General features: G+C 47.7%; 2 protein-coding genes and 3 non-coding genes across 6 annotated transcripts; 4 read left to right on the forward strand and 1 right to left on the reverse strand.

Moving 5' to 3' along the window:
• Positions 1–999: 999 nt before the first annotated feature.
• Positions 1,000–1,677, forward strand: LOC137527207 (oocyte zinc finger protein XlCOF6.1-like). Its single transcript, XM_068247710.1, has one exon. It carries the CDS (start codon positions 1,000–1,002, stop codon positions 1,675–1,677), a length of 678 nt encoding a protein of 225 aa, XP_068103811.1.
• Positions 1,678–13,011: 11,334 nt separating this feature from the next.
• Positions 13,012–54,151, reverse strand: EXO1 (exonuclease 1). 2 transcript variants are annotated; one of them, XM_068249288.1, is made up of 14 exons: positions 53,790–54,151; positions 51,515–51,737; positions 46,857–46,976; positions 42,115–42,238; positions 38,689–38,826; positions 36,607–36,819; positions 35,622–35,809; positions 34,368–34,464; positions 30,077–30,257; positions 25,195–25,441; positions 23,383–23,851; positions 21,446–21,547; positions 18,485–18,663; positions 13,012–13,769 (listed from the first exon to the last, which is right to left on the reverse strand). In XM_068249288.1, exons 2-14 carry the CDS (start codon positions 51,673–51,675, stop codon positions 13,763–13,765), a joined length of 2,226 nt encoding a protein of 741 aa, XP_068105389.1. In that variant the 5' UTR covers positions 51,676–51,737; positions 53,790–54,151; the 3' UTR covers positions 13,012–13,762. The 2 variants fall into 2 exon arrangements, with proteins under 2 accessions (XP_068105389.1, XP_068105390.1); XM_068249289.1 differs by lacking the exon at positions 13,012–13,769 and having other exon boundaries at positions 18,481–18,663.
• On the forward strand, positions 31,484–31,556 carry TRNAV-UAC (transfer RNA valine (anticodon UAC)). The gene has a single exon. It is a non-coding gene; the product is annotated as a tRNA-Val (tRNA).
• Positions 33,891–33,963, forward strand: TRNAV-UAC (transfer RNA valine (anticodon UAC)). The gene has a single exon. It is a non-coding gene; the product is annotated as a tRNA-Val (tRNA).
• On the forward strand, positions 45,145–45,218 carry TRNAN-GUU (transfer RNA asparagine (anticodon GUU)). Its single transcript has one exon. It is a non-coding gene; the product is annotated as a tRNA-Asn (tRNA).
• Positions 54,152–71,683: the final 17,532 nt, after the last annotated feature.

Here is a 71,683-nt window from a genome sequence, read left to right on the forward strand (position 1 = left end):
TCTAATACATTTAGCCATAGCCCCTGAACAAGCATGCAACAGATTAGGAGTTTCTGACATTATTGTCAGATCTGACAAGATTAGCTACATGCTTGTTTCAGACGTGATTCAGACACTACTGCAGCAAAATAGACCAGCAGGACAGCCCAGCAACTGGTATTGTTTAAAAGGAAACAAATATGGCAGCCTCCAAATCCCTCTTGCTTCAGTTGCCCTTTAAGCTATACTACAGTCTCAATTCCATCATATCTCCCCCCCCCCCCAACACATTGGTCACATGATGGCTTTGTGATTCACCCTTTTTGAAGTTTTTAAATACACGTTTCTGATACAATCTGTATAGTTTAGGTCTAAAGTCTCATACACACATATGATGCCAGGATCGGGACTTGTTCCCTTGGGTGCTAGTTCATGGACTCAAGCTGTACAGAGATGGCTGGAGATGTGGTGGGGTTGGGCTAGCCATGTGTTTGTTGGTATGGAGGGACGACATGCAGCGCACAAAGGCGTGGCTTTGTGTGGGCGGGGTGAAGGTAAGATCAATGCGCTTGGTTGGTTACTCGGGAATTGGATTGCAGCATGCCAGATCTTTAGGTGACGTTCAGTGGTTCCCATACATACGCTAGATTCTCGCCCAAGGTGATCTTTATCATCCACTTCAGCCAAGTTTAATCTAGCATGTGTATGTAACAATAATAAGAAACATTACGTTAACGTATCGTAAATAAGACCATCACTTTGGGCTTGTAATCAGATCTACCTTTAGGTGTAATCTGAAATTCTGCAAGATATGTCTTCAGTTTCTGACAAGTCTGTAGGGCTATAGCATTATATTTCCAACCAGAACTCTCAACAAGTCTAACATTATTGCTTTGTTTTTCCTCCTAGAGAACTTTAAGAAACACCTATTGAAACAACTAAATATTATTCTTGAAATATTTCTTGTCTGAAAAGGGAATAGAAAACTCTAAGAATCAAAACCCAAAGAACGACTGGAACATGGCTTCCTCTGGAACAAGTGAGCCAATCCTTGACAAGTCTCCAGAAGACGACCTTGGCACACCGTTGGAGGAAGAAGAGGTGGAAACTGACCATAATGAAAACCACGATTCAAATAATAAGAAAACTCCAGCGGTCCGCTGCAGGGTATGCGGTAAAGGTTTGAAGAATCGGGATGAATTTTTAGCTCACCGGAGAAAATATCCAACCAGGGTCCCATTTGCTTGGCTGGAGTTAAAACTCCGCAAGGACAAGAACAAGGAAGACTTTACCTGCTCTGAATGCGGCCAACGTTTCTCTAACAAAACATGGCTGCTGGACCACCAGAGATGGCACACTGGAGAGAAACCTTTCATATGCTGTAAATGTGGCAAAGATTTCTTCTCTGGTGATGCCCTCTGCCAGCATCAGCGTACCCATCTTGACCAAACCAAAATTCAGTGCCCCGAATGCAACAAATGGTTAGCTTCAAAGAATGCACTTAAACTTCACCAAACAGTCCACACTGGTGAGAAATCATTTGAATGTATGGAGTGTGGCAAAAACTTTTCACGTCAACCGGCTCTGCTTAGACATCGCTTGATTCATACTGGCACCAGGCCATACGAATGTCTGACTTGCGGAAAGTCCTTCAACCAGAGTTCAAGCCTCAAGAGGCACCAAAAGCAGCACGTATGAAGACGACCTACTACAGTGGACTCCCAATAGAGAATGAACACCCTATGTGTGGCTACCCCTTTGCTTGTGCAGCAAATTATTTTAGCTATGTTCCCCTTCTCCTAGACCAGAGGCATCAAACTTAAAGGGAACCCGAGGTGAGAGGCATAAGTAGGCTGACATGTTTACTTCCTGCTAAATCATGCTCATTGCCTGGCTGTCCTGCTGATCCTCTGTCTCTAATACTTTAAGCCATAGACCCTGAACAAGCATGCGGATCAGATGTCTATGACAAATCTGACAAGATTAGCTGCATGCTTGTTTCAGGTGTGCGATTCAGACACTACTGCAGCCAGAAAGATCAGCAGGACTGTCAGGCAACTGGTATTGATTAAAAGGAAATATGGCAGCTTCCACGGGTCTCACACATAGGGTTCCTTTTAAATACAAATTGGGATGAAACTGAGACTCAGACCAAGTTGCGGGTCAACCTCAATGTCTAGTGGCCACCTCCTTCCCTTTTAAAGTTCCCTGGTGTCTAATGGCCCACCTCCCTCCACTACACAGTTTCCTGGTGTCCAATGGCCCTCCTCCCTCCCCTATACAGTTCCCTGGTGTCTAGTGGCCTCCCTCCCCTATACAGTTCCCTGGTATTTAGTGGCCCTCCTCCCTCCCCAATACAGTTCCCTGGTGTCTAATAGCTCTCCTTCCTCCCCTATACAGTTCCCTGTTGTCTAGTGGCCCTCCTCCCTCCCCAATACAGTTCCCTGGTGTCTAGTGGCCCTCCTCCCTCCACTACACAGTTCCCTGGTGTCTAGTGGCCTCCCTTACCTATACAGTTCCCCGGTGTCTAGTGGCTCTCCTCCCTCCCCTATACAGTTCCCTGGTGTCTAGTGGCCCTCCTCCCTCCACTACACAGTTCCCTGGTGTCTAGTGGCCCTCCTCCCTCCCCAATACAGTTCCCTGGTGTCTAGTGGCCCTCCTCAATACAGTTCCCTGGTGTCTAGTGGCCCTCCTCCCTCCACTACACAGTTCCCTGGTGTCTAGTGGTCCTCCCTCCCGTATACAGTTCCCTGGTGTCTAGTGGTCCTCCCTCCCCTATACAGTTCCCTGGTGTCTAGTGGCCCTCCTCCCTCCCCAATACAGTTCCCTGGTGTCTAGTGGCCCTCCTCAATACAGTTCCCTGGTGTCTAGTGGCCCTCCTCCCTCCACTACACAGTTTCCTGGTGTCTAATGGCCCTCCTCCCTTCCCTATACAGTTCCCTCATGTCTAGTGGCCTCCCTCCCCTATACAGTTCCCTGGTATTTAGTGGCCCTCCTCCCTCCCCAATACAGTTCCCTGGTGTCTAATAGCTCTCCTTCCTCCCCTATACAGTTCCCTGGTGTCTAGTGGCCCTCCTCCCTCCCCAATACAGTTCCCTGGTGTCTAGTGGCCCTCCTCAATACAGTTCCCTGGTGTCTAGTGGCCCTCCTCCCTCCACTACACAGTTCCCTGGTGTCTAGTGGCCTCCCTTACCTATACAGTACCCCGGTGTCTAGTGGCCTCCCTTACCTATACAGTTCCCCGGTGTCTAGTGGCTCTCCTCCCTCCCCTATACAGTTCCCTGGTGTCTAGTGGCCCTCCTCCCTCCACTACACAGTTCCCTGGTGTCTAGTGGCCCTCCTCCCTCCCCAATACAGTTCCCTGGTGTCTAGTGGCCCTCCTCAATACAGTTCCCTGGTGTCTAGTGGCCCTCCTCCCTCCACTACACAGTTCCCTGGTGTCTAGTGGCCTCCCTTACCTATACAGTTCCCCGGTGTCTAGTGGCCTCCCTTACCTATACAGTTCCCCGGTGTCTAGTGGCCTCCCTTACCTATACAGTTCCCCGGTGTCTAGTGGCTCTCCTCCCTCCCCTATACAGTTCCCTGGTGTCTAGTGGCCCTCCTCCCTCCACTACACAGTTCCCTGGTGTCTAGTGGCCCTCCTCAATACAGTTCCCTGGTGTCTAGTGGCCCTCCTCCCTCCACTACACAGTTTCCTGGTGTCTAATGGCCCTCCTCCCTTCCCTATACAGTTCCCTCATGTCTAGTGGCCTCCCTCCCCTATACAGTTCCCTGGTATTTAGTGGCCCTCCTCCCTCCCCAATACAGTTCCCTGGTGTCTAATAGCTCTCCTTCCTCCCCTATACAGTTCCCTGGTGTCTAGTGGCCCTCCTCCCTCCCCAATACAGTTCCCTGGTGTCTAGTGGCCCTCCTCAATACAGTTCCCTGGTGTCTAGTGGCCCTCCTCCCTCCACTACACAGTTCCCTGGTGTCTAGTGGCCTCCCTTACCTATACAGTTCCCCGGTGTCTAGTGGCCTCCCTTACCTATACAGTTCCCCGGTGTCTAGTGGCTCTCCTCCCTCCCCTATACAGTTCCCTGGTGTCTAGTGGCCCTCCTCCCTCCACTACACAGTTCCCTGGTGTCTAGTGGCCCTCCTCCCTCCCCAATACAGTTCCCTGGTGTCTAGTGGCCCTCCTCAATACAGTTCCCTGGTGTCTAGTGGCCCTCCTCCCTCCACTACACAGTTCCCTGGTGTCTAGTGGCCTCCCTTACCTATACAGTTCCCCGGTGTCTAGTGGCCTCCCTTACCTATACAGTTCCCCGGTGTCTAGTGGCCTCCCTTACCTATACAGTTCCCCGGTGTCTAGTGGCTCTCCTCCCTCCCCTATACAGTTCCCTGGTGTCTAGTGGCCCTCCTCCCTCCACTACACAGTTCCCTGGTGTCTAGTGGCCCTCCTCAATACAGTTCCCTGGTGTCTAGTGGCCCTCCTCCCTCCACTACACAGTTCCCTGGTGTCTAGTGGCCTCCCTTACCTATACAGTTCCCCGGTGTCTAGTGGCCTCCCTTACCTATACAGTTCCCCGGTGTCTAGTGGCCTCCCTTACCTATACAGTTCCCCGGTGTCTAGTGGCTCTCCTCCCTCCCCTATACAGTTCCCTGGTGTCTAGTGGCCCTCCTCCCTCCACTACACAGTTCCCTGGTGTCTAGTGGCCCTCCTCAATACAGTTCCCTGGTGTCTAGTGGCCCTCCTCCCTCCACTACACAGTTTCCTGGTGTCTAATGGCCCTCCTCCCTTCCCTATACAGTTCCCTCATGTCTAGTGGCCTCCCTCCCCTATACAGTTCCCTGGTATTTAGTGGCCCTCCTCCCTCCCCAATACAGTTCCCTGGTGTCTAATAGCTCTCCTTCCTCTCCTATACAGTTCCCTGGTGTCTAGTGGCCCTCCTCCCTCCCCAATACAGTTCCCTGGTGTCTAGTGGCCCTCCTCAATACAGTTCCCTGGTGTCTAGTGGCCCTCCTCCCTCCACTACACAGTTCCCTGGTGTCTAGTGGCCTCCCTTACCTATACAGTTCCCCGGTGTCTAGTGGCCTCCCTTACCTATACAGTTCCCCGGTGTCTAGTGGCCTCCCTTACCTATACAGTTCCCCGGTGTCTAGTGGCTCTCCTCCCTCCCCTATACAGTTCCCTGGTGTCTAGTGGCCCTCCTCCCTCCACTACACAGTTCCCTGGTGTCTAGTGGCCCTCCTCCCTCCCCAATACAGTTCCCTGGTGTCTAGTGGCCCTCCTCCCTCCACTACACAGTTCCCTGGTGTCTAGTGGTCCTCCCTCCTGTATACAGTTCCCTGGTGTCTAGTGGTCCTCCCTCCACTACACAGTTCCCTGGTGTCTAGTGGACCTCCTCCCTCCCCAATACAGTTCCCTGGTGTCTAGTGGCCCTCCTCAATACAGTTCCCTGGTGTCTAGTGGCCCTCCTCCCTCCACTACACAGTTCCCTGGTGTCTAGTGGTCCTCCCTCCCCTATACAGTCCCCTGGTGTCTAGTGGTCCTCCCTCCCCTATACAGTTCCCTGGTGTCTAGTGGCCTCCCTCCCCTATACAGTTCCACTTCACCTCTGATATAGCTTCCCTGGTGGTATAGAATGGGCCAAACAATGCAATGTGGAGAAAACAAATTTGATGGCACTGAGGGCCAGATCTGGCCCACAGGCCAGATTTAACATGTATGTTCTACCTAGACTAACACAAAGTCACCTAAAGAGGAGCTAAACGATGCAGAACCAATCTGGATGTAGATTCAAGCCGGCGTCCCCGCGGGCACTTCTTATCTTCCGCTCATTTTCTTCCATTGTCCGCCCGCAGGGATAGAGCCCGGAATCGATCTGGCACGTCGGAAATTATCAATCGAGCCATCAACGGCTCGTTTGATAAGAAAAACTCACCGTGTATGCCCAGCATTCTACAGCATACAGATAAAGCATGTTTCGGGCGTAAGGCCTTTTTTCAAGAGCACTTGAGACAGGGCCTCACACCCAAAACGTTGTGCTTTCTCAGTATGCTGTATAAGCGCTGCAAATAAATATGAATTCTTGAAGAATCTACATGTGATGATTGGTTGAGTCCAGATTGGTTCTGCATCGTTTGGAATTTATGTTGGAGGTGTGATGGATCTTCTTTCCAATCTGTGACTCCAGCCATACAAGGCTTTATACTTAGGCCCACAGGTTGTATACTTGGCTACCTAAAGAGGAGCTGTCAACCATACTTTCTCAGAAAAAAAACCCCACATATATAAGTAGATAAATACTTGCTCTACTTATATAACATACAGTATGTATTGCACTGTCCACATTTTGATTTTAGTGATTTTTCTACAGAAAGAAAGAAAAAAAAAAAAACTGAGGCTATTTTTAAGCCAACCCTGATGTCATTTCCTCCCTTACTCTCCTCTGCTTGATTTGCCCACCCTTCACTATAGAATGTGCATTGTCTCAGCATAAGAAATATTGGCCAATCAGCGAATAAGGCCTGGTTCACATTAACGTTCGCTGTCCGGATTCGCCTGATCGGATCCGGACCGTATACTGTACAAAACGGAACGTACCTTCCGCATAGCAATGTAAAGTCTATGCGGACATTCACATGCGTACGTTCCGTACAGAACGGAGCCGGATCAGATCTGGACTCTTTTCCAACATGCGCTATTTTTCGGGTCCGGATCATCCGGCCCACGCACCCGGACCGGAGCCTGACTGCACCATCCGGAAATAGAAACCAATAGGAAACGGAAAGCACAGAACACACTGGCTATCAAAACCGGACGTTCTACCCCACTTCCTATGCGGTTTCTAGCGGCCATTTTGGATGGGGACACATGGGCCCAGCATTCCTGGAGTGGAGCAGCAGTGACAGACGTGCTGGAGCTGTTTGGCAGTACGTCGGAGGTGGAGGTGAGGCCTAAACAGCGGAGGACCTGATTGTACAGGTGCACCTTCTGCTGACCTCCCAGACCCCAACAATTTTAATAGTTTTTTTCACTATTTTTAGCACACGGATCCGGATGGCAGCATGATTCATGCCTGATGCAAACGGACCGGATCTGGATTGGAACCGTACGGTTCCGATCCGGATCCGGTCCAGATCCGATCCGTTTGCCTCCCAGAACGCAAGTGTGAACGGGGCCTAACAGAGGTGTGGGAGGGAAAAACAGGAGGGAAAGAGGCTTCTGCCAATCAGGATGCGTTGGTTAAGTCTCAGGGGGAGTAGAGAAGCGAGAATTAATGTTCATGCTACTGGTGGTCACAAGGTGCTGGTTAGTACTTCAGGTCCAGATAAATACCCAACATTTAGGGTGGAGACACCTGAATCCTTGTCCATTAAAAAAGGTTGATGGGAGGCAAAAAAAAAAAATAGTTCTGGCTTGCATGCAGGATTGGAAGCAGTTTAGAACTGGGCTTGTCAAAAGCCATACCTGCTGTTTTTGGTTGACTTGATTTCAAGCTGAGTACAAGAATTATTTGGCCATCTCTGCTCACCACTATTGAGCAGAGGTCATTTCACTTATTCTGTGTGTTTTATCCAAAGCCTTCAGTTTCATTATGATCAGAAATTTGGAATAATAAAATGACCTGATATATTCTTGTTCCATATACTCTTGCTGATGTTTTATCAAAATTTATTGTAAAAAAAAAGTTACATTGAAATGGATATTAGAAAAGCACAACCTATGCCACTAAGACTAAAATTACTAAATTTACGATGGGCCTTATTTCTTGACATAAGGTCAGGCCCTCAGCCAAGCAGCAACTGCTCCTGAAATGTCCTTTGAGGTTCCCACATTGAACCAGAAGGCCTGGAATCCACTAGCAGTTTGATACTAAGCGCGTGTGATGTGAAAAGCTCTTGCTAATGTAATGCTATGGGTGTGATTCCACTTGAGGGATGTGATTATATAAAAAATTTTAATCAAGGAAGGCCTGCACACCTGATGCACAAATTTGCATTAAATAGCATTTAAGCAAAGGGGACTAGCATGGGTGCTGGATCATAATTGGACAACAGTCCTGAACTATACAATCAAAAATAAAATAACCCGCACACCACATATTGAATTGATCAAAAATTTGTATTCAAGAGAATAGAGCACAAGGCAAAAGTGACAAGCATATATAGCTGTAGTAGCCAATCAACATCAAGGGCCAAAAACACTGGGATTATACAAAATACATTGCAAATATAACAGGTTCACAAAGGTATAATGAATTACAAGTATACTAAGTACATGAGTCTACCACAATATGTGCATGGAAAGCATATATGATGAGTAGATAGCATACATAATGAATAAATGGCATACAAATGAACCAAGCTCAAGAGTCCAAAAACCCTGACAGCGCTGTTTCGAACTACCTTTCTCAAAGGGTTCTGGATATGGTGATCAGGCTGCTGCGGTAGACTCATGTACTTAGTATACTTGTGATTCATTATACCTTTGTGAACCTGTTATATTTGCAATGTATTTTGTATAATCCCAGTGTTTTTGGCCCTTGGATGTTGATTGGCTTCTACAGCTATATATGCTTGTCACTTTTGCCTTGTGCTCTATTCTCTTGAATACAAATTTTTGATCAATTCAATACGTGGTGTGCGGGTTATTTTATTTTTGATTATATAAAAATCTCCCATAGCATTACATTAGCAAGCGCTTTACAAATCACTGGTGCTTAGAAAAGGCTGCTAGTGGGTCCCAGGTCTAAGAACTGGGTAACCGTGATCAGTCTCGACTCCCAAAGGATCACATCATCTGAGGACACTTGTACAATCTAGATTTATGACTAGCCTGGACCCACTGGCAGTACATTTCTAAGCGCTTGTGATTTGTGAAGCTCTTGCTAATGTAATGCTACGTGTGGGATTCCACGTGATGTGATTTTTTTTTACATCCCCCATAGCTTTACAAATCATAAGCATGTAGAAAAGTGCTTTTAGTGGGTCCCAGGCCGAACAGTGGTTTGTGCTTTGCATTATCTTATATACTGTATGGAACGGCCAGAACCTGAAGGTTGCTGCTTCGGGATCTGGCCGGTCAATGTGGGAAGTGGCAAGCTAATGCGCAAAGTACACAAACTCTGGTGGCATTTCCAGACTTTGGCTGGCCAAACGCAAAGTGATAGGAGGCAGCTTAGCTAAGCAGGTGTGGCCATGGCTGTTCTCCTCCACCTGTCACTGTTCCGCACATTTGCTTGGTGTCCTGTCTATCTGGCTTTTAGAGCAGGATTCACACCAGTAGCAGAGTGGTGCTATACTGCGCATTCCTACGTGCTGGACTCTGCTCCTCAAGTGGCTAACTGTTCTCTTCCTGCCCCTGCTCCGCCTCCAGCCCCTCCGGTCTGTGTCTTCCTGTTCCTCTCTGTGTGTGGCTGTTCTCCTCCCATCCCCACTCCACCTCTCAGTGTCCTCCAGTTTCTCTCTCTGTGTGTGGCTGTTCTCCTCCCATCCCCACTCCACCTCCAGTTTCTCTCTGTGTGTGGCTGTTCTCCTCCCATCACCACTCCACCTCCAGTTTCTCTCTGTGTGTGTGGCTGTTCTCCTCCCATCCCCACTCCACCTCCAGTTTCTCTCTGTGTGTGGCTGTTCTCCTCCTGTCCTCACTCCACCTCCAGTTTCTCTCTGTGTGTGGCTGTTCTCCTCCCATCCCCACTCCACCTCCAGTTTCTCTCTGTGTGTGGCTGTTCTCCTCCCATCCCCACTCCACCTCCAGTTTCTCTCTGTGTGTGGCTGTTCTCCTCCTGTCCTCACTCCACCTCCAGTTTCTCTCTGTGTGTGGCTGTTCTCCTCCCATCCCCACTCCACCTCCAGTTTCTCTCTGTGTGTGGCTGTTCTCCTCCCATCCCCACTCCACCTCCAGTTTCTCTCTGTGTGTGGCTGTTCTCCTCCCATCCCCACTCCACCTCCAGTTTCTCTCTCTGTGTGTGGCTGTTCTCCTCCCATCCCCACTCCACCTCCAGTTTCTCTCTGTGTGTGGCTGTTCTCCTCCTGTCCTCACTCCACCTCCAGTTTCTCTCTGTGTGTGGCTGTTCTCCTCCCATCCCCACTCCACCTCCAGTTTCTCTCTGTGTGTGGCTGTTCTCCTCCTGTCCCCACTCCACCTCCAGTTTCTCTCTGTGTGTGGCTGTTCTCCTCCCATCCCCACTCCACCTCCAGTTTCTCTCTGTGTGTGGCTGTTCTCCTCCCATCCCCACTCCACCTCCAGTTTCTCTCTGTGTGTGGCTGTTCTCCTCCTGTCCTCACTCCACCTCCAGTTTCTCTCTGTGTGTGGCTGTTCTCCTCCCATAACCACTCCACCTCCAGTTTCTCTCTGTGTGTGGCTGTTCTCCTCCCATCCCCACTCCACCTCCAGTTTCTCTCTGTGTGTGGCTGTTCTCCTCCCATCCCCACTCCACCTCCAGTTTCTCTCTCTGTGTGTGGCTGTTCTCCTCCCATCCCCACTCCACCTCCAGTTTCTCTCTGTGTGTGGCTGTTCTCCTCCTGTCCTCACTCCACCTCCAGTTTCTCTCTGTGTGTGGCTGTTCTCCTCCCATCCCCACTCCACCTCCAGTTTCTCTCTGTGTGTGGCTGTTCTCCTCCTGTCCCCACTCCACCTCCACCACTCCGTGTCCTCCAATTTCTCTCTGTGTGCGTCTGTTCTCATCCTTCCCTCTGCTCGTTGCTGCCATTCTGGGACTTCCACATGCCGCTGCTCTCACCGTCATCTTCAGGACTTGGCTGGCCAGATTCAGGAATTTTGAGTCCTGACCAGCCAAAGTTCTAAAAATATCCCAGAAATGTGTTTCAGGTGTGTGATTCAGACACTACTGATGCCTGAAAGATCAGTAGGACTGTCAGGCAATTGGTATTGCTAAAACAGAAACAAATATGGTAGTCTCCATATCCTTCTCAGGTCAGTTGCAAAAGGTTTTAACCCCCCCAGTCATGTGACTGATTAAAAATAATACTTGTATCCTGTGAAGCTGTCATGCAAATAATCTGTTTCTCTGCTTACCTCCTAACTCATTGAGACAGCCGGCCAGCTGACTACAGAGGGCTTTTAGTTCTCCTGATAAAAATTTGACTTCTAAAATCAAATTTTTTGTCCAGTTGAATGCTTCATCCAATAACACTTCTTGAAATCCTCAATTAAAAACAATTCTATAATCTATAGAAAATAAAACTTAAAGGGGCACTATGGAGAAAAATTTTAAATATGTGCAAACATATACAAATACCGTATATACTCGCAAGCAAGCCGAATTTTTGACCCCCAAAAAGTGGGTCAAAAGTTGGGGGGTCGGCTTGCTTGCGAGTGTGTCAAAAAATGAAGCCCCCCCCCTCCGCTTCCCCCGCTATTACCTTAGCTCGGCGCCACTTCTATTCCCCTGTCCTGCTCGTATAATCCACAGCAGCGCGCCCCACGGCGGCTGCTGTCATGAGAGAGCCGTAGAGGGAGAGAGCGGTTCCCAATAGTAACGGCGCTACAGGAAGCCGCTCTCTCTACGGCTTCCTCCCTCATCACAGCAGCCGCCGTGGGGCGCGCTGTTGTGGATTATACGAGCAGGACAGGGGAATAGAAGCGGCGCAGAGCTAAGGTAATAGCAGCGGCGGCCGCGGGGGGGGGGGGGGTTCACTATACTACCTACGCTGGGCACTATGCTATACTGGGCACTATATTAGCTATACTGGGGCACTACCTACCCATACTGGACACTATACTAGCTATACTGGGGCACTACCTACCCATACTGGGCACTATACTAGCTATACCGGGACACACTGGGGGGGAAAATCACACGGACAGCATTTCCTACCCCTGGCTTATGAGGGTCAATCATTGGGGGGGGGGGGGGGTGGTCGGCTTATATGCGGGTCGGCTTGCTTGCGAGTATATACAGTAAGTACATTTTTCTAGAGTAAAATGAGCCATAAATTACTTTTCTCCTATGTTGCTGTCACTTACAGTAGGTAGTAGACAGAAGCGACAGGTTTTGGACTATTCCATCTCTTCATAGCGGATTCTCAGGGATTTATTTATTTTCAAATGCACTTAGTGAATGGCAGTTGCTCTGTCCAACTGCCAAAAAAAGTGTGTAGCGAGCAGGGAAGCTGGCCAGCATCATCCTTTTTAGGGAATATCTTTATAAAAAATAAAAGCCTTGCTGAGAATCACCCATGAAGAGATGGACTAGTCCAAAGCCTGTCACTTCTGTCAGATTTCTACTGCAAGTGACAGCAACATAGGAGAAATGTAATGTATGGCTCATATTACCCTGGGAAAAAAAAAATGTACTTGTTTGTTTGCACATATTTTAATTTTTACAATTTTTCGCCATAGTTCCCCTTTAAGTAACCGTAAAAGAAATCCACACATACATACACTAGGCAATGAAAGTTCATTTATTTCCTATCACAGTAGAAAGTTAATGCAGATATTTTACAGTTTATACAAATATATACAAATTTAATAGGTCCAACTGATGTAAACATTTTCAAGTCAATAAAACAAGTGACATTCCAGGAATTGTACAGAGCAGACCAACAATGTAACAGTAAGGAAAACATTAACAAGAACAGCCACTTTTGTTGGGAAGCAGTAACACACACAGATGGGGGGGCCGCTGGAGTCTTCCTGCAATTTAATGTTATTAAAAGTGATCACTTAATTTCAATATGCAGCCAAATAAGAATTCACAAAACAGGCAGGAAGCTCACATCGCCCTTTCCTGCAACCATGGCAACAGTGCCCCAGAGTACAGACTGTCTGCAAACTCCCACCTTGATGCAGGGGGAACTGCCAGCTCAGAGCAGGAGCCATTGTTGCTACTTTTCAGAACTTGCACTAATTCAGTACCTGGCAACAAACTGACACTTCTACCTGTGAGCTCCTGTTAGGAATACGGAGGAATCCCTTTTTATTTTTTTTAAAACGAGCTTTGGGTCCTACAGGATACAAGAGCATTGCAGATATTTGATGGTCGTTATTGCACTTAAATTGATCCACAAACACTCTCCCCCCCCCCCCCCCCCCTTCTCGCTCCATTTTTTTTAACTCAACAAAAGTGGAAATTCCCCTTAATACAAGACTATGCAAGCTGCAGGACAGGGATTATTAATGGTGAATTTGGTTGGTCTAGTGGCGTAGCAATAGGGGTTGCAACTGCATCGGGGCTCTTGGGCCAGAGGGGCCCCCCTCAACCACAGTATTAGCTCTGTATTGGTCTTATGCTTGTAATGATCACTTCTATAGATGCTTTGAATAGTGATAATCATTAACAAACTGTTCCCCATCCCCTCCTTTTGATGCATTGTATCATTTCTGTATAGAGTGCTTGGGGGGGGCATAGCTCCTTAGTTACGCCACTGGATTGGTCTATATCCAAGCTGCATAAATTAGCATCTCAGTGACCATCCCTAATTCAGGATTTCAGCAACCATCACAACTAACATGTTTCGTAACCTGATGAGTGAAAGGGGATATATTATTTTTTTTCAAACAAAGATCTTGATGCAAGACCATCAAAAACAGAAAAAAAAGGACACAGAAAGGACATCAAAGGCAAATATGACATCCTATCACATTTCAGTGCTCCAATACATTCATTCTACAGTTAGCGCACCAGCGAAAGAGTCATAAAATGTTGTAAACTTGAAATAATAATAAAAAAAAAAATTCCTAAAATTCCTAGAAGGGAATACAGAGCCTCTGTGCCGGGGAGGGCGACGGCTGCTCCATGGGGCTTTCAGTCACCAAGACGTACTCCATGAGGTCCCGCTAGTGTCTGCAAAGATTAAACATGATGTTCAGAAGATAAACTATTCAGAGAACAAACAGGAATGGTCATTGGTCAACCACAGGCTAATACTTCTGAGCTTGGAATTGGACCAATGAACAGCAGCAGCTGCTAATTTGATTGGTCCATTTCTAAGCCACATATATTTGCATAAATTTGAAATGGCTGGTACGAGTATCTCAGTAGCCGTCCCTAAACACAAAAGAGGGAAAGAAGAGAGAGAGAAGGGGGCAGGTAATGCAGACCATACACTATTAGACAATTAAGGCTGTGGAGTCGGAGGTTTCATAAACTGAGGAGTCAGATGATTTTTGTACCAAATCCACAGCCCCCGTAAATATTAGATTAAGGAGTTAATGGGCCCATACACTGGTCGATTTCAGCCATCGATCGATTGATCAGAAATCGATTCTATCAAATTCCCCATTCGATCGATTTGCAGCAGATTTCGATCAATTTGATCTGACAGGATGGAAAATCCAGGTCGACCTGCTGCTGGCAGCAGATTCATGGCCCATAGAGTTGCATTGGATCTAATGGTCCAATAATACATTTAGATCGATTTCCAATAGATTTCATTCTGAAATCTATTGGAAATCTGTTCCTAGTGTGTGGCACACATCAGATTCCTGTCAGATTCGACTTGATAGGCATCTGCCAGAAATCTATCGGATGGTCAAATCTGCTGCAAATCTATAAGTGTATGGCCACCTTTAAGCCCAATCTACACGATACGATTCTTTGTGCAATTCGATTACGATTTTATTTATGATCAGATTAAATCTGAAATGTCCGACCGGGATTTTATTCAATTCGATTTGCCATTGCAAAACAATGGCAAATCGAATTGAATCGAATCCTGATCGGACATGTTGGATTTAATCGGATCGTAACTAGAATCGTAATCGAATCGCACAAAGAATCGTATAGTGTAGATGGGGCTTTAGAGCCATTTCAGGTACCTGGAGTCAGGGTTGGAGTCGGATGATTTTTGTACCAACTACACAGCCCTGCAGACAACGCCAACAGATTATCTGCATACATAAAATAAAGGCACAGGGTATTACCGCTAGTAGAACATTGCTACAATTAGCAATAGTCTACTGCTGGATTCCATAGTAAGATATCGGTAATGCTCAGACATTTTACTATACACAGAACCATCCCTCTGCCTAACCCTAACCCCCCCCCCCCCCCCCCCCAGTGGTGCCTAAATCTAAGAACCCCCCCCTTACTGGTGCCCAACACTACCCCCCCTCCCCAGGTGAGCCTAAACCTACCCCTCCCCCCCCCCCCCCCCCCCGTCACAAAGCCGTGATATGCAGCAAGGAAGGTAATTTTCCTGGAGGCGCCTGACAAGCCAGCAATGACAGTACATTTCAGCGTCCAATAGCATCGCGGGTGACGGGGGCTTGTGAAAATTCCAATTACTACATTGCATTGCATAGCAGGCGACCCCCCTTTCCATTATAAGAGCCGCGATTAGCAGCAATAAAGGTACATTTCGGTGCCTGACAGCAGGTGCCGCTGTGCTCCCAAATGACCTTCCTTTGCCGCAAATTGCCGCTTTTACAATAGACACCTATGGCAGTGCCATTTTTTTGCCATTAACCACTTGAGGACCCCCCCTTTACCCCCCCTTAAAGACCAGCGCTGTGCTGAGTGATCTGTGCTGGGTGGGCTCTGCAGCCCCCAGCACAGATCCGCGGCCACACAGAGCGATCAGATCGCCCCCCCTTTTTCCCCCCTATGGGGATGATGTGCAGGGGGGGTCTGATCGCTCCTACCTGCAGGCTAGTTGCGGGGGGGGGGGCACCTCAAAGCCCCCCTCCGCTGCGACATTCACCCCCCTCCCTCTCCTACCTCTCCCTCCCGGTGATCCGGGCTGCACAGGACGCTATCCGTCCTGTGCAGCCAGTGACAGGACGTCCCCTGTCACATGGAGGCGATCCCCGGCCGCTGATTGGCCGGGGATCGCCGATCTGCCTTACGGCACTGCTGCGCAGCAGCGCCGTACAATGTAAACAAAGCGGATTATTTCCACTTGTGTTTACATTTAGCCTGCGAGCCGCCATCGGCGGCCCGCAGGCTATTCACGGAGCCCCCCGCCGTGATTTGGCAGGAAGCAGCCGCTCGCGCGAGCGGCTGCTTCCTGATTAATCAGCCTGCAGCTGGCGACGCAGTACTGCGTCGCTGGTCCTGCAGCTGCCACTTTGCCGACGCACGGTATAAGCGTGCGGTCGGCAAGTGGTTAAGGCTTCTGCGCCCTTTTTATCTGACGCGGATTATCTGGTATGCTTGATGAAAATATTGGATTTAGTGATGATCAAGTCAAGCCCTGGTGAGTGGCGGTGTTTGGCTGAACCTTCTGATTCAGAAGCCCAGCCACTCAACCATCCTCTTCTTCACCTTGCCCACTCCAGCTCTGCGGATGTACGATGGAGGATGAAAGTAGTCTAGACTGGTTGGATTCCAATTTGACTATAGTGACTTATCAGTGCTCAGTACATCTGAGTGAGTATGTGGCAGCAGCCTGCATACTATACAGCACAACAGCCAGATAAGGAATCAGTGACCCACTACTGTGTTTTAAGGTCCGTTTTTGCTGGTGGGTAGTATGTTTTTCGAGCCAGTTTATGTGGGCTGACATAGGGTTTAACTTGCCACATCGAAATCAATGGGATTTCTGCAAGAAATAGAATGCAAGATGCATTTACGCTTACATGCAAAAAAGGGCTCCGGGGGAAATCTGGGCATCGGAAATAGTAGAATATTGGTACAATTACGGATATTCTACGATTGGGCAGAGGCTAATTCTAATAGCAACACATTGGTCAATTTTACCGATATTTTACTAAACACTAAACCTAACCCCCATATGAGCCCTCCTACCGGTGCCTAACCCTAACCGACCACCTACCAATGCCTAACTATAACCAACCTTTCAAGCATGCCTAATCCGTAGTGATCCCCCACCCATGCCAAACCCTAATCAGCAACGACACCCCCCGCCAATATTCTTGCTGCCTTAGCTCAAATATACATAAAACATTGGGTGCCGCAAAGATTTGGATGCCCATGATAAGTGTGGCATTGGAGCCGACTGCTATACAAACTGCCCATCGGGCCCCAAATTTCCCCTCACAGCCACAATTAACATGGGTGCCTATGGTGCTCCCAACTTTTCGGCACCATGCTTTCCAGTCACGGCATTTAAACCTCAGTTGTGCAAGCACAGAACGGATTAGGAACAGCTGCTGTCTAATGCTGGGCATACACGGGTCGACCCGGTGGCTCGATTAGCCGCCGGATCGACTCCCGCCGCGTCCCCGCAGCCAGACGGATCGATTCCCACTCGTCCCCGCGGGCGCTCCTTATCTTCCGCTTGATTCCCCGCTATCGTCCGCCCGCAAGTATCGAGCGGCGAATCGATCCGGCGGGTCATCGGACCAGTCGGATATTATCAATCGAGCCATCAGCGGCTTGATTGATAAGGAAAAACCGCTCCGTGCATTCCCAGCATTACAGTTAACTGTTGCAGCAGACAGGCAGAGTTCATTGCTCAGCAGAACAAGCTAAACATTTAGTGAGCACTCCGTTTTCCTAACATAGTGCTGAAGTCACCAGAAAGAGTGCTGTAACCCTCTACCAAACTTGACTGCTTTAGCAAAGCATTTAGAGAAATCACAGCATTTTAGCATGTTCTGGCTCTGTACTGACCTCAGTCTATCGGTTGAAACAGTTGACTGTAATGGCCCGTACTCACGGGCTGCAAATGTTGTCTGTCGCCAGCACACGTGAGCGTGTGGGCGACAGGTCCTCGCCAGGTCCCTCCGCGTACACACGCGGAAGAGGGACCAGCGGCGAGGCGGAAGCTGTCGCCGACGTTCCTCCTCCCTCCGCCGGAAGCTCCATATACTTTAATGGAGGTTGCTGTCGCTAGTCCGCGTACTCACGCGGACTAGCGACAGTTGCGGCGGAGGTGCGGCGGCGACTGTCGCCATGCGATTGAAACTTTCAATCGCATGGCGACATGAGCGACGGGCGACAGTTCGGGGTGTGCGCGCGTGCAACGGCCCATACTCACGGGCGACCTGTCGCCGCAACACGCGCGCGCCGCGTGTTGAGATGACAAAAGTCCCTCGTGAGTATGGGCCATAAGACAGCAGCTGTTTCTAATCACCTTGTTGCTTGGAACAGAAGGTTTAATTCCACCTTGATGGATTTAGAAGACAACATGAATTTATCTATTCACCATTCCTTGGCTAACATCAATCTGGACTTTTGTGCATCCAGCCTCCTGTCTTTTGAAAATGTGTTTCTACTGAAGCAAAGTGGATTTGGGAACTGTCCGATCAATCCCTTCAACCAATTTAGCTCAAAATCTAAGGAAACATTGATTGGGCAGACATGTTGCAGCACCAATTTTCCTCTGATTCAATAAAATTATTGAATTGGAAGGTCCACAGAAACACCTGATCTGTGGCCACCTTAGGGAACCTTGACCACAGACTCGTTACTTTTTTACGTACTGGCTGGATCCAGGATTAGAACCGTGGTCAAAGGCTAAAACCCTACATCAAAGGCAGCACCCTTAACCAGTACACTATCCAGTTCATAACCAGTACACTATCCAGTTCATAACCAGTACACTATCCAGTTCAAAAGTAAACATGGGCTAGTATCATTTGATAATATCCTACTTCTTATAGCCGAAGTTCTTCCACAGGTCACCTATGGTGGCTTGTAGGCCGGGCTTGTTCTCGTTGTTCCCTCGGGGAGGGGCCCGGCTGCTCAGCCCGCTGGCTTTTGCTGGCCCCGTTGGCTTCAGTTTCACTCCAGGGCGGGAATTAAAGCTCTTCGACTTCAGCAGCCCAGATACCTGGAGTCCAATACAGAGAAGACCGTAATAAAGGCCGGAACAGAAAACCCATAACACACAACAGCAAATGCTTCTAATCAATCTAAGTAATTATGCTGATGTGATGAACTGTAACAAACTAATGTGTAATGAAGACCAATATTACTTTCATATGGCTGTTTCAGATATCTAAATGTGCTTGTCTGTATTACTATTTACACCCCGCTCCCTGGAAGAACGCTTCTGAAAACAGAGAAGGTAAGGATGGAGAACGAGGATATACATGAGATGGGGGGAGGGGGTATAAAAAAACAAAACAAAACATACATTCCTGGGCTTACTCCAGCCCCCTCCAGGCTGATCGCTTCCTCGCCATCTTCCTGACCTGCCTGGAGCCTCCGTAATTCGTCCCAGAAAGTCCTTCAGTTGGTGCAGGATGCTCCTGCTGGCCAGGCAGTAAGCTCCAGACTGAAGACTTCCGGGCCCAAATTGCAAAGGATCTAGGCAGCGCAGGAGGATGGCAAAGGCGCAATCAGCCTGGAGGGGGCTGGAAAAAGCACCAGGTAGGTATCGTTTTTTTATATCCTCCCCGGCTCAAATTCCCTTTGAACATCATCTGAACACCTACAGACTCAGCAACACTCCTCACAAAGTCCTGTAGATCTGCAGCAATGTCTCCTGACCATTACACAGAAAGGATTACAACTCAATTTTCATCAATGACAGCACATCTATAGATTATGTGACCATTCATGTGTATGTTACAGCCCCGCACTCAGGCTGGGTTCACACATAAATCTGTATAGTTCCAGTCCTGTCAGTTTTCTATCAGTTTTACCTAACAGGAATGGTACTTTACACTTTGTATGAGTGATCCCAGCCATAGAAAACTGACATGACAGGACTAGAACTGAACACATTTTATGTGTGTGAACCAGGCTTAGACTTTATAAACATGCTGTCTTCCTCCCCCTGGTGTTAAAAGATCAGAATACATTTTTACCAAATTCCTTTATTTTAAAGTTATGATGGTAATGTGCCCACTGCAGCCCCATATCAGCAAATTATGGTGTGGCTTTCTGCAAACCCCATGTGCCGTCTTAACTCTCTCCCTCATTTCCAACAGGAAGATGGCTGAATGCAACCTGGGCTGTGATCCTCACCCCTTTTAATCCTATTTATAAAGCTTTACATCCTACAGCTCAATTAAAACAGATGGCACTACATAAATCATTATTAATAAGATTCCTTTAATGTGCTATTATGCTTTACAGAATATACCCGGTGTGTGTACAGCAGAACTGCAATTAAAAAGAGCCATATTTACTAATGACTTCTTGACACACACACAGTCAAACATACACACAGACAGACACCCCCCCCCACACACACACACACACACTCAGACAGACAGACAGACAGACACACACAGACAGACACACACACACACACCCAGACAGACACACACACACACCCAGACAGACACACACACACACCCAGACAGACACACACACACACCCAGACAGACACACACACACACCCAGACAGACACACACAGACACCCAGACAGACACACACACACACCCAGACAGACACACACACACACACCCAGACAGACACACACACACACCCAGACAGACACACACAGACACCCAGACAGACACACACAGACACCCAGACAGACACACACACACACCCAGACAGACACACACACACACACCCAGACAGACACACACACACACACACCCAGACAGACACACACACACACACCCACCCAGACAGACACACACACACACACCCAGACAGACACACACCCAGACAGACACACACCCAGACAGACACACACCCAGACAGACACACACCCAGACAGACACACACCCAGACAGACACACACCCAGACAGACACACACCCAGACAGACACACACCCAGACAGACACACACCCAGACAGACACACACCCAGACAGACACACACCCAGACAGACACACACCCAGACAGACACACACCCAGACAGACACACACACACACCCAGACACACACACACACCCAGACAGACACACACACACACACACCCAGACAGACACACACCCAGACAGACACACACCCAGACAGACACAGACAGACACACCCAGACACAGACAGACACACCCAGACACAGACAGACACACCCAGACACAGACAGACACACCCAGACACAGACAGACACACCCAGACACAGACAGACACACCCAGACACAGACAGACACACCCAGACAGACAGACACACCCAGACAGACAGACACACCCAGACAGACAGACACACCCAGACAGACAGACACACCCAGACAGACAGACACCCCCAGACAGACAGACAGACACCCCCAGACACACCCAGACAGACACACCCAGACAGACACACCCAGACAGACAGACACACACCCAGACAGACAGACACACACCCAGACAGACAGACACACACCCAGACAGACAGACACACACCCAGACAGACAGACACACACCCAGACAGACAGACACACACCCAGACAGACAGACACACACCCAGACAGACAGACACACCCAGACAGAGACACACCCAGACAGAGACACACCCAGACAGAGACACACCCAGACAGACACACACCCAGACAGACACACACCCAGACAGACACACACCCAGACAGACACACACCCAGACAGACACACACCCAGACAGACACACACCCAGACAGACACACACCCAGACAGACACACACCCAGACAGACACACACCCAGACAGACACACACCCAGACAGACACACACCCAGACAGACACACAGACCCTACCTTTGTTTTTGGGACAGGCTTTCTATCCGGAAATGCGGTCTTGTGAATAGGGGAGTCTTTCAAGCTAAACTCGTCCGATGTCTCCAAACTCTTATCCATGTCCTGCCAGAGAGAATTCAGTGTTTTATTCTAATACAATAAACTGTCCTAGATCCGCTCACAAAAGAGCTTTGAATGCAGTACCTTTTAGAAATCAGCAGATGGCGCTATGGCACACCTCATGCAGGCTGATGGTAAAAAGTCTTGAAGCTCAAACATTAATCAATGATTTTAAGTAACACATTGGTCTGTTATACTTGGAAATAATCACATCTATCACACACTATAAACAATGGCTACTAGTCCTTTTAAAGAGGAACTGTAGTAAAAATACCCCACAGTGCCACATTAATCCATGCCATGCACTGATGAATATCAACCAATCCAAAACAGTCTGTATGCATGTTGGATTATTGTGGCTCTGTAATATTAACAAGCGGACTCCTCATTGCATTCCAGCGGATCTGGAGGTGTGGCTAGCTCACAGGGACAACAATGAATAATTTGCATATTTCAGCAGTGATGCATCTTGGGAGAAATCTCGGGGCTAACTCCAACCTGAATTATTGCAAATGTTTGCTTTCCATAGTAAAAATAAATGAACGAATAAGTCTTTAGTTCTGCCAGGTGATATGTGCAGAATGTTCGTTTATTGAGAGTTCTATGAACAGAGGGAGCTACTGCTTGGGTTTCAGTCTTCGATGAAACCAATCTACTTAACCACTTGAGGACCATGGGCTTAAACCATCCTAGTGCCCAGGCCATTTTTCACTAATTAAGGTACTGCAGCTTTAAGGGCTCGCTGCAGGGCCGCACAACACAGCACACAAGTGACCCCCCCCTTTTCTGCCCACCAACAGAGCTCTCTGTTGGTGGGCTCTGATCCCTGCTGGGATGTTTGTTTTTATACAAATATTTATTTTTTAAATAGCAACATTTATTTATTCTTCCTAGTCATAGGCTTCAGCCTATGAGAGCCGAACGCTCTCCTGTCTCCCAGGGGGACAGCCATGTCACAGTGCAGTGTCGTAGAGTGCAGCGCCGTACAATGTGTAAATAGACACAGTTTAACAGTCTCCTAGCGGCGATCGCCACTGGGAGACACATGGCGGAGCCGAGCTTCGTTATCCAAGCAGAGGCGCGCATAATCTCCTGCAAATCCCCATCCCAGGACTTTATGCCGATCAGCAGGCGGTCCTGGGGCTGGCACCGCATCCACGCCCATCAGCATGACGCGGTCGCCAAGTACTTAATGAAGCAATTTACACGTTTAATCAGTTGTAACTTGAATAAAGGGTTGCCAGAAGCCATAGCGTGTAACATGATGAAGGCGGAAAAACTGCTGAAACATGTTGTGATGTGCACCGGCATATTACGGCTGGTGAAGGGTGTGCTCTAATACGCCGCTTCCAGATCCGAATACAGGATCTGTCCAGCGATGTGGCAAAGCGCAAACTGTTGCCGGTACGTTGAGGACACGCTTCTGCTTCATAACTGCCTGTATTCAAGTGAATTTTGTAAGTTAAATTTTATTATTCTTTAAAACGCTATAATATAACAATTTCACACTATTGGAGGGCTCTGCTTTCCCTTTGTTCAAATTGTGTAGGTAAGCTCTCATATTACATGGAGGTGGGAAAATCAGCCAATCAAAATTGGATGTGTGTACGCACCCTTACTCCTTTTATTTAATACAAGAACCTATATGCACACTATATCAAATCTGATGGCCCATAATGTCGAGGATTGATCAGACAATCCCATGAGGCACAGGAGGGGTTGTAGGGAGACCCCTACAGAGGTAATTTTTTTCTAAAGGTTACAGGTCCCCTTTAAAAGTGTATCTGTGACAATCACAATATTGATGGTCCAGAGATTACTATGACCATTATCCTTACTTCAGAGTCGGAATCCCCGATCTCCAGTACACCAGCTTTACTCCTCTTTTCCTGGGGAACGATGGTGCTGTCTGTTTGGTCATCGCTGGACAGACCCTTGGCTAATAGGTCTTTCTTAGGTTCCTCCATGCTGGACTCCATCCCGTGCTTAGTCCTCTGAAACCTTTGCAGAGAGAGGAGAGATGGAGAGAGGGCCTGCGGTTTGTAGGCCCCTTTAGCCAAACTTCCCGACCAGCTAAAACAGTTTCTGGGCTTCCGAGGTGGAGATGTGGAATTTGACTTCTCAGCATCGCCCTCGGAGCCGGGAGATGGAGTCAGCTCATCCTTGGATAGTTTCTCATGGTCACCATTTATGTCTACTTCCTGGACAATCTCACAGGGAGTCTCCGGAGAAGCTGGTACTTTGGCTGCTGGCTCTGAAGGTTCTGCAGATGGGGAGCTGGGCAGCTCAGAAGGCTTACAAAAAAACCTAAGAAAAAAAATATGGAGGAATTAGATTGTCAAGTATTAGCAAATAAATATCACTCCCCCAAAAGCCTAATTTGATGTGAGAAAAAAAAAAAAAAGGTATAGCTCATTTTGTTGTGATAAGTAGTGATAAAGTTATTGGCAACTGAAAATGAGGAGCACTGACAGGTGAAAATTGCTTGGCTCCAAAAGGGTAAAAACCCCTTAGTGGTTAAGCCTGGTACGCACTTCCAATTTTACCACTTCTGTGTAGTAGGAGAGCTTTCGTACAAAATCTGTTCACCGTATTCAAAAATCTGTTGGCTCTCATACTACATGGATGGTGGTAAAATTAGCCAATTAAAACTGAATGTGTGTACCAGGCTTTAGCCAAAACTACAAAGCTTCCAAGAGTTAGACCATAAATGTACTTATGCACATAAATACGACCATCCCTCCCACTTCCTCCACCTCAGAGTACATATAGAAGTAAGCTGGACTCCCTTCTAAAGCTGGCCACTAACGGTCCAATTTCTAGCGAAAAATCGTTCGAGCGATCAGAAATTCAGATCGGATTGGTTGTAAATAATCTCCATTGGTGGACACAATCGATTATGAACGAGTGAAAAAAAATGTCGGCCGAATGAATTTTTGTCGAACAAAAATTTGGATTTTCTTGGTGGTCGTGATAGATAGGAAGCAAAGATTGGTTATAGTTGATGGTGTAGTGAACGATTTTTCGTCCGATCAGAATTTCTGATCGCTCGAACGATTTTGCTCTAGAAATTGGACAGTTAGTGGCCACCTTTAGGATGTCTGAATACAGCGATGTGACTCCTGAGACGTAGTGACATATATCCAGACACAGCAATGTCCCTGGTATCTGGCACCGGCGATCACCTGATGCCAGATACATGTGCTTCCCGCCCAAAAAGGTGCAACCCACATCCTTCTCCACATGCATCATAAAATACTCAATGAGCCTCCAGCGATATCTTCTAGCCTTCCTGTAGCTCCTAGCAGTTTTCCGGCATCCTCTGTGTACGGCTCCTAGCATATCACCTGACCCGTGTCAGGTCACCTGACACACTGGGAGCGTTGCATGGGCCCCGGAAAGCCGCTTGGAGCTACAGGAAGGCTAGATGAGAACTTTATGGCCTGCAAACACCACCCAAAGCATAGTCCCCGTTATCCCCTCAGGCATGCCGGTTGGTTGAGACTTCCAGTTGCCGGAATTCTGGATAACGGGGACTCTGCTGTATGTATTTTTGGAGGGAAATCCCCTTCAAGGCAGACCTCAAACTACTGTAGCTCTGGAACTGTACAGGAGTGAAGTCAGATGTGGCGATCACATTAGTGACATACCTGCTCCGGGTCCCAGTGGCAGAGACTGAGCCACTTTGTTCGTTTTTCCTTTGCAGCAGGGTGGCGAATGCATTCCTGGCTTTGGGCGGGGCGTTAGTCTTGTTGGCCTGGTCATCCAGAGACCGCAGGACGTTTGTCGTTGGTGGAGAAGACTTAAGCTTCGTTAGTTGGTTGTCGCTTTCCCTCCGGGGCTTCTTGCTCTGGGAAAAGGAATACTGGCTGAGGAGGTCCGACTCAGAAACCGTACCTGGGAAAATAGCAAAGGATATTTATAGGGGGCCTCTGGGCTCCTGGGAAGCCCCCACACATCTTCCTCACTGGGGATCGTCAATGACATGCCAACAACCCAGAGTAGATGCTAACTTTATGCTAATGCATGCAGCTTGTAACTAAACCAATCAAATATTGCACCAACTTAAGGTGGCCATACACTGGTCGATTTGCCATCAGATTCGACCAACAGATAGATCCCTCTCTGATCTGTGAGGGATCGTATGGCCACCTTTACTGCAAACTGATTGTGAATCGATTTCAGCCTGAAACTGATCTCGATCTGTGGAGCTGCCGCCCCCCCCCCTGCATACATTACCTGTTCCGGCCGGCGCGAGTCCCCTGGTCCCCGCTGTCTTCTCCGCTCCGGGCTCCAGACCGTTCCCTGCAGCTACTGAACTTCCTGTCCAGGGGAAGTTTAAACAGTAGAGGGCGCTCTACTGTTTAAACTTCCTGCCGGGACAGGAAGTTCTGTGTAGCTGCAGCCGGTCCGGAACCCAGCGTGGAAAGAACACAGCGGGGACCAGGGGACTCGCGCCGGCCGGAACAGGTAATGTATACCCGCTGTATTGCGTCGGTCATTCGAACGCCGCTATCGACGCACTGCAGACCATCGAGAAAAATCTTCCGCACGGACGGATCGACAGGAACGATCGTTTTCGGACGGAAATCGATCATTCTGCCAGCGGTGTGCGTGGCGATTTCACAGCCGATTCGATCACTGTGATTGAGGTGTTAATAGTTTTAAGGGGCCCATACACCTAACGATTTTCCCGCTGATATACGTCCGAATCGATCACTGTGATCGAATCGGCCGTATATCAGCGGGAAAATCATTAGGTGTATGGGCCCCTTAAAACTATTAACACCTCAATTACCATCCCTATTCCAGACACCACTCTAATTAGGCTGACTTATTTTATTTATTTATTTATTGTATTTATAAAGCGCCAACATATTACGCAGCGCTGGACATTAGTTTAGGTTACAGACAATATTTAGGGGGGACATACAGCAATATGACAATACAGGAATACAAGAAAGACCAGATCAGGCAGCACAGTATGAGTACCAGGTAATGCTTAGTCAGTCACTGGATGGAGCATGGAGATCACACAGCACAGTATGAGTACAAGGTAATGCTTAGTCAGTCACTGGAGGGGAGCATGGAGATCACACAGCAGAGTATGAGTACAAGGTAATGCTTAGTCAGTCACTGGATGGAGCATGGAGATCACACAGCACAGTATGAGTACAAGGTAATGCTTAGTCAGTCACTGGAGGGGAGCATGGAGATTAGGCAAGTTATGTTCACTCAGATGCATAGCATGGGTTCACAGTAATGGAGGTGCCAGATCAGGTAGGAGACAAAAGGAGGAGGACCCTGCCCAAAGGCTTACAATCTAGAGGGAGAGGTAAGGACACGAATGGTAGGGGACCAGAGTTCAACTGTAGGTTTAGAGCACTTGTGAGGGGTAGTAGGCCAGAGTGAAAAGGTGAGTTTTGAGGGCTTTCTTGAAGATGTTGAAGGAGGGGGCTGCCCTAATGGGTGGAGGTAGGGAGTTCCATAGTGTTGGAGCAGCTCTTGAGAAGTCCTGGAGGCGTGCATGGGACTGGGTGATGCGGGGGGCGGTTAGGCGAAGTTCATTGGAAGAGCGGAGTGAGCGGCTAGGTGTGTACCTCTGAGTAAGATCGGAAATGTAGGTTGGGCAGGTTTTGTGGACAGATTTGTAGGTCAGACACAGTATCTTGAATCTGATTCTGGACTGGATAGGAAGCCAGTGGAGGGATTCAAGGAGGGGATCTGCCGTGGTGGAGCGATGGGAGCAGTGGATAATTCTGGCTGCCGCATTCATGATGGACTGCAGTGGGGCTGTTCGGGTCATAGGGAGACCAGACAGCAGGGCATTACAGTAGTCCTGACTTAAAGGACTGTGCCTGCATGGCTGTGTCCTCGCTCCCGCTGACGTAACCAGGAGTGTACTGTGCAGGCACAGACTATACTGGCCCTGCGCAATACACTACTGGTGACGTCAGCGGGAGGGAGGGCGCGGCAACGCAGGCGCAGTGGTTTTCTAACTTTAAAGTCGGAGATTCCAGAAGTGAACCGGAGGCGGGGCCGGAGCATCGGTGAGTGGCTGCGCGGGCACAGGATGTCTGCGGGGGACCTTGATGGCCCATACTCACGGGCTACAACTGTCGCCCGTGAGTATGCGGCGTTGCACGCGCGCGTACCCTGAACTGTCGCCCGTCGCTAATGTCGCCAGGCGATTGAAAGTTTCAATCGCACAGCGACAGTCGCCGCCGCACCTCCGCCGCAACTGTCGCTAGTCCGCGTGAGTACGCGAACTAGCGACAGCAACCTCCATTGTAGTATATGGAGCTTCCGGCGGGGGGAGGAGGAACGTCGGGGACAGCTTCCGTCGCGCCGCTGGTCCCTCTTCCGCGTGTGTACGCGGAGGGACCTGGCGAGAAGCTGTCGCCGGCCTGTCGCCCACACGCTCACGTGTGCTGGCGACAGGCCACTTCTGCAGCCCGTGAGTATGGGCCATTAGAAGCCCCGGGTAAGTTCAACTCATTTTCCCCGGACCCCTACAGTGTCCCTTTAATGAGGATCTGTGAGAAATAAAAAAAAAAGCCCCATGGGGGGTACTTACCTCAAGAGGGGAAGGGTCTGGATCCTAATGAGGCTTTCTCGGTTCCAGTGCTGTCAGCCGCCGATAATCCTGCTGGGTTGCAGGATCACAACAATCCTGCGTTATCCAGCGCAGGCGCAGTAGTAGCTTTCTTTTGGGCTCAGGCAGAAATAGAGCCCGATTGGATCTGCTCTATTGCCAGCAGAGAGGATCTGATCGGGCTCGTCTTTCTCTGCCGATCCTGAAGGAAAGCCCCTACTGGGCCTGCGCTGGATCATACAGGATTGTTGTGATCTGGAGCCTGGCAGGATTTCCGGTGGCTGGCAGCGCTGGGACAGAGGAGGACAGGAGAAGCCTCATTAGGACCCGAAGGCTTTCCCCTCCTGAGGCAAGTACTCTCCCTTGGGGTTTTTTTTTTTTTTTCTTAGTGTCTCTTTGAAGGAAAACTATAAAAAAAAAAATAGTAAAATTAAAAACTACGTACATAGAAAATGTACGTTTCACCCAGCGTAAAATGCGCTATTAATTACTTTTTTTTTTCCTATTTTGTTGCCTTTTATAGTAGGTAGTAAAAATTTAACAGAGCTGTCAGGTTTTGTACTAGCCCATCTCCTTACGGGGGATTCCAAGTTAATTTTTTTCTTTAAAGAAGCACTTACTGAATGGCAGTCGCTCAAGTTCACCTGCTAATTAACAAAGCACCTGACTGACATCTTTGTATAGATAGATCCTTTCCAGGTAATGCTTTTGTAAAAAATAAAGTTAATACTGCGAATCTCCCACAAGGAGATGGACTAGTCCAAAATCTGCCAGCTTTTTACTGCCTGCCGTGAGAGAATATAGGAAAACTATTTATAGTCCATTTTATTCTGGGAGAAATGCACATTTCTATGTATGTATTTAAAAATTTTACAACTTTTTGCAATAGTTGTCCTTTAACCCTTTAGCAGCCAAATAAAGTAAAAGTTTTTTTGGGTTCAGGGCCACATTTTTCCTGCTGCTGGGGAAGTGTGCCTTCCCCAATCCGGCAGGCTCGGTGGGGTATGTGGGGCGGCAGGGGCCTCTCATACATACCCGTCCAGGCGGCTGAATAAGCTTCTTCCTCCACCGGCGCGGGGGTGTAATCCCAACATAGCTTCTTGGTTCTGATCACATGATATGACGTGATCAGAATCATGTCACCCTCACAGCGCCACCAGTTGGAGGAAGAGGGGTGATGGAAGAGTGTCTTCCATACCCCTCTTCCACCACCGGTTGGTGCTTTAAAGAGAGTCTGAAGCCATAATAAAAATGGTTTTTGCTTATATATAGCAGGGGCATGTGTGCCCCTGCTAAAGCGCAGCTATCCCGCGGCTGAACGAGGGTCCTGTCCCCTCCAAATCCCCCCTTGCAAAATCACGACCAACTTGGTCGTAGATTTTGCTACACCTGTGCCCTTTCGTGTGAGGCAAGGCTATGAGCTGCAGCCCTGCCTCACACGCGTCTATCAGCGGCTGATCTCCGCCTCTCCCCCGCTCCTCTCAGTGAAGGAAGACTGAGAGGGGCGGGGGAGAGGCGGAGATCCGCCGCTGATAGACGCATGTGAGGCAGGGCTGCAGCTCATAGCCCCGCCTCACACGGAAGCGCTCCCCGGGTAGCACAGGGGGGATTTGGAGGGGAAAGGACCCTCGTTTAGCCGCGGGATAGCGGCGTTTTAGCAGGGGCACACATGCCCCTGCTATATATAAGCAAAAAAGCCATTTTTATTATGGCTTCAGACTCTCTTTAACAAGGACATGGTCTTCTGGATCCCAGTCACATGTCATATCATGTGACCGGGACCCAGAAGACCTGTTGGAAGTTCAGAGCCATGAGTAGAGGAAGAGAAGAAGCTGTCCAGAGCAGGTAAATATAATTGCTCCCTGCCACAGCCAGACAAGATATGCCAGCAGAGGCGGTCACTGCACAAGCAGCTCTCAAACAAAACATTGCGTTACCTCCGTGAGGCCTTTTCCCAGGATGACTGTTATTTGGGATTATTAACCCTCTCCTCGCCTTCTCTTCTGTTTTCGGTTTGTCCTCAGATTTGATGTCTTTGCAGGGAGTGAAGTTTCTGTTCCAGAGGCCCCCAGACTCTGAGATTCGGTTGCTCCAGCTGTGGCTCTTTGGTTTCTTCACCTAAAGAGGACGACAAATCGATGGAGAAAGCGTGTGAGATGACAGCACTGAGGCCTACAGAGATGATCCGCCACTGCTCCGTGGTGATGGTGGACAACATGCTGCCCTAAGGGTGCACATACATTTATAGACTGCCAATCAATGTGGCAGAGATAGATCCCACTCTGATCTGATCTTTCCATATACTGTTACCAAACCATATACTGAGGTTAGCACTCTCACCTTGCAGCACTGGGTCCCCTGTTCAAATGCCAGCCAGGGCAACATCTGCATGGAGTTTGTATGAACTCCCCGTGTCTGCGTGGATTTCCTCTGGGCGCATTCATTATTCAGCCGCCGGGAGATTTGGGCGCAGGATAAAGCCGATATACAGCTCCCCCTGCTCCTGCACAAGTCCCAGCGGTGCCATTTACTATCCCCCCTCCAGGTCCAAATGGATAGTGGGGAAAGTTCTAATTTGGCTTCCAGGTCTAACTGGCGACCGAATTACAGTATTTTTATAGTAATTTGTGCTCTGTCTTCTAACGGCAAACAAATTACTTACTGAGCGTCACTATAGCCATATTGCCTATTACGGACTATGGTGGCACCGGCTGCGCCCGAATCTGCTGCTCTGTTCTTACACCGCTCCTCCTCTGGGCACTGTATGCATGGAGTTTGTATGTTCTCTCCGTGTCTATGTGGGTTTTCTCCGGGCACTTGGGTTCCTCCCACATCCCAAAAACATACAGATAAGTTAATTGGCTTCCCCTTAAGTTGGCCCTAGACTATGATACATACACTACTTGATACATACATAGGCATATGACTATAGATTAGATTGTGAGCCCCTCTGAGGGACAGTGAAGCGACAAGACTACATATACTCTGTACAGCGCTGCGGAAGATGTCAGCACTATATAAATAATACTAAATAATATACAGCCCTTTGAAAATCTATCGTACTGCAGGGCTGCATTGCTCGATGCAGTGCAATGTTATGAGCCAGAAACCTACTGCTAATCCCACGGCTCATATCTCCTGCCCTTGTTCAATTGAGATCTTTCATCCAGTCAGATTAAGGCTTGTATCGAGATTTGCTGAAAATCAATCTGACATGCTGAGGCATCAATTTCTGACAGATTTGTTCAGGGTAGTAAACATCTAAGTGTATGGGCACATTAAGGACTACCAGAACACTAGAAAATGTGTAGAGATCCTTCTGAATCACAGGTATACCTTCATCTGGTTCCATAGTGTAGCGGTTATCACGTCTGCTTTACACGCAGAAGGTCCTGGGTTCGAGCCCCAGTGGAACCAATTTTCTTTAAAACTATATTTTTACCTACCATATTTTCCAGGTGTATAAGACGCTCCAGAATATAAGACGCACCTAGGCTTAGAGGGCAAAAACCAGGGAAAAAAAATATACTAAATCTGGTGCATCCATACTCCATGAGCGTCTTGTACATGTTCTCTCCCAAATGGTGTCCCCCCCCATGTCTCCGTGAGTCCTCCTGTCTCCCCCATTTGTATGCAGTGTTCTCGTCTCCCCTGCGTGCCTCCGCTCCCGGCCCCCACCAGGAGTGTAGCGGCAGCTGCTTAACTAATTCGCCATACCCGCAGGAATTGCAGACCTCTGTCTCCTCCTTGCGGCTTCCTCTACTGATGGGCTTCTAATGACCGCCTCATCATGGCATGGAGGATTAGGTAAGCAGCTGCTGCTACACACCCGGGGTGGCCAGGAGAGGGAGTGGAGGCACGAGCGGGGAGTGCAGAACACTGGCAGGGAATCCCCGGCGTGGTGGCTGTTTGTATTGGTGGGCGTTCCTAAGTCCGGGATTTCCTGCCTTTGCCGTATAAGACGCAGGGACTTTTTCTCCCCATTTTTTGGTGTGTCTTATACGGCGGGAAATATGGCAATAACTTGAACATGTGGCACAGTGGTGGACCCCCTTGGGAGATAGCGGATATCATACTATCCATTTATCAGGTGAATCCACTGAATGTAGGCTTTGACTTTTAGGGTTAAGCCCCCCCCGCGCTTTTAGCCACGCTTTGGAATACCCAGCGATTGCAAAATAACTAGGCTAATGAAACTCAATAGAGACAAACACACAGGAATGACCGTGATTAAGGAAATTACAATTGTGGGTCGTGCAGCAATTTTGGAGCAATTGTGTTCAAATACAAAGTATAGGCAAGCGGCAAAATTGCTTTTCAAATGCTGTACAAAACACCCTCACATTAAAGAGGAACTGAAGAGAGAGGTATGTGGAGGCTGCCATGTTTATTTCCTTTTAAGCAATACCAGTTGCCTGGCAGCCCTGCTGATCCCCTGCCTCTAATACTATTAGCCATAGCCCCTGAACAAGCATGCAGCAGATCAGGTGTTTCAGACTTTAAAGTCAGATCTGACAAGACTAGCTGCATGCTTGTTTCTGGTGTTATTCAGATACTACTGCAGAGAAATAGACCAGCAGGGCTGCCAGGCAACTGGTATTGTTTAAAAGGAAATAAATATGGCAGCCTCCGTATACCTACTTCAGTTCCCCTTTAACATACACCGTAACGCTTCAGATGTACCATGGACCTCCAAATACACTTATGAATGCTACACACCATGCAATTTCCTGATGAATGGCCACATTTACTTCCTGTGTAATGCCTGGTACACATGCAATTTCCTGTGAGATCAACAGGTCGAATCGATAATTTCAAACAAATCCGATCGATTTTGCACAGAAGTGAACAGAAAACCGATCAAAAACCTGATTGGGCCTGTCAGAAATTATTGTTACGACCAGTCGATCTAACGGGAAATTGCGTGGTGTATACCAGGCATTACACAGGAAGTAAAGGTGGGCATACATCAGGCAACTTGGCAGGCGATAGACAATCCGATTATTATAATCGAATGAACATCGGTGCTGCTAAGGACATGCCCGAGGGAGGATTCAACCAATTTCCGGCCAGTAACCGATCGGGAATTAGCCTGCTGTGTATGGGCAGCTTTACACTGTGTTAACCTCCCTAGCGTTCTGGACGAGCTGAGCTCGTCCAGTAACGCCGCTGTGCAACGCTCCGGCCCTGGTGGGCCGATTTGCACAATTTTGGTTTTTCAAACACGCAGCTAGCACTTTGCTAGCTGCGTGTTTGTTTCGATAACTGCCGCTCGCCGCCGATCCGCCACAAAAGAGCCCCCCCCCGCAGACCCCTTGCGCAGCCTGACCAATCACCGCCAGGCAGCGCTATGGGGTGGATCGGGACTCCCTGTGACATCACAACGTCGATGAAGTCACTCAGCTTGTCGCCATGAAGACGGGGGAAGCCCTAAAGGAAATCCCGTTCAGAATGTGATTTCCTGATGGGCATGATCGCCGGTGGCGATCGGAAGGGTGGAAGCAGGGAGAATCATGTAGCTAGCGATAGGCTAGCTACATGATAAAAAAAAAAATTGGGCGAAAAAAACCCCTTCCGTGGCCGCACGGCCACGGGAATCAGAACGCCCGGCAGGTTAAACAAACAAAACACTTAAAAACACCCGATTCTTACCAAGCCAATTACATCAAATAGCACACTTTCTTCTGACATACCCGACAGACAGCAATTTTATAGAGTTCTGTAAACCTCTGCAGACTGAATTCTGTGTCTGGTTCCATAGTGTAGCGGTTATCACGTCTGCTTTACACGCAGAAGGTCCTGGGTTCGAGCCCCAGTGGAACCAATTTTTAAAATAGGTTTACATTTTATTGACTGCATAAATCTGTAAAGGAGTTTGCATATTGATGCTGTGTTTGCATAGGTCTCCTTCAGGTAAGTAATAGTAGTAGTAGTAGTAGTAGTGGTGGTGGTGAAGGGGACGACGATGGCAAAGTGCGACTATGGCTATGCAGGTAATGCCTTTACTCTCAGCCCTGGAACACCAGTAAGCGCATTAGTGTATAAAGTTCCTCTACTCCGGTTGAGTGTATAAAGTTCCTCCATTCCTGGTTATTACAAACTTTTCTCCAATACATTTCCACACACTTGTACATCCAAGGAAATTCCACCCAGATTTGTTACATTCTGAGCTAAAAAGGAAATTTCTTAATGGAAGTAGTAACAGAATATCAGCCCCCGTGTCTCTACCTGCGGACTGTCCGGGTTATAGTCATCCACTTTCTCCATGGTGTTGACGTCCACGTTACCCAGCGAGATCTGATAAGCCACAGAGTCGCCCACGTTTCTGCTGAATCGTTAAGGAAAATATAGGAGAGACAGAGGCAGATTCTCATTCGCCAGACTTGCATTAAAGAGAGAGGTATATGGAGGCTGCCATATTTATTTCATTTTAAACAATGCCAGTTGCCTGGCAGCCCTACTGATCTCTTTGGATGCAGTAGTGTCTGAAGTACACCAAAAACAAGCATGCAGGTAATCTTGTTAAACATCTCATCTGCTGCATGCTTGTTCAGGGTTTATGGCTAAACGTATCAGAGGCAGGGGAACAGCAGGTCAGCCAGGTAACGTGCATTGGTTAATAGGACATAAATATGGAAGACGCCACATTTCTCTCAGTTCAGGTGTCCATTAAAGGACAACTGAAGTGAGAGTAATATGGAGGCTGCCATACAAGTTGCCTGAAAGTCCTGCTGATCTGTCCTGTTGGCTGCAGTAGTATCTGAATCACACACCAGAAACAAGCATGCAGCTAATCTGTTCAGATTTTTGTCAGAAACATCTGATCTGCATGCTCGTTCAGGGTCCATGAATAAAAGCAATAGAAACAGTGGATCAGAAGAACTGCATGGCAGCTGGTATTGTTTAAAAGGAAAAAATATGGCAGCCTCCATATCACTCGCACTTCAGTTGTCCTTTAAATACTAAACCAGTATGTGGAGGTCGCAGCGTTACAATCATACATACAATAATACTGTACTTTACGATTGGATCCACCTTTAAACAAACATCTTGAAGAGAAGTTAAAATAGTTTTTAATATCCCGATGACAACACTTTTCCCTGTATGTGCTGTCCTAAAAGATGGGCTGCTGGGAAAGGCAGATAGCTTCTGCATCTACTGCTCCTCTGGACACAGGATTTCCCATGATGCCTAGCAGTTTGTGATGGCGGCCAGTAAGAATGAGCAAGATCAATTTCACAAAATTGTTGTAGAGTGGGAGCTGTGGCAAAAGGGCTCAACTTTCCTAGGCCACGCCTCTTGCTGATGCGCTTTATGACGCTCTTCATCTTCTACACTTTCACAGCCGAAGTTCTGACTTAGAAAGTGGAAGTATCAGGAAGATGGAGAGTGGCATGGAGTGCATTTTAAATCTTTGCCTGGGTGAAGGCTCTATCTATCTATCCATCCATCCATCCATCCATCTAGGACCTGTAAGGATACGGCCCAGCATAGCTCAATTCTTTCGGGTCAATGCCGTCTTCGTAAGGATTAAGAGGAAGAAGTTTTCTTTTTAAGGGATCAAAGACCAACTGGTATAGAAACGTATTATTAGCACGTATAAACCCATCTATGTATCCATCAGGAACCGTAATGTTGCTCTTCAGATATTGTCCTATTTTCTTAATAACCTGAGAAATAAAAAAAAATATATCAACTGTTCAGTAAAGTGTGGAAGAGCTGGGCCAAGGACAGGGAATAGAAACACATTTTCTGGAGGGAGGAGGATAAGGGGAGGCAATAGAGGCATTATTTCCTGGAGGGAAGAGGATAAGGGGAGGCAATAGAGGCATTATTTCCTGGAGGGAGGAGGATAAGGGAAGGCAATAGAGGCATTATTTCCTGGAGGGAAGAGGATAAGGGGAGGCAATAGAGGCATTCGTTCCTGGAGGGAAGAGGATAAGGGGAGGCAATAGAGGCATTATTTCCTGGAGGGAAGAGGATAAGGGGAGGCAATAGAGGCATTATTTCCTGGAGGGAAGAGGATAAGGGGAGGCAATAGAGGCATTATTTCCTGGAGGGAGGAGGATAAGGGGAGGCAATAGAGGCATTATTTCCTGGAGGGAAGAGGATAAGGGGAGGCAATAGAGGCATTATTTCCTGGAGGGAAGAGGATAAGGGGAGGCAATAGAGGCATTATTTCCTGGAGGGAGGAGGATAAGGGGAGGCAATAGAGGCATTATTTCCTGGAGGGAAGAGGATAAGGGGAGGCAATAGAGGCATTATTTCCTGGAGGGAAGAGGATAAGGGGAGGCAATAGAGGCATTATTTCCTGGAGGGAAGAGGATAAGGGGAGGCAATAGAGGCATTATTTCCTGGAGGGAAGAGGATAAGGGAAGGAAATAGACACACATTACTTCCTGGAGGGAAGAGGATAAGGTAAGTGAAGAAGGTACAGCAAGAGTAAAGGGAACAGAGAGTGAGTTACCTGCACTATATCCGGATTATTAGCAATTTTGAGAAGTTTGCTGGCTTTGGCTAAGCCCACTCCATGGATGGAGGGTAAGTAGTCGCACCCGGACAGAATGCACATGTAGCGGAACTTCTCTTCTGTGAACACGTCTCCCAGGTGCTTACACATCCCAAACCGAGCCTGATCAATCTCCAGGCCGTTCCCGTACTGGTCCATCTTCAGAATCACCTATAGAGGAAGGAGCACAACAGAGTTATAAATGTACATCACACACAGAGAACTGAACACAATACTGGATTCACTGAATGTTCACTCTGCTCGTCAGAATCCCGCCCACGTTATAAAGACTTATTATACACCAAAACCTTTCAGAATAGAAATGATAAATGGGACGCTTGTTTTACAGCGTTATGTTTTATAGGTTTATTTCTTGTGATTGCTTAAAGCACACCTGAAGTGGGAGGGATATGGTGGCTGACATTTTTAATTTTAAGACACCCCAGTTGCCTGGCTGTCCCGCTGATATTCTGCCTTTAATACTATTAGCCACAGACCCTGAACAAGCATGCAGCTGATCAGGTGTTTCTGACTGAAGTCTGACTTGATTAGCTGCATGCTTGTTTCAGGTGTGCAATACGCAACCCTCGCCATCTTCTCTTGGCTTCCCGCTGCTCTGTTTGCGTAGAGCACCTCCCACTTCCGGGGTCACAGTGCCAAGTACGGAGGGAGATAATCTGGCCAGCCACTTCCAATACACAAAGGCTGGGTGTAGTAGTGATGCGAGTATTTGGTGTTCTGCCAACAATGGCGATAAAAAGAAACTCCGACCAAGAATTGAACTTTATCCCAATCAGTAGCTGATACCCCTTTTACATGAGAAATCTATTCCTTTTCACAAACAGACCATCAGGGGGCGCTGTATGACTGCTATTGTGGTGAAACCCCTCCCACAAGAAGCTCTGAGGACCGAGGTACTCCTGGCAGTTTCCTGTCTGTGAACCCTGTTGCATTGTGGGAAATAGCTGTTTACAGCTGTTTCCAACTGCCAAAATAGCAAGCAGCAGCTACATCACTTGCCAGCAGTAAAAATGTCACCATGTAATAAATGTCAGAATATAAATCAGGGATTTAAAATATTTTACAATGGGCAAACACTGACTAAATCATTTATACATAATTATTGTAAAAATGAAGCACTTTTTTTATTACATTTTCACTGGAGTTCCTCTTTAAAGAGAACCCGAGGTGGGTTTGAAGAATATTATCTGCATACAGAGGCTGGATCTGCCTATACAGCCCAGCCTCTGTTGCTATCCCAAACCCCCCTAAGGTCCCCCTGCACTCTGCAATCCCTCATAAATCACAGCCACGCTGCTGACAAACAGCTTGTCAGAGCTGGCTGTGTTTATCTCTATAGTGTCAGTCTGCTGCTCTCCCCGCCTCCTCCAGAACTCCAGTCCCCGCCTGCATCCCTTCCCTCCCTGCTGATTGGAGGGAAGGGACGGGGGCAGGGACCGGAGCTATGCAGGAGGCGGGGGAGCAGCTGAGACTGACACTACAGATGTAAACACAGCCTCACAGCATGGCTGTGATTTATGAGGGATTGCAGAGTGCAGGGGGACCTTAGTGGGGTTTGGGATAGCAACAGAGGCTGGGCTGTATAGGCAGATCCAGCCTCTGTATGCAGATAACATTCTTTAAACACACCTCGGGTTCTCTTTAAGGCCACACCCACGTGCCTCTATGCTATATCAACAGTTGGGCTGGTCAATGGGATGCTAATGAGTTCGATCTCATGCACATTTTTTGTACACACGCATAAGTATAGTGTCACCCGGCGGGTATCGTTACCGGACCCCTCAGGGCAACGTGGCAAGGCTGACAATGTACAGATGAAGTGTTCTGTTGCTACACAGCCATGAGGGAGGGGAGTAAGAGGATCGATGGAGCGGCGCATGTGTGACATCACATGGTGGGAGGAGTGAGCAGGGAGAACAAAGTTCTCGGCCAGTGATGAGCCAAATCAATGCACCCAACTAACTGCTGCTGGCCGAGGTATGGGGAGCTGCTGTACACGCAGCAGAATAAAATGCTCACCTTCTTGCAGCCAAAAGCGAGAAGGTCGGAGTCCTCTGTGATGATCGCTTGTGCGAAACCGTTCTTGTTCAAGTATGCCAGCTGAGAATCTGCCTCGTAGGGGGCGACTATGCAGTCCACGCCTTCAGACCGAGCGGCCTACGACAATGCAGAAAGGGGGTAACAGAAACATCACAGCATGGTAGAGACCAGAAACGTCATACCGGCTTACGGGATAAGAAACAACACTACTAAATGGGCTAGCCATACACCATGCAATCTGTACAATCTTACAATTAGTACAAGAGCTTGCCAAAAATGTATTTTCAAACTGTTGGCCCTTACACTACATACATCTGGTAAATCTGTACAATCAAGATTGTATGGTGTGTGGCCACCCTCAACAGGTTGAGGGTAAACAAGCACGTTTTGGAGCTGGCATGGTTTAGGTGAACCAGCATAAAAGTCCATAGGGAACAGTCCTCGAATCGCAGCAACTTCTACAAGTAGTAAATTTAATAAAATGGCCACCTGTAAGCCATTTTGCCACACTCACTTTGTTCTATACAGTTAGTCGTGTAAGACTAGTTCTCTTCTTTCACACGGCTTCATGGGTTTGGAATGTGCTACTAGGAAGGATTTGTGCAGTCTTGTAGATAAGAGATGGCGCTGTGTGACTCTCACCAGTCAAACTACCTTTAAAGGGGAACTGAAGTGAGAGTGATATGGTGGCTGCCATATTTATTTCATTTTAAAGAAAATCTGTAACGAAAAAACCTCCCCTGGGGGGTACTCACCTCGGGTTGGGGAAGCCTCCGGATCCTATTGAGGCTTCCCCCGTCCTCCTCGGTCCCACGGCGGTGGCGATGTAAATATTTACCTTTTGGCTCCAGCGCAGGATCCGCTCCTTCCCACGGAGATAGGCAGAAATAGCCGATCTGCGCAGTAGAGCGGACCCGACGCGCAGTAGAGCGGACCCGACGGAGATCGGCTATTTCCGCCTATCTCCATCAGAAGAGCCGCAACAGCGCCCCCGCTGGAGCCAGGAAAGGTGAACATTAATCAGGCTGTCGGGCCGCTGTTCGGAGGGCTGCAGCGAGACCCCCGTGGGACCGAGGAGGACGGGGGAAGCCTCATTAGGATCCGGAGGCTTCCCCCTCCCGAGGTGAGTACCCCCCAGGGGAGGTTTTTCTTTTTACAGTTTCTCTTTAAACAATACCAGTTACCTGGCAGCCCTGCTGGTGTATTTGGCTGCAGTAGTGTCTGACTCATACCAGAAACAAGCATGCAGCTAATCTTGTCAGATCTGACAATGTCAGAAACACCCGACCTGCTGCATGCTTGTTCAGGGTCTAGGGCTAAAAGTATTAGAGGCAGAGGATCAGCAGGGTAGCCAGGCAACTGGTATTGCATAAAAGTAAATGAATATGGCAGCCTCCACATCTCGCTCACTTCAGTTGCCCTTTAAATTAAACAAGCTACTACTGAAGCAAAAAACTCATAATTAATGACTAACTGACCTCATCTATTTAAGCATTTATATGTATTCATGTATTCATTTATGCGGTATTGTATGCTCCAATAGTTAGCTCAGATATTTTGTAAGTATCCGATCATTGACAGAGTAGGAGGAATGATTGTAATGTATAATTGAGAGTATATTACTTCTATTCCCAGCTTTCCTAGTCAGACATTGCTACGATTCAGTGCATGTCTCCTGTACAGTAAATAAACCAATACTTCACTTCCAAGAGATCGATTTGTGGTATTTCACAACAAGCCATTCTAATTGGCCGAATAGTGTGGGCATATGAATATAACCCGTATGATTACTGAAACCTGGCAATTCGAGAGAATGCTGTCCACCCAATCACGTTAGGGCCCTTTTCCACTAGCAATCGCAATCACAAATGCCAGCGATTGTGATTTTTCATTAATTTTGTTATGCGATTGAGATTTGCATTAGCATTGCATTATCCCTCTTAAAAATCGCTCCAGAAAGCGATTGCGATTTGCAAATCGAATTATAGTGGAAAATACTTCTCATGATTTCTATGATAAAGTAGCAACGCTAGTAATTTAAAAATCACTAGCGATTTGCGATTTAGCTGTGCAGTGGAAAAAGGCCCTAAGGGGAATCTCCCTATGGACCTCCCTCTGGCTGGGTCACCTAAAGCATTCTAGCTTGCAGGATTTTGCAGGACCCATTATCGCAGGATAATGGATACGATATCTTTTTGTAGATGCTAAACATTTAACGTCGTAGAAGAACTCCATCAAACAAACCACAATACCTGTTGACATAGTGGTTACTCTTTTGGAAGCTAGTCTAGTTTAGGGGACTCAGCAGGAAACCTCATACAGAACTCTTCTCCAAACAGCAGCCTCAAAAAAACAAAGCATTGTGATTGGCCAAATAGTGTGGGCGTAGTTTACTGTAACCAATCCAAAACCTTAAAGTTTGAGAGAGTTCCGTCCGCCAAATCATGTTAGCAGCATTTCCCTATAAAGTTTCCTGCTGGGTCCCCTCAACTAGACTTGACCTCTTTTGTCCTCATAAAAGATTACACAGATATGAGATCAGTAATCCTCATCTCAGTGTAATTTTTGGGCCACTAAGGTTTTATCAAGCATTACATGGAAAAAAAAAAACAATGAGCTTAAAGGCCCATACACACGGCAGATTTCCGCAAACAGTGGGTCGTTTGAACGCTCCGTCCTTCGCCCACTAAATCGGGCGTGTGTACAGACTATCGTTCGCTTGATAAGAGTGAGTCTTATCAAGCGAACGATAGTCTGTACACACGCCCGATTTAGCGGGCAAACGACGGGACGTTCAAACGACCCGTCGTTCGCGGAAATCCGACGTGTGTATGGGCCTTTAGAATAGCCGTATAAAGCAAGATGCAGGTGTGACATGGAAAAGGACGGAGATGGCTCATGTTGGTTTCAGGGCTGTGGAGTTGGAGTAGAGGAGTTGGAGCAATTTTGGGGACCGGAGTTGGATGATTTTTGTACCGACTTCACAGGTGGTTTGGAAGCTATGGAGAGATGATCACATAACAACCCATTAATCCCCTTCCCCCAAGGCAAAGGGCTACTATTGGGTAAATGTTCCAGGATGGTAAATAAAAAGGGGAAAAAAATGTCAGTGTTTTGTTAGAATAGGCAAAAGCTTTCATGCTTAGACCATGTGCGCTAAAGGTGCACAAGACTGCCCTGTGCATTTTAGGGAGATGCAAGTTCAGTGTTCTGATCCGTTATGTTAGTAGTTTTCTAGTTCTCTTTCCCACAACATCAGATGCTTCCCGAGTCGCTCTCTGTTACGCCAGTATGGTTTTCTTTCCTACAAGACTACTGAGCGTTTCCTGTGGGATCATCAAAGAGACCACACCTGCGACACACATTGCTAGCCTTGCAAGCCCCAACTGGTCCAGCGTCACTTACTTGGATGACCGCGTGAGCCATTTCCGAGGTGATGTTTACGGAGCGTGAAAAGCATTCTCTGGCCTCAGACAATTTGCCTTCTCGGAGCAGCTGTTTCCCCTTCTGCAGATTTGCCTGTCGCTTCCTGCAAAGCAGATGTGATCGGAATAATTAGCCGAGTCATGGTCACAAAATCACACCTGCTGGGGCTTGTGAGGCTGGTGCTTCTTAAAGAGAATCTGTATTGTTAAAATCGCACAAAAGTAAACATACCAGTGCGTTAGGGGACATCTCCTATTACCCTCTGTCACAATTTCGCCGCTCCCCGCCGCATTAAAAGTGGTTAAAAACAGTTTTAAAAAGTTTGTTTATAAACAAACAAAATGGCCACCAAAACAGGAAGTAGGTTGATGTACAGTATGTCCACACATAGAAAATACATCCATACACAAGCAGGCTGCATACAGCCTTCCTTTTGAATCTCAAGAGATCATTTGTGTGTTTCTTTCCCCCTGTTCTCATGCACTGAAGTTTCAGGCTGCTCTTTTCTTCCTGCAAACAGCTTTGCCATTGTCTGTAATTCCTCAGTATGTGAAAGCCCAGCCAGCTCAGAGGACGATTTATCCAGCTTGTAAAAGATAAGAGAGAAGAGAGAAGCTGCCCTAATCTAAATAATACACAGGCAGTGTGCAGAGAGGGGCCTGGAATGGGGAGTTCATAGCAGAACCACAACACTGAAGAACTTGGCAGCCTTCCAGACACAGACTGACAAGTCTGACAGGGGAAAGATACATTGATTTATTACAGAGACAGTGATAGTATAAAGCGCTGCAGTAAGCCACAACACATTAGAATAGCTTTTGGAACTTCTAGGATGATAAAAAACAGGATGCAATTTTTGTTACGGAGTCTCTTTAAAAAACATATTCCTGATTTTGTGGAGAACAATGTGTTCATGTTAACTACTTTACGACTGCTCCACGCCAATAGGAGTGGACGCGCGGCGGCAGCCCCAGGATCACTCAACACCAATTGGCATGAAGTCCTGGGGCGGGGTTTTGCAGGAGCTCGCACGCATGCCCGCTTGAATGATGGAGCTCCGCTACGTCAGTCTCCTAGTGGCGATCGCAGTTAGGAAACTGTTAGACTACGAAACCGCCATCCATTTACAGTGTACACCGCTGCAAACTACGGTAGCGCTGTACTGGGGACAGCCGTGCCACATGGCTGTCCCCCTGGGACCCACAGAATTGATTTGCTGTCATAGGCTTATGCCTATGACAGCCCGATCAAGGTGATTGGCTGGCGGGAAGAGGGTGGGCGGGCTTACTATAAAACAAAAACAAAACAAAAATAGCGCAATTTATTCAAGAAATGAACACAAAAAAAATAAACAAACATGCCGGCATGGATCAGATCCCACCAACAGAAAGCCCTGTTGGTGGGCAGAAAAGGGGTGGGGGGAAAAAAAAAATCACTTGTGTGCTGAGTTGTATGGCCCTGAAGCGAGCCCTTAAAGCTGCAGTGTCCTACTTTGTGAAAAAAAATTAGCCTCGTCACCGGGGCGGGAAGATTTGTATGTGTGTATAAAGCCTGTGGTCTTTAAGAGGTTAAATGACTAACAGCAGCTCCTGTTCTGATCAACCATTTATAAAGGCCTAGTTCAGCCTCAATTAATGCAGAAAATGGTATATATGTGCGCAATGTATAAGGTTTTATGCACTGCAGATCTGTAGTTTTGTAATAAATAGGTTTCTAGTACCTAACTGGCTGGCTCCTGCAGCCCCTCTACCTACAGAGAAATTTTATTGGACAGAAAGCTGTCCAGACTCCTCCTACTCACTAGCTGCGATGTATTCAGGGAGGAGCTGAGGGCCGGAAGTTTGCCATACCCATCAGCACAGATCACCTGACCCCTCTCACTCCAGTGCTGGTGACAGTAACTCTTGGTAGTCTCAAGTTTCATAAGAATCTGGTGAGCTGCAGTGCAGACCACTAAGAGTTATGCTTCTAGAAACGCTGGGAGGAGCTGATGAGGGAGAGCAAAAACTTGTCAGAATTGTGCTTTTGGATAATCTAGACAACAATAATCTACTGAGAGTTAATCTTTAGACAGCAGTATAAATCACATTTCTCCCAGAGTAAGGAGCACTACTTTTTTCCTATGTCGCTTTCACTTACAGTGGATAGTGAAAATTTGACAGAACTGTCAGGTTTTGGTCTGGTTCATCTTCTCGTGGGAGTTTCTCCATTATTTCCATATTTATTAAGCACTTACTGAACTGCAGTTGCTAAGCCTAACCGCCAAAATACAGTGTTCCAGAAATTTTTTCCAGCCGGGTGGTATGAAATAGTAACCGGGTGGGGCAAGATGAGAGAATGCAGGGCTGGTGTTTCTGTGCGCAACTCTGCTTACAGCATAGGAGGAGGTGAGCCGATGACAGCCGGGTGCTGTACCCGGCTAAAACAACCTGGGGAGAACACTGAAAATAGTATGCAAATGAGTAGGCTGGCTGACCTCTTTGCATAGATCCTTTTCCAGGGAGTGTTTTTGTAAACAATAAAAGGTAATACTGAGAATCCCCCATGAGGAGATGTACTAGTCTAAAATCTGTCAAAAATTACACCTTTTTACTACCTTCTAAAAAGGACAGCAACATGGGAAGAATAATTTATTGTGCATTTTCTCAGGGGGAAATGTATACATATTATCTTTTTTTTTTTTTCAATTTTTTCTCAATAGTGGTCATTTAAGTGAATTAAATGGCACAAGGCGGATAGAGATGGTCAAATGGGATACTAATAACTAAGTGGATATAGATTTTATGGAGATTTATGCAGAGAGGAAATCAATTACATGCAGCCAGGGGGATGGTTTGGGAGAGCCGTGTCTGTGAGGCATTCAGTGATGGTTCAGACTGTCTCTGCAAAGCAAGAAGCTTTATAAAATGCCTGAAACGTGGACAGAGCTGTAACTGATCCCTCTGATCCATCCTGCTCAGCACTGCGGTGCCTATTATAAGGACATCCACCGGCTCAAAGCCCTCACAGGTCTCTGTGGCGCAATCGGTTAGCGCGTTCGGCTGTTAACCGAAAGGTTGGTGGTTCAAGCCCACCCAGGGACGCTAGTATTTTTTTCTCTCTCTCTCTCTCTTTTGACCTGCAGCTTAACTGGTCCACTTTCACCATGCGCTAATTAGCTTAGAATCTTCAACTCACAATGATTAGCTGCCGATTCACAATTTTTAAAGGACCACCGGTTGAAAAAAATAGCAAAACTGAAAAAACACATACATAGACATAAATTTCTCTCAGAGTAACATGCTCTACAAATTAATCTTCTAATATGTCGTTGTCACTTATTGTATGTAGTGTGATCTGACAAATGTGTATGGCTTTGGACTAATCCATCTCCTCATGGGGGAGTCTCAAAAATTTCCTTTATGCTTTACAAAAGATGCCAGTTGGCCTGTGTACATACAAAAAGGGTGCAGAGGAAATATGAGCACCGGAAATAGTGACTGTTATAATATTGGTAAAATCACTGATAGTCTACTGTCCAGTGATAATTCTGTTATTAAATATTACCAATATTTTACTATAGCTAAACCTAACCCTTCTTTCACAGAGCCCTCCCTCTACCAATGCCTATCTCTATTAACCACCCCCCACCCCAATCGATGCCTAACCCCAGCGACCCCCCCCCCCCCCCCGCGCCTAACCAATGCTCCACTGCAGATATTTAACCCTAACAACCCCCCATCGGTGCCTAACTGTTAAGGGCCTGAGCCCACTAACGCAGTTGTATCCGCTTCTGTCCACTTTTCAGCATCTGTAACATTGATGTTTAACTGAAAAGCAGATACAACTGCATCAGTGGGCTCTGGCCCTAAAGGCCTCCCCTCTCCTCCCCAATAAAGCCCAACCATAACTGCCAACCCCCCCAATAAAAGCTAAGTGTCGCTGCGTCCAGCAGTTTTGTCCCTGTGTCCCAGGATTTTTGTTACTGAGCACGTGCGCAGTAACGAACAGCTGGGACCAGGGAGCTGAACAGGCGAGCAAGGTGGGCGGGTGCGTGTGAGAAAATGATCTATTTGCAGCCACAGTTTGCCTAACTGGCAGCCCTAGCGCCCACTGTTTTATCGGACGCCTCTGCTTCGGCCTGCCTACTCATTCACACAATGGTCTGAGCAACTGACATTCTGCAAGTATTTTTGAAAATAAAGAAAACTGAGAATCCCCCATGAGGAGATGGACTAGCATAAAAGCTGGCAAATTTATCAGCCCCGGTAACTGGCTCAGTTGAGTCCAGTCTGGATCTTGCAGAAGGCCACGACTGAACCAGTTAACGGGGCTGATTGCAGCTGAAGGGCAGACCGCGGGACAACGACGAGGGACTCACATGTGCTTATGGTGCTGGAGGAAGCCCGGGGTAAGTATTGATTCTTTCTGTTGCTACAGTTCTGGCTTCCTTTAACCCTCCCTAGCGTTCAATTTCCCCAGGATTTCTGTACAAAAAGTGATCCAACTAATTTTCATAACCTTTTTTTTCCTGTAACTTGCCAAAATGTGGCAAGCAAGGGTCTAGTATACAGTGCAGGAGTGTATTGATGTGTATGCAGGTTTATACTGTTCACAGCATGTTTTGTATGGACGTGTATAACAGTCAGTACTGCTAGGGAGGTTAAAAGCGAGTCAATAAAAGGCAACGTGTGTAAATATTCAGCAGCACATGGAAGGGGCGTGTCTTCCCGGGGACTTACTCTCTTCTCGCCTTCTCCACGTCCTTTTTCGATGGTAAAGTGCATCCATCAAACACCAGTATGGGCTTGACCCCGTGTGATACCAGCATGTGGACAAACTTCATGCAATAGGTCACATACCTGCAGCAAATACAGACACAAGTAAATAGACTGTATGCATTACATCACGGTACATAAAAGCAACATGGGGGGGTGAAGCCACGCAGAACTAAAATGTGACTGGTTTCGACCTAGGAAAATGTGCCTGTCTTTATTAGCACAGCAGAAATTGTAGGTATTCTTTACTGTGAGGTTAAAGGACACCTGCAATTGAAATGAAAGGAATACAGAGGCTGCTATATTTATGTCCTTTTAAACAATACCAGTTGCCTGGCAGTCCCTGCTGATCTATTTGGCTGAAGTTCCTAGTCATTAAAGGGATAATGTAGGGGGTTGGGGGAAAATGAGTTGAACTTACCCGGGGCTTCTAATGGTCCCCCGCAGACATCCTGTGCCCGCGCATCCACTCCCCAATGCTCCGGCCCCGCCTCCTGTTCACTTCTGGAATTTCAGACTTTAAAGTCTGAAAACCACTGCGCCTGCACGCCCGTGTCCTCGATCCCGCTGATGTCACCAGGAGTGTACTGTGCAAGCCCAGTCTGGTCTGTGCCTGCGCATTACGCTCCTGGTGACATCAGCGGGATCGAGGACATGGCAATGCAGGCGCAGTGGTTTTCAGACTTTAAAGTATGAAATTCCAGAAGTGAACTGGAGGCGGGGCCGGAGCATCGGTGAGTGGCTGCACGGGTACAGGATGTCTGCGGGGGACTGTTAGAAGCCCCGGGTAACTTCAACTCATTTTCCCCCGACCCCCCTACAGTGTCCATTTAATCTCCCCGCAGGCCACCTTGATCGCAGGCATTCATTGATTCCAGCGTCACTTCCCTAGTTACAATGTAGCAACACCTTGATTCCTAAAGGGTACTTATTGTACAATAGGAAGTGCTCAGCTTGGACATCTTGTGGCCAAATAGTAAAATCACACCTACTGACATTAGGGAATATATATATATATATATATATATATATATATATATATATATATATATATATATATATATATATATATATATATATATATATATATATATATATATATATATATATATATATATATATATATATATATATATATATATATATTTTTTTTTTATTATCTATGTCAAGAGGGCATATTATTATTATTAAATGGGCTAAATATTAGTAACTGACGTAAAACAAAAAAATGCATCTTTATTTGCAAATAAAATATTGTCATCATACATTATACTAGGGGTATAATTTTAACATTGCAATAACTGGGACAAATAGGCAGATTAAATTTGTGGATTTTAAATACAGTAGCATGAATTCTTTTAAAACTATAATGGCTGAAAACTGAGAAATGATTTTTTTTTCAATTTTTTCTTATTTTTCCCATTATAATGCATTTAGAATAAAATAATTCTTAGCACAATGTACCCAGTGTTCTCCCCAGGCCCTTTTAGCCGGGTGCTCCACTCCTCCTATTCTGTAAGCAAGGTTGTACACACAGAAGCACCAGCCCTGCATTCTCTCATCTTGCCCCACCCGGCTACTATTTCATGTCACCCAGCTGGAAAAAAATCTCTGGGGAGAACACTGAATGTACCACCCAAAGAAAGCCTAATTGTTGCGGGGGAAAAAAAAAAAAGTTTTGATCATGTTATGATAAGTAGTGATAAAGTTATTGGGGAATGAAAGGGAGAAGTGCTGAAATGTGAAAATTCCTCTTGTCTATAAGGTGAAAAATACCCGTGGGCTGAAATGGTTTAAGTGGAACTTTAACCCAGGATTGAACTTCATCCCATTTAGTAGCAGATACCCCCTTTCCCATGAGAAATCTTTACCTTTTCTCAAACAATTGTGGTGAAACCCCTCCCACAGTGTGATGTCATGACCACGGTCCTGACAGCTTGCTGTCTATGAATCTCGTCGCATTGTGGGAAATTACGGCTTTTTCCAACTGCCAAGCAAGCAGTATCTCCCTCTGTGCAAAGAACTCTCAGGCTAGGTTCATAGTGGGACGTTGCGTTTAGGGGACGTTATAGGGCACATAACGTGCCCCTAAGGCCCCGTTCACACTTGCGGTTTTGTAAAAACCGGAACGGATGTGCGGACCGCACCGGATCGGACCTGATCCGTACGGTTCCTATCCGGATCCGTTCCGTTTGCATCCGTTTTCCGTGCGGTATGAACACGGTTGCGGTCCGGATCCGTTTGAGATAACAACCTGTATAAAATACCTGGGGTCTGGGAGGTCAGCAGAAGCTCTGGGGTCATTGTAGGGCCTCACCTCCTCGTTATCAGACATATCAGACATGTTGCTGCCAAAGAGCTCCAGCATGAAATCCCTGCTGCTCCACTCTGAACGCTGGGCCCATGTGTCCCCATCCAAAATGGCCACTATAGCATAGAAAAAGCATAGGAAGTGGGGTAGAACGTCCGTTTTTTTAAAGCCAGTGTGTTGTGCGCTCTCCGGTTCTCATTGGTTTCTATTGGACGGATGCAACAGTCCGGCTCCGCTCCGGATACGTCTGCCGGAGGAGCCGGACCAAAAAATAGCGCATGTTGGATCTTACGCCGGAGTCCGGATCCGGTCTGCATGGTACGGACGCATGTGAATGGACGCATAGACTTTCATTGCTATGCCGTGCGTCCATTCCGTCTGTTCCGCATGCGGTCCGGCTCCGGCACGGCGATTCCGGACAGCGACCGCCAATGTGAACCGGGCCTAACGCAAGGCCTGGTGCTCTCTGGTGTGGACGTCAGAATGAGCTGCGTTGTGCAGCTCACTCTGGCGTCCGTGATGCGTACTCTTGGACGCATGCGGCATCATGTGGTCCCGTCAGCCAATCGCCGCATAGAGCGGCGCTCCAGGAAGTAAACACTGCACGTCACACCGTGCAGTGAATATTAATTAGCCATGTGCCCGGCCGCTCTCCCCTCCTCCCCAACACTACTGAGCATGTGCAAACAGTCTAACGCGGCTTAGCCGCGTAGAACGCACAGCATGCAGCACTTTGCTGCGTTACAATGTAATGTGAACAGCCCATTGATTTTTCTAACGTGCGCCTGTAACGTCCCACTGTGAACCTAGCCAAAGTAACAAACATTTCGCACAGATCACCTGGCAAGACTAAAGATTTCACCACCAGTGATACATTCCAGAATGTCAATCAGGGAGAGGAAAGCTTTTACAATAGGCAAACACTGACCAAATAATTTATAAGTGGTTATTGTAAAAAAAATAAACAATTTTATTCATTATGTTATTTTCACTACAGTTGCTCTAACCTCCCAGGCCAGCGTTTCTCAAACCTGTCCTCGTGACTCCCCAATAGTGCATATTTTGCAGGCAAACTCACTTATGCACAGGTGGGGTAATTAGTGTCTCAGCTACGTGTAATTCCATGTAGCTGAGACACTAATGGCCCCATCTGTGCATCGGTGAGGTTGCCTGTAAGGCCAGATCCACACTATACTAATGGCCCTATCTGTGCATAAGTGAGGTTGCCTGTAAGGCCGGATCCACACTATACTAATGGCCCTATCTGTGCATAAGTGAGGTTGCCTGTAAGGCCGGATCCACACTATACTAATGGCCCTATCTGTGCATAAGTGAGGTTGCCTGTAAGGCCGGATCCACACTATATGCGCTTTTCTGAGCGCTTTGTGATCGATTAGTGCTTTTTAAAAATTTCTCTCATTCACATTCATTAAAATCGTGGTCAAAATGCAGCAATTTTTATAAAAGTGAATGGGAGAAATTTATAAAAAGCACTCAGAAAGCGCTAATCAATCACAAAGTACTCAGAAAAGCGCTTATAGTGTGGATCCGGCCTAAGGCCTCGTTCACATTGGGTGCGTTGAAAAAAGTGTAAAAGCTCATGATAATAAAGCTTTGTTTTCATATGCAATTTATTTTTTTCCAAATAGGGGTAAAAAAACACATGCGCTTCTATGCGCTAAAAAAAAAAAAAAAAAAGCGCACCCATTCACTTGCATTGATGTGCACTTTACAGCTCAATGCACGCAACACTACATTTTTGTAACGCAGCTCAGCGCATAGATGTGAACCAGGCTTGTTAATTACATAGGAAAATCAATACCTTGCAGGACGCACAGGGCAATGCGCTGTGAAAAGCGCACAGAAACGTCCCTGATGTGAACGAGGCCTAAAACATGCACTGTTGGGCAGAGCGAGGTGCTTCTTCCAGCCCCGGTCCTCTCTGGTGTCCCCGCTGGCCACCCACAATGATGGCGACCTGCCGACGGGGTCGGCTCTTATGTGGCTGTGCAGGCACTCTTGCCCACGTCATCTGCCGCGTACTGTGCCTGCGCAGTAGTTATGCACCAGATGAGGCGGACGCGTGGGCATGATTGCCCGTGCAGCCACAGAAGAGCCGACCCTGCCGGCGGGTCGCCATCATTGCGGGCAGCCAGCGGGGACACAGAGGAGGATTGGGGCTGCGGCGAGGGACGGAGACGGCTGCTCGGGAATGTTAGAAGCCCTAAGTGAGTAGAAAATAGATGATAGATTTTGCATCGGAAGTCCTTTAAGCAGAAACATGAGGAAAGGTGGGACATCACAGACTTACTGGTCAGTGGGCTCTCCTTTGGCCAGCTTCTCCGCACACGCAAAGGCTCCCTTGTGCAGCCAGCAGTAAGTGTCCACCGCCACAGTCTGCCCCTTGTACTGCTTCACATTGATGGGCTGGGAGGCTTCTTTCAGGAACTGCAGAAGACCCTGGATTCCCATGGCTGGATGAGGAGGACTACGAGGAGCTGAAGCAATACACAGTGCTAAGCTGCCAGAATATCCTGCAAAGCAAAGAGACCCGATAACATCCACAGCTCCTGTAACCTAAACCAATGTCTGAATCACACACCTGAAACAAGCATGTGACTATTGTCAGATCTCACAAGATTAATGTCAGAAACACCTGATCTGCTGCATGCTTGTTCAGGGTCTATGGCTAAAATTATTAGAGGCAGAGGATCAGGACAGCCAGGCAACTTGTATTGCTTAAAAGCAGTAGGATCAGCCATACTATTCCAGGGAAATAAACACATATATAACTAGATAAATACTTGATCTACTTACATAACACATGTATTATACTGTCCACGTTTTGATTTCAGTAAATGTTATATAGTAAATGATGAGAATTCTGTTCCTGGTGGGGGCCATGTCTTTTGCCCACAGTTAATAACTCGTGATGTCATACATTTCTGCCCTTTACTTTTTTTCTTGTCTCCTCCAATCACTGAGTCACCTCAGCCTTGCTTGTAAACACAAGTGATTAGGGGATTAGGTTTCAGATAAGCAGCTGGGAGGGAAATAAAGGGAAGAGGAGGAATAGATTATAGATAAAAAGAACCCCCAGCATGCAATTCTTTGGCACGGACTACTAAAGGGCCAGTGCTCCTAAGGTATATGATAACTCAAAATCATAACAGCAGAAAACGTTTGGAAAGTTTTGAATGCAGGATTAGCATCTTTATCACTTAACCTCCCCGGCGTTCTATTGAGATCGCCAGGGAGGCTGCGGGAGGGTTTTTTTTTTTAATTAAAAAAAACTATTTCATGCAGCCAACTGAAAGTTGGCTGCATGAAAGCCCACTAGAGGGCGCTCCGGAGGCGTTCTTCCGATCGCCTCCGGCAAGCATAAGTAACAAGGAAGGCTGTGTTTGGCTTTCCTCGTCGCCATGGCGACGAGCGGAGTGACGTCATGGACGTCAGCCGCCTCCGATCCAGCCCTTAGCGCTGGCCGGAACTGATTGGTCCGGCTGCGCAGGGCTCGGGCGGCTGGGGGGACCCTCTTTTGCCGCTGCTCGCGGCGGATCGCCGCAGAGCGGCGGCGATCAGGCAGCACACGCGGCTGGCAAAGTGCCGGCTGCGTGTGCTGCTTTTTATTTGAGGAAAATCGGCCCAGCAGGGCCTGAGCGGCAGCCTCCGGCGGTGATGGACGAGCTGAGCTCTTCCATACCGCTCAGGAGGTTAATACACTCAGACCAGTTGCTGTTGAAATTTGATTTTTATGGTGACGATACCGCTTTAAAAGGAGATAAATATGGCAGCCTCCATATCCCTCTTGCTTCAGTTGTCCTTTAACCCTTGTACGCACACTAGAGGAAGCTTGGAAAAGACAGTCATATCCATACAATCTCAGTCAAGAATGGAACATGGGCGCTAGCGTGGTTTAGAGGAACCAGCAGGTAACCTCAAAGAGAACAGTTCTCCAATCATAGCAGTTAGCACAATCTAAAAAAACTTGCATTTTTAACTCTTTCCGACAGAGAAAGAAAAAAAAAAAAAAAAAGGAACATAGTTATTTGTGTGCTTGACACTGTGCCTATATGTGGCTATTGCATCACATGTCACCTTGTTTAACCAAAAAGTAGCGATTGAAGCAACACCCAAATCCTCAGTGCCTACAACCAAAAAAGGTAACATACCTCAACTAGTTGTTATTCCAAAACAAAATTTAGTGAGCAATGTGAGAGCGGGGGTCATTTACATACGGTTTGCCGGAAAACCTCGCTATTGTTATTTTCTTGTCCCCCTCCATCTAGTAGTACAAGATGCTCAGTGGCCAGTGTGCTCATGCAAGAAACTGTCCCCCATAGCGATCATTAATGATAGACGTATAATGCTTGTACATACATCAGATTTTTATTGCCCAATGATTGGTTTATTTTACCACTTCAGCGTAGCATGGGAACTTGGCCCTCATATTACATGGAGGTGGTAAAATTGGTCAGTGATTGGCCAATCAAAATTGGACATGTGTATAGTGTGCTGGACCATACAAGGTTCTGCAAAAAGTACAACAGAATGAATGGGAGGGGCAGAGCTGGGGGGTCACTTACCTGCTTGCTCTAATTTTAGCTCCCGGCAGGCGCCTTACAGCATGACGTCACTCTTCACAGTCAGCCAAGTGCCCTGCAGCATGACGTCACTTATCACAGTCAGCTTAGTGCCCTACAGCATGACGTCACTCCTCACAGTCAGACAATCAGCCCGTTGCCGCACTTACACGCGCTGCAGCCGGAATCGGTACTTTAAACTCGCGCGCTCTGGGTCTGCAGTGACGTCACGCCCTACCCACTTGACCGCGCGAGGGAGGCGGAGCCCGCGGCCTCTTTCCGCCATTAGGGCTGAGGGAAAGGCACTCAGCGCTCCGCTATCTCTGCATAGCGCTTCGCACAGCGATACGCCGCATTGAATCTTCACGTGCGGCGGCTAAAAACGACTGTTTTTCACAACACCGGAAAGCCCAGAGGCCCCGCGGAATGTTGCGCCCGCTACAAAGATGGCCGCGGAGGAGCCGGTGACACGTCACGTGATGGCGGATCGTCAGCAAAAGGGGCTGGCGGCGGGAAATGTGACTGCAGTCAGTGGCGCTGATTGTTGTGATAGGAGGAGGCTGCATGACATGACAGGAGGGCTGCGCGTCGTGATAGGAGGAGGGAGATGTACTATACGTGCTGGGCTGTGCATGGAGTAGAGATGGGAAGTTCGGATCTTTTCAATGATCCGGATGATTCGAATCGGATCATTGAAGAGATCCGGATCTTTGATCCGAATCTCGGATCATTTTACTACTGGAAGCATTTGGGGGTGAAATGAACAGCAGGACAGGTCTGTGGACAGGAGAAGGGGAGGGAGTGGACACACAGAGAAGGGGAGAAGATGGACAGAGGGCAGGGAGTGGACAGAGAAGGGAGGAGGGACGAGCAGAGAGCAGAAATGTTTGCACGTAATACCCACATGCTGAAGTCATATGCTTTACATATATTTCACCTATATGTTCATCTGTACACTTTGAAAGAAAAGGTCGCACAGTGAAAGAAAGCATTCCCAGAAGTAAAGTGCAGCTGTTTAGTGCCGAGTGCAGGAGGATTATATTGCCTTTCAATCACACTGTCTGCAAAGTTACTGAGCTGTGCTGAGCCAAAAGCTTCCAATGTGATCACTGTGCAGCACAACTACGGAACAGCCAGCCTATAATGGGCAGCACGTTATAGCCAGTATGTGTGCTCTACACATATCTGGCAGTGGCACCCATGTCCCCTCTCTCTCATCTACCTGTCTCCCTGCAAGGCTGCCTCCCATCCAACAGAGCGATCCCTGCTTCCAGGACCCCGCTGCCCGCTGAGAGGGGGCGTGTCGCTCCTGGCCCCGCCCCTTTTGCGATCCGAATCGTTCATTTTGATGATTCGGATGATCGACTCATAAAATAGATTCGGATCAAAGATCCGAATCGTTCATGATCCGGACAACACTAGCATGGAGGTGTGAGAGGAGTGCTATGCTAGAGGGGCTGCAGTGCATGGAGGTGTGAGAGGAGTGCTATACTAGAGGGGCTGCTCATGGAAGAGGGGAGGGGCTGCAGCACATGAAGGGCTGTACATGAAGGTGTGAGAGGAGTGCTATACTAGAAAGGCTGCTCATGGTAGAGGGGAGGGGCTGCTGTACATGAAGGCGTGAGAGGATTGCTCTCCTAGAGGGGCTGTGCATGGAGGTGTGAGAGGAGTGCTATGCTAGAGGGGCTGCAGTGCATGGAGGTGTGAGAGGAGTGCTATACTAGAGGAGCTGCTCATAGAAGTGATGAGGGTCTGTACATGGAGTGCTATACTAGAGGAGCTGCTCATAGAAGTGATGAGGGTCTGTACATGGAGTGCTATACTAGAAAGGCTGCTCATGGTAGAGGGAAGGGGCTGCTGTACATGAAGGCGTGAGAGGATTGCTCTCCTAGAGGGGCTGTTCATGGAGGTGTGGAGCAGTGCTATACTAGGGTAGGCCGCTCAGGGAAGAGGGGCTGCTGCACATGGAGGGTTGTGCATGGAGGTGTGGAGCAGTGCTATACTAGGGGGGGGGGGGGGGGGCGCTCAGAGAAGAGGGGAGGGGCTGCTGTACATGGAGGTGTGAGGGGAGTGCTATACTAGGGGGGCTACTCAGGGAAGAGGGGAGGGGCTGCAGCACATAAAGGGCTGTGCATGGGGGTGTGAGAGCAGTGCTGTACTAGAGCCATCAATTTCCATAGGTAAGTATCTGACTTTTTCTCCCCAGAGTGCTTCAGTCTTGCTTTGAATAGCCTCTTGTATGGAAGCGCGGGTAGCAGCTACTATGGATGAAGGCTGCCCTGTCTGTATGTGGAATATGGGGTGGGCAGCGATGTTTCTAGCTAAAGCTAATTGCCCACTTGCTGTAACAGTCACACAAAACTTCCCTCAGGGACTGTTTGAGGCAGCAGTCCAGGAATAAAAGATTGTACAAACCTGCTGCTGGGCTTCTGGCTGATCACTGTGTTCTGCTTTATGGTGGGGGAAGGACATTCAAGCAGCACCATGCTGTGTGCACCTACTTTAAAGGTAATCTGTAACAAAAAACAAAAACAGCCCCTAGGGGGGTACTTACTTCATGGAGGGGGAAGCCTAATGAGGCTTTTCCTGTCCTCCTCACCCTCTGGGATCCAGCGCTGACAGCCCCCAAAAAATCAGCCGATATGCAGCACAGGGGCAGTAGCGGCTGAAACGTTTACCTCCTGCAAGGGCACAGTGGCGGCTTTCTGATGGGGGGGGGGGGGGGGGGGGGCGGGGATAACAGAGGAAGCCTCATTTTGATCCAGAGGCTTCCCCCTCCTGGGGTAAGTACCCCCCATGGACTGTTTTTTGTGTGTGTATTTTATTTTTTTATAAAGATTCAGTTTTAACCACTTCCGGATTTTTGGTGCGTATATGTACGCCCCTGAATCCTGAAGTGTATTCCATGGAAACGTTCCATGTCAGTTCACGGAGGGTGTCTCCGTGAACACCCTGCGAGCCGATCGGCGGCTCGCAGGGTAAATGTAAACACACGGGGAAGATCTTCCCCGGTGTTTACATGTATACGGCGCTGCTGCGCAGCCGCTCACAGGGAGAGGGAGGGAAGGAGGCTAGGAAGCGCTGCGGAGGGGGGCTTTGAAGAGCCCCCCCCCGCAAGCGCAAGCAGCCGGCGGCGATCAGACCCCCCCAGCAGGACATCCCCCTAGTGGGGAAAAAAGGGGGGGGAAGTCTGATCGGCCTGGCTGCAACCTGATCTGTGCTGTGGGCTGGAGAGCCCCCGCAGCACAGATCAGCACAAAATAGCATGGTATAGAAGTGGTTAAGTTCTTGCAGCACTGAAAGGCATCATGTGAGAGGATTGTGCACTGCTGAGTTGCTAGTGGGGAGGTCTGCAGTTTCCGGGTACGCTCGCTGAATTTGTGGATGGAGAAATAAAGGAACAGTCGTTTCAGCGAAAGCATGTACCTATCTGATACTATTTATAATTTTTCAATGCGAAGAAGAGAAAGCGGGGCACCACTGCAATAAAATCCTTTTATTCCAATTTGGAAGAGCAGGTACAAAGACGTGGGGATATCCTAATGCCTGACAGCTGTTTCGCTGGCTAAACCAGCTTCTTCAGAGGCAGATTATGGAGTATATTCTGCCTCTGAAGAAGCTGGTTTAGCCAGCGAAACAGCTGTCAGGCACTAGGATACCCCCATATATACCTTTTGTACCTGCTCTTCCCAATCGGAATAAAGGGGTTTTATTGAAGTGGTGTCCCGCTTTCTCTTCTGCGCATTGGACATTTACAGTAACTTGGATGCGCGCGCCTCTTGTCTCTGCTCCGGTTGTTCCGCCCTGCTGCATTTGGTGCCAGGTACTGCTCTTCTTTTTACACTATGATAATAGACGTTATTTCTTATTTTGTGTGTTGAATAGGGAATATGCATAACCTTTCATAGGCGATAAAACGCAGTGGACATGGACAGAGGTGATGGGCATCAATCAGCTTTCTGGCCGCTAGTAAGTTAAAACAGCCATCAACCTCTTGCTTGTGAGATACCTGCTGTAGCTTCCTCTCCATTGTACACAGAGATTGTTCTGAGAATTCTCTGCTCCACGCTAGTTCTAATCCAGGGTGTGTCGAGTAGAAGCCTTTGTCATAGTCCTACACTGCGCTGTATCAGGAAGCTCATAAAGCGGGGTTGTCAGCCATAAAATCAAATTCCATTTACAGTACCGACTGCTTTGTGTTTATTATGTAGTCTACATGCAGTCTGCATGGCGAGTGTTCCAATATAATCAGAAATGTGTCTGCTGTAATGAATCTTATCTCAGTCAGCCTGGCTGCTTTCTGGTACATTGCCTGGGGGAGGGAAGCTTGTTACCTCCCCTCCCACATTGCTGCTCTTCACTGATTGGCTGAGGGCAGATCAGTGTGTCAGGAGGCTGAGAAGGGAAATACACCTCACCCCTCTGCAGAAGCTGCTTACATGTGTTTACAAAGCAAGCTAGATATGACAGAGCTCTGTGGGGAGGAGGTCTGGCAATGCATATACCATTTCAGGCAGGAGAAAAAAAAAGCGTAAGGGAGAAAATGGCATCAGGATTTTCTTCGGTCAGAGGCAGTAAAGATGGAAAATGCCTGGAACCGGTTTCTTATTTACTATATAAAAATCACTGAAATAAAAATGTTTACTGGACAGTACAATACATATGTAAGTAGAACAAATACTTATCTACTTATATATGTGTTGTTTTTTTTTCCTGGGATAGGATGGCTGTTCCTTCTGCTTTAAGGCATGAATGGCCCATGAAGTTTTACAACAAACAGATAATCTTAATAGTGGGAAGCTTCTGGATGGTCTGGAGGCTTTCCAGATCCTCCTACAGCCCACCTTTAAAATGCTGGGTCCCTGTGTAGCTATACAACAAAATGTGTCAAACAAGTTTCTTGTGGCCACACTACTGGCGGCGGACAAGCACATTTGGGCTTGGCATGCGCTAGTAAGGTTCGCTCATGTCCAGTAGAACAAAGCCACTCATGCATGAGCTTTTTCCTTCTACTGGCCATGCAAAGACCTTGCAAGTACATGTGCTGTCCGGGTATGCAGGTCCAGAAGTGCCAGAGGCTTCGAACTACTGATTCAAGTGTTTAACTTTTTCTCAAACATCTCCGCTGCCCCCCCCCCCCCCCCCCCCCCCCCCCCACACACACACACACACACCTAAAGTAAACCTCAACCTGAAAAATAGAAGTCAAAATAAACATACGTCATACTTGCCTCCTCTGTCTACTTATCATCTCTTTCTCCTCTCCTGCATTCTGTTTGTCACTAGTGATGCTGGCGAACAGCTATGAGCAGCCTTGCCGCTGTACTACTTCCAGTAGTACAGGGGCAGGCTGCCCATAGCTATTTGCGCCGAACAGCTTGCCTATGCAGTCGAGCTGCTTGCCCACATCACTATTTGTCACCTGTGATTAATGGAATTCTCTGTCCTCCGTTTTAAAAATGGACATTACCCCATAACAGCTTTCTGCTCAGCACACTGTTAAAACTGTAATATCGCCCACATGAGCCATAGGGAAACATGGACATTACCTTGCACATCAGTTGTCCTTTCAGCTATAACTGACAGCAACTGATATCTTTCAGTTCTGACAAAATCTTGTCAGTACTGTAAGGAATCCTAAGTACAAAATGGTGAGCGTCTGACAAGAACTGACGGCGAGGTAAGTATGTTAATATTCATTTGCAGGTACATCATGTGTTTATTTTTAATAATTTTTCTCATTTCAGGTTCCCTTTAAGGTTTGCTTTAAAGTAAACTTGAGACAAGGGAATAAGTTCTGTTTTAGCTGAGAGTCTTCTAGATCCTGTAGCCTTACAGGTCCCTCCGTTTCCTCCAGTCTGCTCCGTTGTGCTGCTGTGCCCCTCTGAATGCTTGCCGATGGGACCAGTTGCAGGCTTCTGCTCATGTTAGGCCCTGGCTGTGGTCTGCAGTTTCTGTAATAGATTATCTACAGCTCACCTTCTAGCTTCGTCTTTCATTGCCCTGTAGACTGTAAACGTGCCTGTTAACGGTACAATCTTCCAAACGATTGATCGTTAGATCTGATTGTCGCAATCAAGTGCTGCAGCTGAAAGGTGTGGGAGAGCTGTCTGTGAATACGAGATAATGATAGTGTGATAGCCATCACTGATGGAATGGCTGTATAAGGGCTCAGACACACTAAGTGCTTTTCTCAGCGCTTTATGGCCATCAGGACTTCCTGAGAGCTTTTTTAAAAAATGCTCCCATTGTTGACGTGATTTAAAATCTTAGTAAAATAGCGCGATTTTACTGCCACCCGTGATTTTACAGCAATTTTACCACGATTTTAACCACTTCGGGACCGGCCGCCTAACCCCCCTTAAGGACCAGGGCATTTGCGGTGGAGGGGGGTGCGCGCGTTTGGGGGGGGGCGGGCGGCCGGATCCCCTCTGTGGCTGGCTGGGCAGTGTCGTTCCCCCCCCCCCCCCCCTCCATGGTGGCAAAGTGTCCCCCCCTGTAGCTGGCAGCCATAACTTACCTTCAGGCTCCAGCGATGAGCCGCAGAAGCCACCTCTTCTCCAGCCGGCATCTCCGCTCCAAATGACGCTCAGGCCGGGTCGCGGCTTGATGTCATCAAGCCGGGACCCGGCGCTGACGTCAGACGGAGTAGAGATGCCGGCCAGAGCAGAGGGGGGCGCCGATCGTCGCTGGAACAGCAGGAGGTGAGTGGATCCTCTTCTTTCCCCCCCCTGCTGCCGCCGCTGTCAGAGTTATCACTACGATCCGACGGCGATCGTAGTGATCAGCAGCCCATACGCGATGCTGCTGATCACTAGGGGGAGATGCCAGCTGTCATATGACAGCTTAATCTCCCCCTACGGATGCGCACGATCGTGTCGGGAGCGGTGGTTTAGCGCGGACGTTGAATGAACGTCCGGTCAGAAGGGTACCACCACCTGCCAGACGTTGATTCAACCTGCGGCGATCCCCAATAGGTTAAAGTCAATGGGAGCTTTAAAAAAAAAAACAAAAAAAAAACTGATGGCCAAAAAGCACTCAGAAAAGCGCTTATAGTGTGTCTGAAGCTCGTAAAATGGATGAAATGTGTGGGGGAAAAAAAATTCTCTACCTAATGCTTTTTATTATAAAGCCATGTTTAGACTCCATCTTTCATGGTTTCTGAAGTGCAAAGGGTTGCTGCAATCAGCCGAAACGGTTGGTGTTCAAGCCCACCTGGAACATTATGTTTATTTATATGAAGATCATCTATTTTTTTTTTTTTTGTTATTGAACTTGTTTATATTCTGAGTTGATTCAGAATTATGCAACTTTATGTGGCTTAAAAATAGACCAAGTAAATCACTTCAACACCAACCTGTAATGGAAAAAAGTGGCCCTTGGGGGGATACTTACATCGGGAATGGGAAGCCTCTGGATTTTAACCACTTAAAGAGTTTGAAGCCTTAAATATCTCTTTTTTTTTTAACTTACAATTCCTCTTCAGCATTATGCTAATAGCTGAAACGCAGAATTCCCGCAGCAGAACGATACCTCTATACCCCCCCAAATCCCCGGTGCAAAATCTGGGGCTCACTCCTGTATGTGATGATCCGCTCAGCTGGCTGCACAGGCAGACAGCTGTTTGTCCATTCCTCTAGTCTGTGGGCTGCAGGTCTCTGGAACAGAGACCTGTCTTTCCATTGCAAGTTTCTGGTCTGTTCTCTTGCTGGGGAATTTGCATACATTCGTTATGCAAATCCCCTACCTGCCTTCTTTGATGACTGGCACTATAAGAGCTTTATGTTTCCCAGAATGCTTTGCTGGACATTTCCCTTCCATGCTCAGTTCCTGATGGACACTGCTGGAGTGTCAGCCATTGCTATCTAGTATAGTTAATTCCTGGGGTTGCTTTAGGCTCCCCTTCTAGCCCAGTCAGTTTGTATTATCTGTATTGCCTGTTCTGTCTTGTCTTGCCTGTTGCCATTGTCCTGCCCCAAAGGTGGTCGACAGGAAATGGTTCTGATCTCCGTTCTTGGAGTATAGCTGGTGCAGCGGTTGCTACCAGCTATCTCTTCTGTTCTGTTTCCTGGATCGTGCTAGCTACTTTTTGCTAGCGCTGGGGATCCTTCTGTTCTGTCTTGTCTGTCGCGATTGCGCTGTCACCAGCGGCGGTTGATAGCGAATCGCTCTGTCTTGTTTAGATCGCACTAGCCGCTAGCGTTAGCGGCTGTGGATCTTCTGATCTGTGTTCCTGCTTGGATCACACTTGCTCTGGCGGAAGAGCGGTGGATCCTTTCTGCCTAGTTCCTGTTTTTCGTGTGTCTGTCTTGTCCGCTACGCTTGCTGCAGGCTCGGTGAGGTAACCGTTAAGCAAGTGCTCGCGTCCTCTGTTTCATGTTTGTCTGTCGATGGTTAGTTAGGCGTGCTTGTCTCTATTGTGCTTATCACGTGGAGACCACGCATAACCGGCGTGCACTGTTGCGAATGAGTGCGGTGTTCGCGGTTAGCTAGCGTTTATTATTTTCCGTATCTCCTTATTGTATTATTTGCTGTGCCTTTGCTACCCTCGTATTCTATTCTGATCTGCCTTGTGTCACGTCTGGCGATCGCACCTCTCGCGATCGCGTTCCTATTCATATCTGCTGTTGTGTGTGCGCGGTCGCGGAGTGGCGACTGGATTGGCGCACACACATACAACCTATCCCTTTGCTCAATCTCATTCGCAATCGCCTCTCTTGCGATTGCGTTCTGCGCTTCGTACAATTCCTGTCTGGCACTTGTGGAGATACAGAGGATTGGTTCCTCTGCACTCCCCAGCGCCATCTGCCGACAGGAATTTCCTCTACAGGTGCGTAGCACCTTTTGCTGGGTTCCTGCAAATTATACGATTGTGGAGGATTTCCGCCGTGTCAGCGCACGCGTTGTGCGCTGATCACGGAGAAAGTTCCACAATCATTACAGAATGTCCAGCCCAACCCAAAACCCCAGTGTAGACGGAATTTCCGATTTGTACGATTTTGTCGAATATGGCTCTTGTACCTTTAAGAGATTTAAAAAACTTGAACCTGAATCAGCAGACGATTTTTGTCTGAGTGTACGAAACTGTTAGCGAACCCTGAATTCCAATGCACCCCAGTGTCTACCTGGGCCCCCCAAATGGTCTACATTCTGTTGGGGGGGCGAAATGTCAATGTGGGTTATGATGTGTTAAATCATACCACCCTGAGTCAAAGACCCCTGGAATTCTTGGCCTTTTTAATTCACAATTGGCTGAGATTACCTCAATTACCATACCCCCTTAATGAGTTGTTGTCAGCAGCTCAATCAGCTGTTCCATCTACTCTTTCATCCATAAAGCAGCCATCCAAAGGCTCTAAGTCTAAACGTAAAAGATCTAGGAAGGCTTCCCAGCGGAAAGATCCGTTGCCCCTAGCAACCACAAATAAAGAGGTTATTTCTGTCAAGTCTGAAATGGGCAAAACCATGCAGTATGATAATGATGTTTATAATGCATCTGCTGATCAGTTTCCAGGTTTTTTGCCCCAATCCAAAGCTTATGTGGATCCTGCTATAGGTAGGATTGCACACTACATTAAAGGTGGCCATACACTGGTCGATGTGCCATTAGATCGACCAGCTGACAGATCCCTATCTGATCGAATCTGATCAGATAGGGATCGTATGGCTGCCTTTACTGCAAACAGATTGTGAATCGATTTCAGCCTGAAACCGATCACAATCTGTTCAGCTGCTCCTGCCGCCTGTCCCCCCCCCCCGTATACATTACCTGAGGCTGGCTCCCGGGCATCTTCTCCGCACTGCACCGCACCGCTGTTCTTGCTCCATCCCGGCGCTTCCTGTGTTACTCCGTGACCAGGAAGTTCAAATAGAGCGCCCTCTATTTCAACTTCCTGGTCACCGGAGTGACACAGGAAGTATAAGCGTACACTGGGACATGCGGAAATGCGGTGCAGCGAGGGGAAGAGGACCCCGGAGCCAGCTTCAGGTAATGTATACATGCTCGGATCGGGCCCGAATCGTACGCCGCAAGCGACGCGCTCCTACCGCCGGGCGATCGAGGGTAATTTCCCGCACGGCGCGATCGACGGTCCGATCCGATTTCGGGAGGGAATCGGATCGGCGGGTGCGTTTAGCGCAAGCGATTGGCAGCAGATCCGATCCCAGGATCGGATCTGCTGTCGAAACGGCCGTGAATCGAGCCAGTGTATGGCCTGCTTTAAGCAGTTAAAAAATCTGTTCTTGTTCCTGAACTCCACCCCTATGAAGATTATCTGGATACTGGCCTGTTTGAACCCCCATTTGCTTCCTGGGATATTGGGGCCTTGCTGGAAGAATTCGATTTTTATTGGAAAGCCTTTTGCGATTTTACATCGCAAAAAGCGAAGATGTCTTGAATGCTTGTCTCGATTCTATGTACCTTCTGATTGATTCCGATGAATGTGACAAGGATGATGTGGATCTGGTGATCTATGTATGGCAAACGATTTTGGATGAGTTGCACACACACCAACCAATTGATTCCAATAAAGAGACATCGTTGTCGGATGATTGTTCCTGCCTTTCTGGGGTAAAGCATGAGAGTCTTGACTTTGTGCAATCTGAAATGAATGAGTGTGCCGCTGTGGTTGGTTCCTGTGCGAATCTTGAAGGATTCTCTCCTGACAGTGTGCAGTTTGAATCTGTGCGATCTGATGCCTGTTTCTCGGATGTTCCTGCAGATTGTGATCGGCATGAGTCTGCCGGTTTCCTCAAGGATGTGCGGGATCCTTTGTCAGTTAGAAACAGATCTTTAAGATCTTCTGTCTGTGACCCTGCTATGGGGAAAATTTCTCGACTATGCAGCGTCAAAAGTAAAATTATTATGCCTAATAAAGTTTATCCTGTTGATGTCGCCATTTCTTTTGCAAATGAATCTATGTCTTATTCTGTTCGCACCTGTGCAGGCCTGTTGCCTGATGACAGTTGCTCCAGTGTTTCTGTCCTAGATGCCTTGCAGTCTGCTCCGCAGATCGCGGAGGTTTGCGCTATGGAAGCGTCAGTTTCGCAACCTAAAGCGATCTTGGATCCGCAAATTTTGCGTTCTGGCTCCTCGGATTCGACATTGTTAGCCGAATCTAAGAGTGAGACAGCGCTTCGGTTTTGCGAATCTGATGCTGAAGCTTCTTTGCCTTGTCCAGAGAAGCTTTCTCTGAACCTGCCCTGTACCATGAATGAAGGCATGATGTCCACTTGCATTGACATTTGCGAGTCTGATTCTGAAGAAAGTATTGACTCTCCACCCAGTACTCTGGATGAGTCAATATTGCCTTGTACAATATCTCCTGCCCTGCCCCTAGAGGCTCGTCTAGGTATTGCTGCTATTTTTACCTGTCTTTCTGCAGTTTTGGAATTGCAAGCTAGTTTGACTACTACGCAGAGTTCTGGGTGCAGCGAGATTAAAGTTAGGGAGTCAGTGTGTGGTCCAGTGAATATTCCTGTACGTTCCACTCATGATGATGAAATTCAGTCTCAGTTTATGGTGGAACCTTCTCTGGGACATCTGCCCTGTTCTCAAAATAAAGTTCCAGTTTTGCCCTGTAACATGGATAGTACAGAATCCTTCTTAGACAACTTGAAAAATGATGTTCCTGAGGTCTTGTTTGATGAGCTAAAGGTCTCCGAGTTCCTCCCAAAGGGTGCAGAACTTGTAGGAGATGTCTCCTGCCCCCCAGGTTCTTCTGAGGTGTTGCCCACTTCAGTAGGCATTGCTGCCTTGCTGACTACTTTTGCAGCTCTTGTGGAGCTTCATTCATGTGTAGTCAATTATGATATTACAGTTACAGAAAATTCTGAATTTGAGTCCGAGTCTTCTTTTGAAAGACCAGTACCTGTGATCTTTACTCGTGATGATTTTCTGCCCGGTACTGGTTTTGGTCTTGTCGTGTCGGACTCTGAGGTTGGCAGTTCCCCGACGTGTCCTGAGGTTTCTCCTGTACTAGTGTACCCCGATGTGCTCTGTGACCCAGAAAGCCCAAGTGTGCCTAGGTTACCAGCGTACTCAGATGCTTCCTCAGTGGAGACATGTTCTGATATAGCCTGCCTGCTTGCATGCCCAGAAGTGGTCCCTGAAAGTCCTGATCTTGATGGGTGTCCTGCTAATTTTGAGTCTGGAATGATCATAGGTTCCATAGGGGTTCTTGGTGGTTCTCCATGTGAGCCTGGTGAGCGTTCTGGCTTCTTGGGATCTCTGCGGAGCTTCAAGGCGTTCTGGGAGATTCCGGGAAAGGTTTTGCTTGGTGCCCTGAATACGATCAGCAATGGCTTTGGTGTTGTAAGGGACACTTCGAACAGGTATTGCGGCAGGTTTGGTATTCTTGGACGCTCCTTGGAAGGTGGTGGGTATTGTCTGGAGGGTGTCGATGGCTTCTTCTCTGGTGTCCACAGTCCTGATGGGTGTTACGCTGAGACTTGCAGTGCTGATGGGCATGTTTCGGTGGCTTCTGCTTCTGATGAGGTCGGTTTCGGATGGACTGACTCTGGAATTGGGCCTTGTCGGGCTGTCCCGACCTTCATGAGTCTTCAGTTAGAGTTTTGTGATGATACCAGTTTTGAGGGATGTCTGGAATCCATCCCTAGAAGGGGGGGTACTGTGATGATCCGCTCAGCTGGCTGCACAGGCAGACAGCTGTTTGTCCATTCCTCTAGTCTGTGGGCTGCAGGTCTCTGAAACAGAGACCTGTCTTTCCATTGCAAGTTTCTGGTCTGTTCTCTTGCTGGGGAATTTGCATACATTCGTTATGCAAATCCCCTACCTGCCTTCTTTGATGACTGGCACTATAAGAGCTTTATGTTTCCCAGAATGCTTTGCTGGACATTTCCCTTCCATGCTCAGTTCCTGATGGACACTGCTGGAGTGTCAGCCATTGCTATCTAGTATAGTTAAATCCTGGGGGTTGCTTTAGGCTCCCCTTCTAGCCCAGTCAGGTTGTATTATCTGTATTGCCTGTTCTGTCTTGTCTTGCCTTTTTGCCATTGTCCTGTCCCTATGGTGGTTGACAGGAAATGGTTCTGATCTCTGTTCTTGGAGTATAGCTGGTGCAGCGGTTGCTACCAGCTATCTCTTCTGTTCTGTTTCCTGGGATCGTGCTAGCTACTTTTTGCTAGCGCTGGGGATCCTTCTGTTCTGTCTTGTCTGTTGCGATTGTGCTGTCACCAGCGGCGGTTGATAGCGAATCGCTCTGTCTTGTTTAGATCGCACTAGCCGCTAGCGTTAGCGGCTGTGGATCTTTCTGATCTGTGTTCCTGCTTGGATCACACTTGCTCTGGCGGAAGAGCGGTGGATCCTTTCTGCCTAGTTCCTGTTTTTCGTGTGTCTGTCTTGTCCGCTACGCTTGCTGCAGGCTCGGTGAGGTAACCGTTAAGCAAGTGCTCGCGTCCTCTGTTTCATGTTTGTCTGTCGATGGTTAGTTAGGCGTGCTTGTCTCTATTGTGCTTATCACGTGGAGACCGCGCATAACCGCGTGCACTGTTGCGAATGAGTGCGGTGTTCGCGGTTAGCTAGCGTTTATTATTTTCCGTATCTCCTTATTGTATTATTTGCTGTGCCTTTGCTACCCTCGTATTCTATTCTGATCTGCCTTGTGTCACGTCTGGCGATCGCACCTCTCGCGATCGCGTTCCTATTTCATATCTGCTGTTGTGTGTGCGCGGTCGCGGAGTGGCGACTGGATTGGCGCACACACATACAACCTATCCCTTTGCTCAATCTCATTCGCAATCGCCTCTTGCGATTGCGTTCTGCGCTTCGTACAATTCCTGTCTGGCACTTGTGGAGGTACAGAGGATTGGTTCCTCTGCACTCCCCAGCGCCATCTGCCGACAGGAATTTCCCTCTACAGGTGCGTAGCACCTTTTGCTGGGTTCCTGCAAATTATACGATTGTGGAGGATTTCCGCCGTGTCAGCGCACGCGTTGTGCGCTGATCACGGAGAAAGTTCCACAATCATTACACTGTAGAGGCAGAGTTTTGTGCAGTAGCTCTGCCTCTGCTCGTGTCATTCTGCTCCGATCGCCGCCTCTCCCCGCCCCTCTGTCTCCTTTCACTGAGAGGGGCGGGAAGAGGCAGAGAACCTGCACGCAGATTGACGTGAGCAGAGGCAGAGCTACAGCAGTAAGCTCTGGCTCCCTGAGCAGCAAAATTCACGACTTTGAAAGTCGTGGATGTTTGCCCTGGGATTTGGGGGTTATAGAGGCCTTGTTCTGCTGCGGGGATGTGGCGTTTCAGCTATGGGCATAATGCTGAAGAGGAATTGTAAGTAATAAGAGATTTTTTTTAAGGCTTCAGTGTCTCTTTAAGGCCCACAGGTTTGCACCCCCCTAGTGATCAATCCTTTTTTTATTATTTATTTTTTTATTTTTACAATTCAGTGCTTTGCAGCTTTAACAGCTTGCTGCAGAGCCATACAACTTAGAACACAAATCAATCTGGCCTCCTTTTGTTGTTACCAACAGAGCTTTCTGTTTGTGGCATCTGATTGCTACTGCAATTTTGTTTTTTTGTTTGTTTGTTTTTTATTATTTTTTTTTTAAAAGAAGCTGATCACTTCCAGGTCAAAGTTTACAAGCATTTCAAAATCACGACGTCAAAAGGACTGACTGCACGTTGTATTAGTGAAGTCAGTGCATACCTTTAACTTCATCCCCCCCAATACGGACAAAACAAAAGGCAGAGGCAGGCCACCTGCCAGGTCTGTTCGAGGTCGCGCTGTTGTGATTTCGTGCGGCCCTCAACCAAAGTACAGTGTTCAGAAGAAGGCACATGCCATCAACCCCCAATATTGTCAGGACGTAGTTGACTATTTAACACAGAACACCTCATCTTTCTCAGCTTCTGTATGGAAGCGTGACATATCTTCCTCCTCCTGCTCTGATTCTGGCACCTCACTTAACACTCAGTCGGCCACCACCACCAAAGTGCCATCACCCCAGGGCTCAGCGGTGTGGAAATTTTTTTGTGTGTCTGCCTCAGATGAGAGCGATGCTATCTGTACTCTCTGCCACCGAAAATTGAGCCGTGGAAAGACCAAGACCCACGTAGGGATAACTACCTTACGAAGGCACATGATTACAAAGCACAAACTGCAATGGGATGACCACCTGAGGAAAAGCAGCACACAAAAGCAAAGCCACACACCGCAGTGGAAGATACCAGGCTGCAATTTTTTCTCAATAAAGGCAATACCTAAACTGTACCGTGATGTTGAAAGGCAAGTGGTGACATTTCTGGCACACAGCGTTGGGTCAAGGGTCCATCTGACCACGGATGCCTGGTCTGCAAAGCACGTTCAGGCCTGCCCGAAGACTAAGTCAGTCCCCACACCCAGCATCTCTGCCTGCACGCCATGTGACTGCCTGCCCCAAGACTAATGCTACGTACACACTTGCGATAACGATCGTTCGCTAGGAACGATAATTGAAAGACGAACGATACGGCAACGATAGGAATGCAACGATGGGATGCAGCGATCATCATACACATTTTAACGATCGTTCTCGCAGAAAAGAACGATTAGAAGGAAATGTTGCGTACATATTTATATAAAATAAAAAAAAACACTAACATGGAGTTACAACAGATACAAATATATAATTGTTAACTTTAACTTGAAAGCAAAGTTGAAATGAGCAGTGTAACAATCTTTACGGCCGCGCTACAAAGGAAGTACTGAAGCTGGGCAGAATTCAACGCGGGCGCTTGGCCCTTGTAACGATCGTTCTCGGCCGATGTCTGTACACACTATAGTTTTGTAACGATTGTCGGTAGATACGATCCGTCAGGTTGGATATTTCCATCTTCCCGATGCCGCTCTTTTGTCGTTCGTGTTAATGATCGTTGGGTAAAGTTTTTTTTCCCCGATTGTCGGCGGAACGATCGTTAATTAGCTGTTTCAAACGACCATAGTCGCCAGTGTGTACGCTGCATAAGTCGCTCCCCACACAGCATCTCTGCCTGCAGGCCGCTTGACTGCCTTCTCCGCCACCACCAACAGGGTCCAGGACTCCAGGTGAATTCCTGAATTTTTAAGGCAGCTGCTAGCAGCGGCCACTATAATTTCTGGTGCGTGTACATACCTGCCTAATTTTTCTGGCTGGGGCTTGCGTATCACAATGAAGCAATGACTGATGGCTATATGAGTGTCTCGGGGGGGGGGGGGGGTCGTTGCTTCATTGTGGACAGACCAAAATTGATCAGCTGGACAGTCACTGTTCTGTCATTCAGCTACCTCAGCCCGGCGACCATATGGGCTGGAAAGCTGCCATCGCCTGCACTCTGGTCATGGTGCGCACCAGTCCAGCACGGCCGTCACTACACAAGCAGCTGTTTGCAGTCACTGCATACCTTTCACTGCATCTTTGGCTGCACATTTTATTATACCTGGCAGGCAGTGCATACCTTTCACTTGAATGGATGGCAGACTTGCCCTCCATAACAGATTCTCGTTAAAGGATTTAAAGTTGATCCATCTCCTAAACAGCAGGGCCCCGAAAGTCCTCCTGTATTGTTATTTTTGGTCACTACCTCGGGACGTGCATGTCATGCCTGCTGCCTTCCTTGGATGTGTGGTGGTGGTAGCTGTTTCTTAAGGCTCATACACACATAAGACTATAGTCTTTGGAAAATGAAAGATCACAGACCAATCTTACCACCCTTCATGTAGTATGAGAGCCATACCTGCACAGTCTTTTCTATGGAGCTGAACTCCACATCAGAAAAAAATCTTTGCAAGATGCTGCACACACAGATGCTGTACAGACACAAAAGATCAGTATCTGCAAAAGATCTGTTCCTGCCAAAAATCCATTCCTGCAAATTGCAATGATAGTCTATGAGATCTGCAGATCATCATACACACATGATTTAACTGACATTCATCTGCAGATCAAGCAATCACCCGCAGATCTGAAAATCCATCCTGGTGGATCTGATCTGCAGATGAATGTCAGTTAAATCATGTGTGTATGATGATCTGCAAATCTCATAGACTATCATTGCAATTTGCAGGAATGGATTTTTGGCAGGAACAGATCTTTTGCAGCTACAGATCTATTGAGTGTCTGTACAGCATCTGTGTGTGCAGCATCTTGCAAATATTTTTTTTCTGATGTGGAGTTCAGCTCCATAGAAAAGACTGTGTAGAGTATGGCTCTCATACTACATGGAAGGGGGTAAAATTGGTCTGTGATCTTTCATTCTCCAAAGACTATAGTCTGATGTGTGTATGCACCTTTAGGCTCCCACTCCGGACTGGAAACGAACCAGGATTCCCCGGCTATTACCCGTGGTCACAATGCTACTGAGAAAGTACCATCGAAAGTTTCACACAGTTGAATGAATGGCAGACTTGCCCTCCATAACAGATTCTCGTTAAAGGCAAGTGGTGTAATCTCTGGCACACAACATTGGGTCAAGGGTCCATCTGACTACAGATGCCTGGTCTGCAAAGCACGGTCAGGGCAGGTACATTACTTAGGGCTGGTGCACACCGAGCGGCTTTTTCAGCGTTTCTGCAGCCGCTTGGTCAATGTATCTCAATGGGGTGGGGCACACCAGAGCGGGAGGCATTTTGCAGAAACGAAAAATGCCTGGGTGAGGCATTTTTTGGATTTCGGATGCGTTTCTGCCTCAATGTTAAGTATAGGAAAAACGCAAACCGCTCTGAAAAATGCCTGTTCAGAGCGGTTTTGCCGGCGTTTTTGTTACAGAAGCTGTTCAGTAACAGCTTTACTGTAACAATATATGAAATGTACTATACTAAAATCCGCTGCAGCAATCCGCAAAACGCTAGCAAAACGCCATAGAAAAATAAGAAAAAGCGTTTCAAAATCTGCTAGCATTTTGCGGATCTGCTAGCGGG

This window comes from Hyperolius riggenbachi, chromosome 8 (assembly GCF_040937935.1).
Source record: "Hyperolius riggenbachi isolate aHypRig1 chromosome 8, aHypRig1.pri, whole genome shotgun sequence".
Taxonomy (NCBI): domain Eukaryota; kingdom Metazoa; phylum Chordata; class Amphibia; order Anura; family Hyperoliidae; genus Hyperolius; species Hyperolius riggenbachi.

Bases quoted from the DNA above. Each gene is read 5' to 3' on its own strand.
- EXO1 (XM_068249288.1), bottom strand. From the start codon at position 51,675: ATGGGAATCCAGGGTCTTCTGCAGTTCCTGAAAGAAGCCTCCCAGCCC. The intron at 34,465-35,621 runs GTATCCTTACAG...ACGATTCAGCAG, and splicing joins GAATTGAGCTATGCTGGGCC to AAACGTGGGCGACTCTGTGG. The intron at 30,258-34,367 runs GTAGAGACACGG...CGTCCTCTTTAG, and splicing joins ATAACCCGGACAGTCCGCAG to GTGAAGAAACCAAAGAGCCA.
- LOC137527207 (XM_068247710.1), top strand. From the start codon at position 1,000: ATGGCTTCCTCTGGAACAAGTGAGCCAATCCTTGACAAGTCTCCAGAA.